The sequence below is a fragment of the Channa argus genome, chromosome 12 (assembly GCF_033026475.1).
Source record: "Channa argus isolate prfri chromosome 12, Channa argus male v1.0, whole genome shotgun sequence".
NCBI classification, from domain to species: Eukaryota; Metazoa; Chordata; class Actinopteri; order Anabantiformes; family Channidae; genus Channa; species Channa argus.
The window spans coordinates 17,268,234-17,320,015 of record NC_090208.1 but is presented as its reverse complement, the minus strand read 5'-3'; the positions used below and the strand labels follow the sequence as shown (position 1 = coordinate 17,320,015).

General features: G+C 35.7%; 5 protein-coding genes across 5 annotated transcripts; all 5 read right to left on the bottom strand.

Moving 5' to 3' along the window:
- Positions 1-1,865: 1,865 nt before the first annotated feature.
- On the bottom strand, positions 1,866-9,133 carry LOC137137153 (macrophage mannose receptor 1-like). Its single transcript, XM_067523090.1, has 4 exons — positions 9,100-9,133; positions 8,399-8,779; positions 7,901-8,245; positions 1,866-5,192 (listed from the first exon to the last, which is right to left on the bottom strand). Exons 1-4 carry the CDS (start codon positions 9,131-9,133, stop codon positions 4,855-4,857), a joined length of 1,098 nt encoding a protein of 365 aa, XP_067379191.1. The 3' UTR covers positions 1,866-4,854.
- An 8,559-nt stretch (positions 9,134-17,692) lies between these two features.
- On the bottom strand, positions 17,693-22,014 carry LOC137136902 (C-type mannose receptor 2-like). Its single transcript, XM_067522682.1, has 4 exons — positions 21,886-22,014; positions 21,297-21,677; positions 20,793-21,149; positions 17,693-18,946 (listed from the first exon to the last, which is right to left on the bottom strand). Exons 1-4 carry the CDS (start codon positions 21,917-21,919, stop codon positions 18,606-18,608), a joined length of 1,113 nt encoding a protein of 370 aa, XP_067378783.1. The 5' UTR covers positions 21,920-22,014; the 3' UTR covers positions 17,693-18,605.
- Positions 22,015-29,838: 7,824 nt separating this feature from the next.
- Positions 29,839-32,532, bottom strand: LOC137136906 (macrophage mannose receptor 1-like). The gene is made up of 4 exons (XM_067522688.1): positions 32,485-32,532; positions 31,749-32,129; positions 31,255-31,584; positions 29,839-30,597 (listed from the first exon to the last, which is right to left on the bottom strand). The coding sequence occupies exons 1-4, from the start codon at positions 32,516-32,518 to the stop codon at positions 30,257-30,259; spliced, it is 1,086 nt and encodes a 361-aa protein (XP_067378789.1). The 5' UTR covers positions 32,519-32,532; the 3' UTR covers positions 29,839-30,256.
- A 3,732-nt stretch (positions 32,533-36,264) lies between these two features.
- Positions 36,265-39,587, bottom strand: LOC137136900 (C-type mannose receptor 2-like). Its single transcript, XM_067522680.1, has 5 exons — positions 39,545-39,587; positions 38,835-38,885; positions 38,160-38,540; positions 37,651-38,007; positions 36,265-37,095 (listed from the first exon to the last, which is right to left on the bottom strand). Exons 2-5 carry the CDS (start codon positions 38,866-38,868, stop codon positions 36,755-36,757), a joined length of 1,113 nt encoding a protein of 370 aa, XP_067378781.1. The 5' UTR covers positions 38,869-38,885; positions 39,545-39,587; the 3' UTR covers positions 36,265-36,754.
- A 6,394-nt stretch (positions 39,588-45,981) lies between these two features.
- LOC137136904 (macrophage mannose receptor 1-like) lies at positions 45,982-48,964 on the bottom strand. Its single transcript, XM_067522686.1, has 5 exons — positions 48,920-48,964; positions 48,389-48,429; positions 47,573-47,953; positions 47,071-47,412; positions 45,982-46,510 (listed from the first exon to the last, which is right to left on the bottom strand). Exons 2-5 carry the CDS (start codon positions 48,420-48,422, stop codon positions 46,173-46,175), a joined length of 1,095 nt encoding a protein of 364 aa, XP_067378787.1. The 5' UTR covers positions 48,423-48,429; positions 48,920-48,964; the 3' UTR covers positions 45,982-46,172.
- Positions 48,965-51,782: the final 2,818 nt, after the last annotated feature.

Here is a 51,782-nt window from a genome sequence, read left to right as displayed (position 1 = left end):
TCACCTGATCACCTGTGCTCTCTCTCCCTCTGTTTCTCAGGCAGGATAAAGCAATTGAATGGTGCATTTAAGGACAGCAACAACCAAACTTCCTTTGGAGGAAGTCGGCAATGCTGCTTTTAACGTAAAGTTCAGGAAAGCCAGTGAAATTTGGACACATCAAAAACAAAGACCCGGATATCTTTGATCCTATCCACAAACTGAGAAAAAAAAAAACAAAAAAACAACACAGTTTATGTTTGGCCCTTCAATCGTCTTAGGGATTTTCCCTCCCTAGCACCACTTCAGATCTGGGTCTCGATTAGGATGGGATGAAGATCCATATTGCAGACTAATTATGGCTTCTTTGAATATATTTGTTGCCTGGAGATAAGTCAGAATTAGATAACTGTATGTAACCAGCAGCGTTAAGCACTACCAACACAAAACATGTACCACAGGAAAGCATCATTGTCTATACCAACCAAACAAATAGCAAATAACTGTTGAAAAAGAAATGTTTTATGATAGAACAATGCTATATTTAAGGTTTGGTTGGTTTTTGGTAGGGCAGCACAGTAGTGAAGTGGTGAGCGCTGCTGTGTCAAAGCTAAAAAGGTCCTTGGTTTAATAATCGATAATAAACAGAAAACAAACTAGAAACAAGTAATCTAGTTTGTGAATCTGAAACAGAGAACCAGAAACCAGAACCTTTCCCTCAGATTACTGCAGTTATAAGTCTGAAAGTAATATGATTTCACTTCTCCCCAGTAATGTAATTTCTCAGTAGACCAACACACTGTATATCAAACAATTTCTTTTAAATGCAATGCACTCCCAAAAACAAAATGAGTAAATTAATATAAATTCTCTTGTGAGTGTTTTAGAAACAGATGGGGAAATTAAAATTAAATTTCTCATTATCAAGTTTTCGAACCACCCATCTCTGCTTTACAAGGTTAGTGATGGAGACCAGGTCATGGTGATACTTTGTGTAGTAATCCATGGCCTCCACTCATGTCTTACTCATTGATCAGAATCACTATCTGACAGACAAACATAGGGGGTTCAGTTGCATGTTGAATCTAATTTGATGAAGAATTATTTTTAAATGAATGTACTGTTAACAGAAATGTACTGTTAATAGTTAACAGAAACAAATCTTCAACTGAAAACGAGGGTGCCCTCTAAAGAGTCCACACAGCAGTTATGTTGTCTGTCTTCCCACTGTATCCTCTGACATCCTCAGAACATTTTGCATATAAACAGCACACTCCACAATATGACAGCAACTTCATATTCACTATACTTTATACTTATGTAATACATGTTGAGGTAGCTGGCTAAGTAAATACAATGTGTGTGGTTTTATCACAGATTAAAAGAATATTAAGAAGCTGAACTAACACCTTAATGTGTTATTGGGTTGGTCTGTGATACTGTAGAGACATACCTCCGTGAAAAGGAGGACCCACTCTCATGAAGACATCAAGTCTCATTCCATGCTAAAGAAAAAGCAATGATTCTCATTTTCAGTTGAATACACTAATAAAAACAAACCATTTCTGATAATAGAGCTGCAGTATCTGCACTGTGAAGATGTAACTTTTTTTGTAGAAAAAAAAAAACAAAAACAAAACTTTTTGAACATATATTTGAATTTGAAAGTGTTTGAGCATGCAGCTTTTGTTCAAGAAACTCGTTTAATTGGACAGTGATTAGTTTCTGTAACAATCGGCATCAACCAAACTGTTTAATGTTGTAACAACTATAATCGTTTGATTTTATACACAGAAGCCTCCTGGTTAGGTTTAGGAAAACAATAGTTAGGTTTAGAAATTCAAGTCCTTGATTATGTGAGAAAAACCAAAAAGAAAACACCGAACCAGTTTTTATTGACCAGTTTATTCGTTTTCAGATATTAAATGATCACAAAATACATTGATTCTGCCATAAATACCCATTATAGTCCCGTCACCAAATCTCAACAAACAATTCAAGTTATATTTTGAATGTATGAAAAAAAAAAAAACTAACATATAACCTCCTAAGATAAATGTGAAACTGTCTCCAACATCTCTCTAATTTCCTTTGGTGTCCCATCATCCCTACATCAAAAGGCCATTTCACATTTCCACCATGGAGCCACACAGTACAACTTATTTTGTGATATTTTGATACAAGCTCTGATACATTGTCCACTTCAAATAAAACAAGCTTTGTTTTTTTGGTATTATGTGACCAACTCTATGATACTTAACATTTGTCATATTGCTGTTGTATTGTGTGAAGATGAGGGGAAAATTATTTTCTCATCTTATTAGTTGCCAAACACATTGTAATATTATCCCAAAATGTTATAACATGTTAACAGCAGACAGCAGTAAAGATAATAGCATGTAAATGTCCAAAGTCTGCTAATCTTTAAAATGTCTTCCTATTCTTGTCCTATAGTGTTCTTACTCTTGTCATGTTGTCATCCTGTATCATGTTTGATTCTTCTGTCTGTAGGTCTGTGATACTAGACTGGGACACACCGGGAAACAGTTCTTCACAGACCACGTCGTCAGTGCCACCCAGACAGGTTTGATCACTACAAAAGCTGCTGAAGATCCTCATCAACTCACAATAAGTAGAGCTGAAGCTGAGACTGCTTCTTCCTCTGATCACCAAAATCACAGACCTCAGCAGAAACCAGAACCAGAGAGATTTGCTGAACAGAAGGAACGGAGTTCGAATTTTACGTTAAAATAGTGATATTGAGATTGGCACTCTTTATTTGGACTCATTTTTAAATTCAGTTAAATTATAGCAGGGCATATATTAAATTACATTTCTTGATATAAATTTTAAAAATATATTTTTATTTTTAATAATAAAACCACATTGATCTGAGATTCTCTGTTGATACTTTGCTTTAACAGTGCTGAATTGTACAGTCATGCTGAGCCGTGCAGTTTTATTTGATCTGCCACCACAAATCTGAGCCCCCCACAAATGTTTAGTGCCAACCAACACTGGATATATTTTACAACTTTTATATTGGCAGTAATGGTGCAATGCTGCTTCCTAAAACCTGACTGATGGTCAACTGGTTATTCACTAAACTCATAAGATAAGATGGTAAGATAGAAAGAGTTTAGAGTTGTTTGGCCTGTTTCATTAGTTCTAGTCTATTCAAGTTTCCTCTCATGCAGCATACTGGACAATATCAGTGCTAAACAATAAATTATTTCTGTGTGTTATTCAGATTATTATACTTCTTTGTAGGTGCTTACTGATCTAGGGTTCGATTAAAAGCGTTCTTAAAATAAGACCATGTAATATCAACTTTAAACAAATGTGATACTTCCCAATCAACATTATAAAGTCAGATCTGTTCCACAGATCGCTTCATATCAAGTTTAGCAGCCAGCTGAGGTTTAGCTTTAGGAGCCTTTGTACTTTTTATAGCAGTTACAACACAGTGGTCAGAATCACATTAGTCAAAGTGGTTTCAACAGAGACAAAAGTGAAACCTTTAAATCTAATTCTTAAGCAGCAACCACAGACAATAGATGTTCCAGGAAGGTCCACGCCCGATCAGGTAGTGATATAAAAAGTACTAAATGAATAGAGGCCTAACGAGACCTGAAATTATTATTATTTTTTTTTTTTACAAATATGACACATTAACATCCAACTAAAACAGAACAAATGACTCACTGATTCCATAAAGACATAAAAACAATGATGCAGACGACTGCACACAAATCACAGACACGCTGCATTGTGTGTTGTAGCAGTTGTGATCATTATGTTCTGTTCCTTGCCCACAGACTATTTAAGTACGACCAGCATTTTTTTTTTTTTTTTGAGAATGAGTCACCAAAAGCAAAATGAACAATTATAAAGTCCTCTTAGTGAAATGTTAAAAAAAAAAATAATATAGTTATATAATATATAACAAATATCTGTCACATTCTGTATAAGTAGTTTGCAAGGACCCATTTAAGGAGATGGAATGAGGAGGTATAAAGAAATTATAATAGTAAATAAAAGTATTAAAGAATTTGGAGGCGAGTAAAACTAAAAATCAATACACAAGGAGGGTAAAGAACTTACAGAACAAAAGTAACAAAACATCATAAATCCAAAATAATAATACCCAAAAGGGGAGAACAACTTAGACTGGGGACTGTGCCAGGGGAACAACGAAGACAGACTATACACGTACAGGAAAAACAACAGACAGGACAGCTACTCAACCAATGGGATACACACATAAAAGACAGACAGGACACAAACTACACAGAACCAAATGCAGAGTACACCAAGGGTCCTAATGAATAATGAACGGAACTAATCATAAACTGATAGACAAGAATAAATAATGATCACACTAAGGGTAAGGCAAAAGTGGGAACAAGAATAACCAATGATGGGAGCAGGAAATAAACAGACGGGTGAAGGATAAACTGAGGCAATAATGTAACAGAGTAACCAAACCACAGACCCAAACTTGAGAGTCCAGAACAGGGATGATCCAGGGACATGAGCAACAGGGTGCAGCCTGCAGAATACCAAGTACAAGCTACTGAGGGTACAAAACACAAAAGACACTGGCAGAGAACAGTGGGGAGAGCAGGGTCTAAAAGGACAGGGGAACAGGTGAAACAAATCAGGACAAACAAGGAAGGTAAAGACACCAAACAAACAGGAATATGCACAGGGGGAGCAACAAAATAAAAGCCAAGGACAGGAAATAAAGCTGGACAGCTAAACACGGGAACAGGACTGTGACAATATCATAATAATATGTCATTTTTTAATAAAAACTAATCGACCACTAAAAAAAACCTTTCAAATGGAAATAAAATCTTAAGCATTTACATTTTAAAAACAGATGAAATTATACGTCTCATTATCAGGTTTTTTGACCCACTGATTTTGTCCACCTCTCTCCATGGCTGCAGACTTGTCACAGTCATCAGTTACACTTGAGGCCCAGTTGTTGTAGCAGAACTCTTTATCACTGACCCAGAACCAAGATTCCAGAGTCCAGCTGTAGTGCAGTCCCAACCAGACAAAGGGGCTGTTCGCATTCTTGGCTCTTTCTTGGACCCATCTCTCCTCATCAAGGTTAGTGATGGAGACCAGGTCCTGGTGATTCTCTCTGCAGTAATTCAAGGCCTCCACCCAGGTCTTATTTTGTTGGACCAGGATCACTTTATCTGATGTGGACAGACACAGGAGGGTCGGTAGAAGTTTGAGAACAATGGTCTGTAAAAAGGATTTTCAAATGATGGAGCTGAAAAAAAAACCTTGTTTTTTTAACTAAATAAAATGAAGAAAAAACAACACAACTAACTCACCATGTCCAACATATTTGATATAACAATGAATAAAAGTTTTCCTCAGTTTTTATATAGTTAATGTTGTGTGCAGCTCTTCTCTTTTGCTCGAGTTTTCCCAAGCAAAAGAGAAGTGACCAAAGGTTCCAGCACAGTGCTGGAGTGTTGGCTGCAGCCTCTGTGTGGAGTTTACATGTTCCCTCCGTGCTTGTGTGGATTTCCTCCTAGTACTCCGGTTTTCTTCCACAATCAAAACACATGCATACTGGGTTAATTGGTGACTCTAAATTGCCCCTGGGTGTGAGTGTGACTGGTTGTCTTTCTGTCTGTGTATGTCTCTTTGTGTTAGTCCTGGCTGTACCCCACCTCTTGCCTGACAACAGCTTTCATGAGTGTTTTGAGGAGGCCTCCACCAGCCTCTCGTTATCACGGCCTATAGTTAACATGGGGTCTGGTTGCAGATAACAGCACTGTGGTCAGTCACAACACATCATCCAACGCTTTCTCCTAAAAATGTTTTTACCACCAAAATATCTGACTTTACAGTAAACTGTATTATCTGTAAAAATAAGTGAGTGGCAGTACTATATTCAATTTGTTTAACTTCTACATTTTTTTTGTGTCTAATCCTAACTCATGTTTTTCTTCATGTAACCTCACCCTCAAGTTGTTTTCACCAACACTAACACAGTTGTTCTACAGCAGCATTTGCACTGTGAGTCATGTCAAGACAAATAGAAAAAAGGTCTGGTTTTACCACAGAGTTAGATCTTTAAAAATCCCCAAAGTGCCAACAGAGTAGTATTACTTTAGAAACAGACCCCATGACAAAAACATTAAAGTGAATTTCAAGTTTGGGAAAGGGCGGAAGTGGTCATTTTAAGTGCATGTGATCACAAACTTTCTACCTAAACAACTGAGTGGTGGGAACACAGGGGAAACTGCAGACAACCATCTAGTTTGAATCTTCATCACATAATTTCTCTGGGGGTTCTCACAATTTTCCAGAGGTGGCCAAACTCACAAGCACCCAAAGGATCGGAACCAATGCTTTCTGATGTTGGAATGAGTGGATGAACCAAAGGACATGTCAAAGACACGCCCACTTACTTGCAATTAATATCAGGGGCAACTAACTTTGACACTGTGTTCTCAGAAACAGCTTCAGCCACCACATTAACACTGATGGTCCTATTAGTGTCATGGAGGACAAGGGTCAGCAAGGTCACTCTGAGCAGTGTGCAGCTACACAGCAAAATGTGATACACTGTGAGCAGACGTATGTAGTAGAAGTACATAAACCCAATACTCAAGTAAAAGTAAATGTTGGCTTAATAAATTCCTAACTGCAAATACTGTACCACTTCAAACCCTTTAATCAAGTAAAAGTACTAAACAGATTATCTACATCTTACTTAGGGTACAAAGGTTAAAGTACTTCACTAGGAAAACAATGTATTTTAAACAACGCTGATTACAGCAAAACTTGAACAGTAGTTAATGAAAATTAGGGGTTAAACATCAGTGTTAGTAAAGCTGGGGCTGATTTTAATCACAGGTGGTTAAACCATAATGACACATCAGCATTTATTACTTCATAATATTTTTATATAAAAATCACCAGGTGGTTTTAATGTTTTGGCTGACTGTTGTATTATGCTAGAAAAGCTCAATAAAATAATGACACCAGTCTCCTTCACAATAACCACAAACACTTCGAGTGGTCGAACTAAAGGAAAAGTCATCAACAAGCCCAATGCTACTCGTAGTAACACAAACTCAGTACTCAAGTAAAAGTAAGTATTGGCCTTTTTAAAATTCTTCACTGCAAGTACTGTACTAAGCAGTAAAGGTACTAAGCAGAAAACAAGGTATTTTTAACAATGCTGACTATGGTGATTATGCCAAAACTTGTACAGTAATTTAAAAGAATAGGGGTCAATGATCACTGCTGGTAAAACTGCGGCTGATTAGAAGCACTTCCTGTGCAGACAGATGGTTAAGCCATTATGATAAATTAGTATTAATGATTAATGATAATTAGTAATTAGTTTCCAATATTTATAAAAAGCTTATAATATTTTTATATAAAAACAACAATGTGGTTGTAATGTTGTGGCTGGTTTATAATGCCAAGAAAAGTTACAATACAATAGAATACGATAACGACACCAGTCAGCTCCACAATAACCACAAACATCCCTGTGTTATAACAGATGTTTAATGGAGAACATTAATTATCTATGTCCAGATGTTTCATTCCAGCTTTGTTTATGTTTCTTTTAAGTTTTTCATATTTCTGAATGGTTTCAGTACATAAATAATATGATACAATACAAATATGATAAGGTGTTAAAAATTATAAATGTCCTAATTAATCCCTGGATGTTATCTTGGACTCTCTCTCCCTCCATCACAGTCTCTCTCTCTGTTCGCTTTGTGTTACAGTATTGAAGCACAAAATGAAACCAGCAGCTTCAATAATTTAGCTACAGCTGCCCCCAAACCTTAAACATACACATACTGTAGTTATGATGCATCTTGTTACGGATGAAGAAAATCATTAAAACAAAATATAAATAACTCACCACTGAAGCAGATGAAGGGTTTTTTGTTATTACAGTCATCTAAGCTCCATTTTCCTGCTCTGTTTAACACAGTCGTAGCACATTTCTTGTCATCACGTTGTCCATGAACCATATCTTCGGTTGATAAACTTTCCCAGTATCTAAAAGAGAAACTATTTCCATCTGACCACATCCAGGTGTCTCTGAACAGACCAATCCACATGTAGGATCCAGACTCTGCACAATGATCCAACTGATCAAGTCCACTGATCAGGTCTGTGTGATTTACTCTGCAGTAGTTCTGAGCCTGCGGCCAGGTCATCGTATCACTGATCACATGACATGTTGTGTTGGATTGGTTTGTTTCTGTGTAATAATAAAAGCAAATATTGTTTTTATTTAATTTCATAAAATGTGTAATTGTTCAAATAGACAAATCATGTTCTGCACATTATTCTGTCAAACAAATATTGGTAAAAGGATCAAAACATTATAGGACAACGAGCCACATATTATTACCATTGTAGCAGATGAATTTGTTTGGAGCAGTACAAGGGAAATCACTCCATTTGTTGTAGTTCATAAGTGCACAGTTCTCAAGATTTCCTCTGTTATCATCCGGCTGACCTGCATCCCATCTTGCTTTCTGTTCATTGAACTCCACCCCTGGCAGAGACCAATGCCACTTCCTGTTCTTCTTCTCTGGGTAGCTGTGCAGACCGATCCAGGCTTCATCCTGACTCTCTGTAGAGTTAATGAGTCTCTTCATGTCTGTCATGTTGGACACTGTGGCCAGGTCTGTATATTTCTCTTTACAGTACTTCTGAGCTTCATCCCATGTTTTATTCTCTTTAATAAAGTGATAATCATAGAAGCGACAAGTGAAGAAGGAACATTGACCTAAAAATAGAGGAAATACTAAACTGATGGAGCTGATTACAAACCAAAACCATGATTACCTGTCACACTCACTGTTTAATCAAAGTTTTACAACATGGAAACTAATGATAACACACAGCAAGAATCAAAAATCTTTTCATTTACTGTTATCAAACAGTTTTTCTAGGACAGATTGAACATTTATAGAAAACTTAATAAGCCTGTAGAACAGTTTGATGCTATAAATATTAAAAAATATACATGGAAAGTTTTTTCTTTCTTTTGACTGATTTTTCAGTAGCTGAAGTTATTCTGCAGATCTGATCTGATGATCCACTTACCCATCAGACTGAGCAGAACCAAACTCCACTGCATCTTCACTCTGCTTGAATTCAAACACAATGACCTTTAAAGAGTTTAAATGATTTGAAGAAATACAGACTGGCTGTGTGTTCAGTTTAATTTTAGCCAAATATGAACAATTCAATCCACGTAATACGTTATAGGTCTGGTTGAAATTAATTTTGTTTGTTTGTTTTTCTAAATGTAAAACACAACAACATAAGGAAGAACTGTACCATAGTTTGCTTTGAAAGCTGTCCTTCAATAAATAATTTGTTGAGATCATACAGAAAACTGGTATTTACTGCTGACATGTATTAAACAACAAATTAACAAATGATTTACATAAAAAAAAAAAAACATTATTAGAACAACGTGATTTCAAATCTTGTTCCATATTACCAGAAATTTATTGCGTGGAAACAAAAGAATTCATTTCACAACATTAAAGACACAATAATAAAAATATGTTAAATATCTTTTGACACAACAGAGATGTAACTTACACAGTTTCTCCTTGATGTGCTGATGTAGACTGTCTGTAATAAAATGTTGAATCCTCAACAAATAGCTGAGAAGTACCTGCCCCTTTTTTAAGTTTCTGAATGTCAGCATTTGAATATTTAAATATGGTAATATTTAGATTGGGTCATGGTAGCATATCTTTTTCTTCTTGTCTCATACATACACGTTGGCTCAAAACCTGGACCCTCCTCATATGATCTGTCAGGCATCATTCTCAATAATGACCCAAATAACTGCTTTCTCTTTAGCCCAACTATAAGTTTGTAACTAGAGTTTTTCTAAAGTTATAATTCACCGTCATTTATTTTTGTACACAGTCTAAAGTGAACTTGTCCAGGTCAACAATGATTCCCTGTTTCTCGTTCCATTTTCCAGTGCCCGATACATGTCAACTATCAACAGAGAACAGAGTCACTGTTTCTCAGGTGAGGTAAACTAAAAATACCACTTCCTCAAAATCATTTCCTGTTCATGTTAACTAATCTCTCCCATCTGCCTGCAGACATTTACCTTCTCATACTAGTAGAGAGTTACTGTGTATTTGTCATCTACACAGCAACAAATCAGAAGAGAAGCTCAAGGCATCTTACACATGAGGGAACAGCTGTGTTATACAAAGACACATTTTTTATTTTTATTTTTTGTCCTTTCAGCTTATCCCGTGAGTTCAGGGTCGCCAAAGTGGATCATTGTCCGCATGTTGATTTGGCACAGTTTTTATGCCGGATCCCCTTCATGACACAACCCTCTCCAATTTCTACCGGGCTTGGACCGGCACAGCACAGCTGGGGAGGGGAATGGGCTGTTAGGGGTTCAGTGTCTTGCCCAGAGACACTTCGACATATAGGGGCCAGGGATCAAACCACTGACCCTGTGGTCCGTCGACGACTGCCTTTTACCAACTGAGCCACAGCTTCCCCCTTATACAGAGACACCAGATTGGAATTTGCTTCTTAAGAATAAGTTGTAAAAAACAAATTACCATCGAGGGCTCATCACCCCCATTCAAAGACGCAGCCAGCAGCTAATTTCAGGAGGGTTAAAGCTCAGGATTAGACAGAGGGAACTGGTTCGAGTGTGGTTGGTAAATTCTTTTAAAATATTGAGATATTTTCTCAATGTTCATTCATCCATGATCTTAATCTCTTATCCTGTTTAGAGTTACATCAGTGCTGGAGCCTCCCAGCTGTCATAGGGTGAGAGGTGGTGATGGTCTAAATGAGGTCATGACAAAATTGATGTCAGTACTAGAAACAAACTTTAAATATTAATGGTATTGTTATTCCTTCAGAAACACCTAGATCGATTCATTCAACCATTATCTGTAACTGTTTATCATGTTCATGGTTGTGGGGGGCTGGAGCCGATCCCAGATGCCATTCAGTGACATACACCCTGGACAGGTCCCCAGTCTATCTCAGGGCAAACACAGAGAGACAAACACAGACAGACAACGATTCACACACTCACATTCACACCTACAGGCAATTTATAGGTCACCAATTAACCTAATGTCTTTGCACTTGGGGAGGAAACCAGAGTTTATGGAGAAAAGCCACGCGAGCATTCTTACTTCGGAGTTGCCAAAATCGCCGCTTTGTCCAGTCTCTTCTGTGTTACATGCTGACGCTTCGGGAACTCGTTCAGTGATTGATGCTCTGAGCTTTTAGTGTAGTTAAATGAAAACCCCGACATTTCAATATTTGATGCTTAAAGCAATGACGTAGAACATAAAGTGAAAAAGCACATTTGTGTCATTGTTGTAATGTTTGTAATGTTTCTTTTTATGTAATTTATCTTCTAACTTAACCTCACCATGAAGTCTTTTTGTTTTCCTGACCTTAATGCAGTTTTTGTATATATAAAGTAGTTCCTGTGGCGTCAAAAGGTGACACTCCTGGAGAGTTCAAAGCCAAAGTACACCTGTCTCGTCAATATGAGACATCAATGTATGTATGTATGTATGGATGTACAAAGTGGCACAATTTGACAGTGTCAATATCTGACACTGTGTAATGAGAACATGTTGTGTTCTCAGTACTTAGACTGATTTTACTTTTCTGTGAATGATGGACAAAGCTGATGCTCCCATCACACTACTTTTACAGAAAGGGGAAAAACAGCTTGTAGGACAGTTTGACTCTGTAAATGTTTTTTTACAGATGAATGATTAAAAAGTTTCAGCTTTTCTTGTGCAGTAGTGCCTCTGTCAGACTGATCTAATGATCCACTTACCCATCAGCATGAGCGGAAATAAACGGCAACAGAACACAGTGACGTCAATATGTTAATCAGGTTGATAAAATGCACAGCTAATGTACGTCCATGACAGAGGAAATATAAGACTATCTTATAACTTTTATCAAATGTTTTTAATATTATAATAATAATAATAATAATAATAATAATAATAATAATAATAATAATAATAATAATAATAATAATAATAATAATAATAATAATAATAATAATAATAGCAAATTCTATTTTAAAACATTTCCTTTACAAAGGACAAAACAACATTAGAAAACAACATTAGTTTAATGTTTTAAACCACAAACAAAGTGGTTTAAAAATCTACATGCAGCAAGTTTCAAAAATTCCATTTTACAACATGAATGTACACACAACACTAAAGAAAACTGAAACCTTATTTACGAGTAGCTGTTTTCTTTTGCTTCCTCGATGTCAGTATTTGCATATTAAAATATGGTGTGATGATTTGTAAATACTGCACAGACAATTTAAATCAAAATCCTTTTAAATTTGATACCAACACTAAATGTGAAAAAAGTAGCGGGGTACCGAGGCTGGAAAACTTGGGGATTCCTGACAGCCGGTCAGTATCATGACTGGGCTCAAAAAACAACATGGATAAGAAGCTGAGACTTTCAGAGGTTTGGGATGAGGTTCATCATTCTTTTACCACAAGCTTGATTTGGTCAAATTTAGCAGTTTGTATCAATTTGGATTTGAGGCCCAATATTAAACATGACAACACAGACACAGACAGAGGCTTTACTACGGCCTTGATGTACTTATGAGGAATTGGCTTAGTAGGATTTACAATATTATACTGACACAGAGATCGCTTGTCAGCATTTGAACATTAAAATGATGTGACAGAGAACTATCACATCTACCATATCAGTGAAAACCATCAGTAAACTCACTTTATATTTGGAAGCAAATTGGAAATAAAGTCACCAACAAACAAAAACAGAAAGGTTTGTTTGAAAATCTTACACCAGTTATGGGTAAATATATTAAAAACATGTTTCGAGCTTAAACTTTGATTTAGCCATTAATAATACTTAATTTTACATACTGAAAAAATGTAAATACAGAGGTAAAGTTTTTTACATAAAATAAAACACATTTCATAGATTGTTTGAATGTACAGATAAATGTACAGGAATCTAAATATCAAGCCACGGCTTGTTGTAAATAGTCACTTATGGTAAATTGTCGCTTATATAGCGCTTTACAATGTTGATTCCCATTCACCCATCCACACACACACTCACACACCAATGGCAGTGGCTGCCATGTGAGGTGCTCACCTGACCCACTGGGAGCAACTTGGGGTTCAGTGTCTTGCACAAGGACACTTCAACGTAGCCAGGAGCAGGGATTGAACCACTGACCCTGGTCAACTGCCTTGCCATTTGAGCTACAGCCGCCCCAGTAATGTTGTTGTAACGTGTTGTTAAGCTACTGTGCAGAAATCTGTAGGTCTAAAGAAGCAGGGACTAATAAATAGCATTTTTAGAGCTGTTGTGTTAAAGCAATATCACACTTGAGGTCATGCTGTTGTGCTGAAAACCAACATGGCTGTGACGCGGTCATCAGGGCTGTTATGCAGCCTCGTGCCGAAGATGTCACGACCGTGCTGATATTCAGTACAACAGCACTTCCTCTCTTCTCATGTTGCTTAAATAAGATACATACATGTAACAGTTGGATTCGACCAATGTACTACATCTAAATTAACTGGAGTTTACACTGCGACACTTTTAACAGGAAAGGAAAATAAATCGCTTGTCAGTATTTGAATATTAAAATGATGTGACAGAGAACTATCACATCTACTTGCTTATATTCAGTACAACAGCATTTCCTCTCTTCTCATGTTGTTTACATCTAAATTAACTGGAGTTTACACTGTGACACATTGAGTGTAAATAAACACTTTTAACAGGAAAGGAAAATAAATCTTGCATTAAAAAGTTTGGGAATTTCTTTGCAATACATTTTATCTACCATTTTTTGCTTGGATGATCTTCCTGATTGCAGGGTCTAAAGTGGATTAATAACCACTGACATTACTAAAGCTGCAATAAATGCAAGAATAAATAAATAGATTCAAATAATTTTGTAATTTCTTAATTTGTTATGTGATGAAATGTATGCTCATGCATGTGTGGTCTTATTATCACAGCTTAAAAGAAGAATTAAGAAGCTGGACACTAACACAGTAATGCAGTGTTGGCTTTGTCTGGTTTGGATCAATGTAGAAACAGAGCAGAACCAACACGGCAGAGTCTGAGAACCCACTTCCATGTAGATATATAAAAGACTCATTCTAAGCTAAATGAAACAACAGTTTCAAAGACACACAAATGTTATAAATGATTCACTGAACAACAATATTTACCAAAAACATAAACAAATCTGACCAGCATAAAGTAACTTTTTAAAATTAAGTTTGAGATTTCTGGATGTGTAAAATAAAGAGTAAGTTGGCATCATTGATGATGAACTAGTGAGTGTTTGCCTAAGAAATTAACATATTGCATCTTAAGAGAAAACAGCACAAGCGAACAAACAAAAAATAAATACTGTCTTATTAATCCTTTGTATTTGTCAGTTTTTTTTTTTTCGGTTGTGTGTGTGTTTGCATTGTGTTATATGTGTTTTTAGATTCAACACAGACACAGACGAAGGCTTTACTCTGGTCTTGATGTACTTATGAGGAATTGGCTTAGTATAATTTAACATTTCATACTGACATAGCGATTGCTTAACAGCATTTGAATTTTAATATGCAAAATTTTGAGTGATACTGCCAGAAAGATCCATCACTAACTGAACGTCCATATAACATTTTACAGTGGAAGCAAAGTAGAAATAGACATAACATTCACAAACACAAAGGTATGTTAACTTCATCACACTGACCTGCCCACAGTAACGTTTAGCAGGTGAAATGCTTCCAATGGTTGTCATAATTCAGAGGGTTAACCGGGCTAACATTCTGTACCAGACTTCATTTGAATCCATTCAGTATTTCACTACAAACCCAAATGTTGGCCTCATAGCAGCACAAGAGAAACAATCAAGAGATCACCAAAATGAATGAAATGTTTCTGCTGGAGGCCATATAGTTAGTACAAAAAAATCTATTTTTAGCTGTCTGTGTATCTGTGTGTGAGTGTTTGTGATTATCTCAGCCTTAGAAAAAACTTAAAACTCACCAGAAACTCCAGCACTGTCTGTTAATTAACCAAAGCTTTTTTCCTCCTCTTTTTCACAAAAAAGTGTAAAATACACACTTTTCAATAACTATACTGTTCTCATTTTAATCATTTGTTACTCATATGTTGTTTTGTGCCTAAAAGGTTTGCGCTTTGACCTTTGACTTAATTTCATGGACTTATTTCTCACTGACTTCTTTGTTCTACAATATTCAAATAATGAGAAGAATGGTCTTAAAGTAGCTCAAGTTGAAGTAAATGCTCTAAAATGTACGTGAATGTAAGTAAAAAAGTGCAAGCAGTAAAGTAAGAAAACAATGTATTAAACCACTGGAATGGATAAAAGTCCTGTAAAAAAGAGTTAAACCCTATGTTGTCTTAAGGGACAAAAATGACCTGTGGCCATTTTAACAACAGAAATAAAACCATAAATGATGTTTTTTCAAATTAAAATTTGATGACTTTTCCTAAAATGACCCCAACATTAATAAAAATCAATCATAATTTTTCATATTTTTATGAAAGCTTTATTACTGTCCTACTGTCCCACATGTACTAATTAGGTAAGATGTGTGGCCAAAAGGTTGGTGGATATTGCAGTTGCATTTATAGTCAGGCTGTTGTTATTATCGTTACTGCTTGCCCACCTGTTTCCCCTTCAATTAAAGGTATTCAGAAAAAAAACTCAAGTGGTGTTTACTGATTGAATATTGATAAAGTACTGCACAGGAGGGAAAATCTAGTCATTCACAGAGTTTACGATGAATGATGCAATTTTTTCTTCGTGCAAAATAGATTTGAGGATTGAAATGAAATTTGCTGCTTTATTTTAGAGATTTAGCGGAGGTGGGTTATTTTTTTTGCCATTAGAACTGGGGAATTATACAGAATTCTAACACCACACAAGGGTTAATCTCCAAAAAAATGGTGTGCAGTTGAAATTACTTAACCACACCTGGATGATGGAGAACATTGGCAAAGAGAAGTTAGTAGCAGCTGGTAAAGTTCAAGATGACTGATTAACAACAATGCTTTATACTTTATTAGTTAATTACATTTTGTATATAACATGCATCCTTTATCTGTAATCGCAATTCTATTTGGGTTGCGGGGGGCTGGAGCTTACCAGCTGTCATCAAGCGAGAGCCGGCGTACAGCCTGGACAGGGTGCCAGTCAATCTCAGGGCCACGGAGAGACATACGCAGACAGACAACCATTCACACTCACATTCACACTTACGGTGCATTTTAGGGTCACTATTAAAGTAACACGCATGTTTTTGGACTGTGGGAGGGAACCAGAGTATCCGGAGGAAACCCACACATGCACTGGGAGAAACTGCAAATTCTAGACACAAAGGTCACGCCCTCCTGGGGCGCAAAAATGTAAATATTCCAGTGAACTTTTGGAAATGTACTTAGTTACTTAATAACTCTAAAACAATTTAATTTAAATGGCAGATCATAGACCCATCTCAGTCATTACTAGTTACATCTGAGGCCCAATTGTTGTAGCTAAACTCCTTATTATTGACCCAACCAAACATTGGGGCCGTCTGCTTTTCTTGGCTCTCTCTTGGACCCATCTCTGCTTGTCAAGGTTAGTGATGGAGACCAGGTTATGGTGATACTTTGAGGGGTAATCCATGGCCTCCACTCATGTCTTACTTATTGATCAGGATCACTTTATCAGTTGGTCAGGGGGTTCAGTTGTATTTTGAGGCTAATTTGATGAATATTGTCAGAGCTCCATTTTACTGCCCTTTTTAAAACAGGCGTAGCACAAGATGAAATAGGTGTCACCAATGTTAGATGTGACTTGATACAGAGCAAAGCAAAAAAAGGACCATTACCAAACTGTTAGAGACTTGAAGAATAAATAAGGTGATTTACTATAAGCTACAAATTGTTTGCTTCAAAGCTGCTGTGCTGTATGTTTGTGGATTATATTTCTGAAAGTGTTTATGGAATTGCATTTTTCCAATATAAGTCTTTATTGTGACCTATTTTAACATAAAGATGCAACTTTAAATGGCACCTTCTACAGATTATGGTTTATTTATACGGAATTGCATGAATAAAATATAGTTTCTAATTTATTATAAATTAAATATTAATGTAAATCATATTATACTATACAAATGCAGAATTGAATAAAATGTGGGCTTTCTTTGATATTTGGGTGTCCTCTATAGAGTCCACACAACAGTAATGTTGATGTCTGTCTTCCCACTGTATCCTCTGACATCCTCAGAACATTTTGCATGTAAACAGCACACTCCACAATATGACAGCAACTTCATATTCACTATACTTTATACTTATGTAATACATGTTTAGGTAGCTAGCTAAGTAAATAAAATATGTGTGGTTTTATCATAGATTAGAAGAAGAATCGTTGATAGTGATTAGTTTCTGTAACAATCAGCATCAACTTAACTGTTTAATGATGTAACAACTCTATAATTGTTTGATTTGATGCACAGAAGCCTCCTGGTTTAGGAAAAGTATAGTTAGGTTTAGTAATTTAAGTCCTTGGTTAAGTGAGAAAAAACAGAGAACTACTTTGAGATTGACTAGTTTATTCATATTCAGATATTAAATGATCACAAGTAAAGGTAATCACAGAATACATGGATTCTGCCTTAAACAGTTGTATTGTATTCCCATCACCAAATCTTAACAAACACATAAAAAACTGTTATATTTTGAATGTATGAAAACAAAATCAAACCAGTATTCTATAGTAAGAACAAATAAAAAAAAAAAAACAGAAACAGTTTACAAGCTCCAAAAATAAATGTGAAACTGTCTCCAATCTCTCTGCCAACAATTTCTCATCCCTTCATCAAAAGACTGAGATTATTTCACATGTCCACCATGGAGGCCACACAGTGCACTTATTTTGTCTGTGCCAGTTTTTATTGTTGTTTTTTAGCTATATTTAACCTGATAGGTCCTTTATAAACCTCACAAAGACAACGACTACACCACACAGAATAAAAATAGTTTAAAAATGTCTAACAGATTACACATTTTTATCTTTTTAACTTGTTCATGTTACTGGGTTGAAAAAAACAAGTTTTCTTTCTCAGCACAGTCTTTACAGAGTAAGAAGATAAGGGTCTCAGGATTGATGAGGAAGGTCCAAACCAGATCAATTAGTGATATAACTAGAAGTACTAAATGAATAGAGGCCTAATGAGACCTGAAAACATTTTTACAAATATGACACAGTAACATCCAACTAAAACAGAATAAAAGACTCACTGATTCCATAAAGATATAAATCAGTGACGCAGACAACTGCACACAAATCAAAGACATGCTGCATTGTGTGTGTTGTAGCAGTTGTGACCGTTGTGTTCTGTTCTTTACCCACAGCATTTATATTGTTCAGTTAACAAGACTATTTAAGTCACACCAGCATTATTTTCAAAAGTAATGCACCACGAAAAACTAAATGAGGAAACGAGTATAAAGTCTCCACTAAGTGAAATGTTTTAAAAACAGATGCAATTAAACTTCTCATTATCAGGTTTTTTGAACCACTGATTTTGCCCAGCTTTCTCCATGGCTGCAGACATGTCACAGTCATCACTATTTCCATTAGGAGCCCAGTTTGTATAGTTAACTCTGTTGTCACTGACCCAGAACCAGAAATCGAGAGTGCAGCTGTAGTGCAGCCCCAACCAGACATAAGAGCTGTTTGCTTTCTTGACTTCCTCTTGGACCAAGCTCTGCTCATCAAGGTTAGTGATGGAGACCAGGTCATGGTGATTCTCTCTGCAGTAATCCAAGGCCTCCACCCAGGTCTTATTCTCCTTGACCAGGATCACTTTATCTGACATAGACAAACATGGGTTAAATTGTCAGTTACATTTTGAGAACAATAGGCTCCAAATATTTTTAATTTGAAGTAAAAATACTACATATAAATGTAAATAGCTGATTGAGCTTGGAGCTTCACCTTTCAGCTTGTTATTTGTTACTTGTTATAACCATCCAGTATAAAGCAATTCAACTATAGAGCAGTTAGTGACATTAACTGCATTTTCAGAGACATTTTAATTTTAAAGCTAAAAGATAAGCATAATACATTTGATAAAACAACAAATAAAAGTTCTGTCTGTTTTTATATAGTAAATGTATCTGTGCAGCTGTCTGCCCCTCTCTGCAGACCTATTATATGCCACCGTGTGCGAAAAATACATTAAAGCGAACTTAAAGGTCAGAATGAAACTTGTTATTTAATAATAAAAAGTTATGAGTTATGAGTAATGAGTGATGAGTGATGAGTGGATGAAATGTCTAAGACACACCCACTGGCTTGATGTGAATTCTTTAAAATACTAACTAACTTGGACGTTCTCACAAACAGCTTCTACACTTATCACTCACCATATTTACACTAATGGTCCAATACTCAAGAAAAAGTAAACATTGGCTTAAAAAACTCTTCACTTCAAATACTGTACCACTTCAAATCCTTTAGAAGTCTTCTTCTTTTCCTTTCGGCTGCTCCCTTTCAGGGGTCGCCACAGCGAATCATGTGCCTCCATCTAACTCTATCCTCTGCATCCTCTTCACTCACACCAACTAACTTCATGTCCTCCCTCACTACATCCATAAATCTCCTCTTTGGTCTTCCTCTAGACCTCCTGCCTGGCAGCTCCAACCTCAGCATCCTTCTACCGATATATTCACAGTTTCTTCTCTGAACATGTCCAAACCACCTCAATCTGGCCTCTCTGACTTTATCTCCAAAACATCTAACATGAGCTGTCCCTCTGATGTACTCATTCCTGATCCTGTCCATCCTCCTCACTCCCAAAGAGAACCTCAACATCTTAAGCTCTGCTACCTCCAGCTCTGCCTCCTGTCTTTTCTTCAGTGCCACTGTCTCTAAGCCGAACAACATTGCTGGTCTCACCACCGTCTTGAACACCTTTCCTTTCATTCTCGCTGATACTCTTTTATCACACAACATCAAATCCTTTAGAAGTACTAAACATATTATCTACAACTTACTTAAAGTACAAAAGTTAAAGAACTTCACTAAGAAAACAATGTATTTTAAACAATGCTGATTATGGTAGTTATGGCTAAACCTATAGGAGCAAAGATCACTGTGCTGCTAAAGCTGGAGCTGATATTAATCACAGGTGGTTAAACTATAATGAAACATTAGCATTTATTATTTAATAATATTTCTATATAAAAACCACCAGGTGGTATTAATGTTATGGCCACATAATGCCTAGAAACACACATCAGACTGGTGGTTTAAAGCTCAGTTTTGTCTGTGTTATAACAGCTGTTTAATGGAGAACATTAATATTCTATGTCCAGATGTTTCATTCCAGCTTTGTTTATGTTTTGTTTAATTGCTTCATATTTCTGAACTGTTTCAGAACACAAATAATATGATACTATACAAACAGGATGAGGTGTTAAAAAATGATAAATGTCCTCACTAATCACTGGATGTTGTCTTGGACTCTCTCTCCCTCCATCACAGTCTCTCTCTCTGTTCGCTTTGTTTTACAGTATTGAAGCACAAAATGAAACCAGCAGCTTCAATAATTTAGCTACAGCTGCCCCCAAATCTTAAACATACACATACTGTAGTTATAATGCATCTTGTGACTGATGAAGAAAATCATTAAAACAAAATATAAATAACTCACCACTGTAGCAGATGAAGGGTTTTTTGCTATTACAATCATTAAAGCTCCATTTTCCTGCTCTGTTTAACACAGTCGTAGCACATTTCTTGTCATCTTTTCCATCGACCAGATCATTGGTTGATAAACTTTCCCAGTATCTGAAAGAGAAACTACTTCCATCTGACCACATCCAGGTGGCTCTGAACAGCCCGATCCACATGTTGGTTTCAGACATATCAGATCCAGACTTTGCACAATGATCCAACTGATCAAGTCCACTGATCAGGTCTGTGTGATTTACTCTGCAGTAGTTCTGAGCCTGTGGCCAGGTCATCTTATCACTGATCACCTGGAATGTTTTTTTGGATGGGTTTGTGTCTGTGTAATATTAAAACCAAATATTGTTGTTATTTAATTCTATATAATATGTAATTGTTCAAATGGACAAATCATGTTCTGCACATTATTCTGTCAAAACAAAATATTATCAGAATGACAATAGCACATTAAGCCACATATTCTTACCATTGTAGCAGATGAATTTGTATAAATCAGTACAAGGGAAATCCTTCCATTTTTTGTCGTTCATAAGTGCACAGTTCTTAAGATTTCCCCTGTTATCATTCCCCTGACCTGCCTCCCATCTTGCTTCCTTTTTATTGAACTTCACCCCTGGCAGAGACCAATGCCACTTCCTGTTCTCCTTCCCTGGGTAGCTGTGCAGACCGATCCAGGCTTCATCCTGACTCTCTGTAGAGTTAATGAGTCTCTTCATGTCTGTCATGTTGGACACTGTGGCCAGGTCTGTATATTTCTCTTTACAGTACTTCTGAGCTTCATCCCATGTTTTATTCTCTTTAATAAAGTGATAATCATATAGGCGACAAGTGAAGAAGGAACACTGCCCTAAAAACAGAAGAAATACTAAACTGATTTTAACCCAAAACCATGATTACCTGTCACACTCTATAAATGATAACACAGCATGACTTAAAGGTATCTTCATTTATTGTTATCAATTAAACTTAATGAGCCTGTAAAACAGTTCGATGCTATAAATCAGCAGAAAGACTTTTTTTTGGGGGGGGGGACTTTTTAATGATGATCCACTTACCCATCAGGCTGAGCAGAATCAAACTCCACTGCATCTTTACTCTGCTTGAACCCAAACACAATGACCTTTAAAGAGTTTAAATGATTTGAAGAAATATAGACTGGCTGTGTGTTCAGGTTAATAACAAACAATAAAGGAAACAGATTCACAAGCTTCACATTCATGATGCTTCATTATAAAGAATGTATTTAATATTAGTTAAATACCCACAAATTAATGCACATGTTTACATTATCTTAGTAAAACGCATCAACTAAAGGAAGAACTGTAACATAGTTTGCTTTGAACGTTCTCATTCAATAAATAATGTTTGCTGACATGTATCAAACAAAAGACTTAAATTCACAACATTAAAGACACAATAATAAAAATATGCTTAAATATCTTTTGACACAACATAGATCTTACTTTATATACGTTGTGCTGTTGTTCTGATGTAGACTGTGTGTAATAAAATGCTGAATGCTCAATAAATAGCTTAGAAAGAGCTCCTCCTTTTTTAAGTTTCTGAATGTCAGCATTTGAATATTCAATATTCAAATATGGTGGTAGCATATCTTTTCCTGCTTTTCTCATACATACATGTTCAAAACCTGGACTCTCCTCATATGATCTGTCAGCCATTGTTCTCAATAATGACCCAAATAACTGCTTTCTCTTTACCCAACTATAAGTTTGTAACTGGAATTTTTCTAAAGTTATAATTCACCGTCATTTATTTTTGTACACACTCTAAAGTGAACTTGTCCAGGTCAATGATGATTCCCTGTTTCTCGTTCCATTTTCCAGTGCCCGATACATGTCAACTATCAACAGAGAACAGAGTCACTGTTTCTCAGGTGAAGTAAACTAAAAATACCACTTCCTCAAAATCATTTCTTGTTCATGTTAACTAATCTCTCCCATCTGCCTGCAGACATTTACCTTCTCATACTAGTAGAGAGTTACTGTGTATTTTTCATCTACAGAGCAACAAATCAGAAAAGAAGCTCAAGGCATCTTACACATGAGGGAACAGCTGTGTTAAACAACGACACTGATCTGGTTAAAATAAACTTTAATGAACAATGTTTGACCATCCTTTCTTTGTTTTGTTTAAAATTTCTGTATGTATCTAACAAAATTCTAAACGTAAACTTGTTTACAAAAAACACCAGGGTTATTTAAAAGATGGCATATTATGGTTTCATATTATGTATTCAATATTTGATTGTTATATTTGATGTGTTTTGTTGAATTGCAGTTTTGGAGATGGTTAAAAAAAGAAAAAACTTTCCCTTTTTCTACTTCTATTTGTATTTTATCCAGATTTGTGTCATTTAGTTACACAAATGACCAGTAGAGAATTCAAACAAAGTTAATTAACAATATAAAAAAAATTTATATTTTTCTCAGAAACACAACATTAAAGAGTTCAGATTTTGCCACTGTTAAACTGATTGATTCAACAAAATGTGCAGTTTTAATAACATGCAGATTCTCAATATTAGGTCAAACAAAAATGACCATGGAACTATAAATGGAAGTACAGTGTAAGTTAGGTTTTGGAATACCAGTCCTCAGTTCCTCATGTATTTTGGGACTTTGAAATTGAATGTGCACCTCTTTAGTTTCCACAGAAAAGGCTGCACAACAGAAGATTAAAACATACTCGAAAACTTCTTAAGAATAAGTTGTAAACAACAAATTACCATCGAGGGCTCATCACCCCCATTCAAAGACGCAGCCAGCAGCTAATTTCAGGAGGGTTAAAGCTCAGGATTAGACAGAGGGAACTATTTCGAATGCGGTTGGTAAATTATTTTAAAATATTGAGATATTTTCTCAAAGTTCATTCATCCATGATCTTAATCTCTTATCCTGTTTAGAGTTACGTCAGTGCTGGAGCCTCCCAGCTGTCATAGGGTGAGAGGTGGTGATGGTCTATGTGTTTAATGTCCAATGAGGCATCACGTTTTAGAGAAAATGAGGTCATGACAAAATTGATGTCAATATTAGAAACAGACTTTATATATTGGTATTGTTATTCCTTCAGAAACACCTAGATCGATCATTCAACCATTATCTGTAACTGTTTATCATGTTCATGGTTCTGGGGGGCTGGAGAAGATCCCAGATGCCATTTGGTGAGATACCACCTGGACAGGTCCCCAGTCTATCTAAAGTCTTTGTGTTTTCCTGACCTTAATGCAGTTTTTGTATATATAAAGTAGTTCCTGTGGTGTTAAAAGGTGACACTACTGGAGAGTTTAACAACGAAGTGCACCTGTCTCGTCAATATGAGACATCAACGTATGTATGTATGGATGTACAAAGTGGCACAATTTGACAGCGTCAATATCTGACACTGTGAAATGAGAATGTGTTGCGTTCTCACTACTTAAACTGATTTTACTTTTCTATGAATAATGGACAAAGCTGATGCTCCCATCACACTACTTTTACAGAAAGGGGAAAACAGCTTGTAGGAAAGTTTGACTCTGTAAATGTTCCTTTACAGATGAATGATTAAAAAGTTTCAGCTTTTCTTGTGCAGTAGTGCCTCTGTCAGTCTGATCTAATGATCCACTTACCCATCAGCATGAGCGCAAATAAACGGCAACAGAACACAGTGACGTCAATATGTTAATAAGGTTGATAAAATGCACAGCTAATGTACGTCCATGACAGGGGAAATATAAGATATTCTTATGGTAACATTTTATAAATGTGTATGTACTAATGTATTTTTTCGGCTTTTGCAGCCAAAGGTGACGATAACAATAACATGTTACATGATAATGTGATGTTGTTTGTCCTGAATAACAACATGAATGTAAACACACAACAATAAAGAAAACTGAAGAATGTAGGTTGTAGGTACATTCTGAAGTTTTGCAGCGATGTAGCTGTAAAATTGTTTTCTTTAGCTTCCTGAATGTCACTATTTGCATATTAAAATATGGAGGTTTCAGGATCCTGTCCATGACAGAAAAGTTTTTATATGAAGAGTAAGAACCTATCATCCATGTAAGAGGTCATTTAATAAGTGGAAAATAAGAAAGTAATTTTAAATGTACCACATACATGTCAGCTACAAACTGGTTTATTAAAACACTTCATCACATTCAGCCAGTAACTTTTCTCCTTGTGATCTTCAAGTCACTCGGTGTGCTGAGACAGAACCTCTCATTCTGCCTGTTATTCTACATTTATGCAACATACCTGCTGTTATTATGTTTATGTTTATTAAAGAATAGAGAGAAAGAGCAAATGTAGAAGAATTAATAAAGGTAAATATCCCCATTTCCAAAACAATTGGGACACTGTAAAATTTGAATCAAAAGGGTGTGTGATGATTTGTAAATACTGCACAGACAATTAAAATCAAAATCCAATTTAAAATGCAACAAGTGAAAAAAGGAGCGGGACAACAAGACTTGGGGATTCCTGACAGCCGGTGAGTATCATGACTGGGCTCAAAAAGCAACATTGATAAGAAGCTGAGACTTTCAGAGGTTTGGGATGAGGTTCATCATTCTTTTACCACAAGCTTGATTTGGTCAAACTTAGCAGTTTGTGTCAATTTGGATTTGAGGCCCAATATTAAACATGACAACACAGACACAGACAGAGGCTTTACTCCGGCTTTGATGTACTTATGAGCAATTGGCTTAGTACAATATTGCATGTTATACTGACACAATGACCGCTTGCCAGCATTTGAACATTAAAATGCAAAATTTAGTGGTAACTTTGATTTATACAATAATAATACTTGTTTTACATACTTAAAAACTGAAGATGGAAAGTTTATGATTTTTACATAAAATAAAATGAAACACATTTCATACATACTCTTGAATATATGTAAGGCAACACAAACCAGTACACTGTAAATAAAATGCTAAGAACTTTATACTTTAATTGTAGACAATGAATAAAACATTGGCTACAATTTGTCTCTCTTCAGTCTAGATGCAGCTTGCTGCTCTATCAGATATTCCAAGGAGTTTGTCATAAGTTTATTACATTTTCAACTCTATCCACACCCATTCTGTTGTCCACCTCAATAAGCAAGAACAATAAATTTAGCTGAACTTAACATACATCTGCAATGGTTTTAGACTTATCTAAGTTTAACTCAAACTAAGAAGTAAGATGTGTAGTTGCGATAACTCAACTTTGTACAACCACCTCTGAATGACTGAGAACATTCACCATCTCCAATGTGAAAATTATTAAAAAGAGAAGTTATAGTAGCAGCTGAATTTATGTAGTTGTATTTTGTCATCTTTGAAAAGTAAATAAATAAAACTGTAAGATAAATGTAGAGCAGTAAAAGTACAATATTTTCCTCTGAACTGTAGTGGGGTAAAAGTGAAAGTAGCATGAAATGGAAATATTCCAGTCGAGTACAAGTACTGCAAAATTTTACCTATTTACAGTAGTTCAGTAAATATATTTAGTTACTCAGTAACCTTGCAGACAAATATCTCATTATCAGGTATTTTAAACCACTGCTTTTGTCCTCCAGTCTCCAGTGGCTTCAGACATGTCACAGCCATCAGTTACATTAGAGGTCCAGTTGTTGTAGCTGAACCCTTTATCACTGACTGGGTTCATGTGTTATTCCTGAGACAAAGGGATATTAGTTTTGAATCAAGTACTGAATTTTTCTTCAGACATTAACTTCTTGGTAAATGTTAAAAATATCTAAAACACTCAATTTAGTTTTTATATTTTAATTATGTTATAGTGAAGCATAAATACTCGTCACAGGTCATGAGAATCTAGACAATGGGATGAACAACATAAAAAAAAAAAAAAACAATTATTAAACTTGTCTGACACATCAGTGAGAGTGAAGAGCCTTTGATTAATTCATATTATATAACTGTTATTTCCAACCAAGCAATTTTATTGGACAAGAGACATTGAATGAGTAGTGATATGGAGAATAACAGCACTGGGACGATTAACCCATGTGCCCTCTTCAGACAGATATATAGATGCAACAGTGTTTTTCAACCCATGTATTATATCTAAATTAAATAGAGTTTACACTGTGTCACTGTGAATGTAATGAGACAGGAAAATAAGTCCTGCTTAAAAAAGTTTGGGGATGTTTTTGCAGATTCTTCGTTTTTACAGAAATCAGTAATTAGCAGATGGTCTCATATTGTGTAAGTGTTTTTTTATTTGATGGAAATGTCAAATACATAAAAATACTTTTACTCCAAATAGTAATAAATGATATAAAAAACTGTTGGGCTGAGGTAAAAATCTATCTTCAATCTATATTCAATTCAATTCAACTTTAATTATTTACATAGCATTCACAACAAAGTCATTTTAAAGCACTTTACATAATAAAGTCCAGATGTTACACGTATCTAGAGGCAACCCAGCAAATCTTCCTTAAACAAAGCTGTAGGCAACAGTGGAGAGGAAAAACTCCCTTTAACGGAAGAAACCTCCAGTAGAACCAGGGTCAGGGTAGGCGCCCATCTTGGAACAGGCCTTGACCGGTTGGGGTTATTGGAATTTGGAGAGAGAACAACAAAACATTGGGCAGGTTGGTAGGACTAGTAGCTGCGCATTGGAAACACACAGCTCCAAAGCCTGGGACACCTGCAGGAAGGGACAGAGTGAGAGAGAGACAGTGAAGGAGAAGCACAACTAAGGGAGAGAGAAGACACAAAGTTAATTGCGTGCAGAGGTGACAAATAAATGTTTAAAGAGAAAAGAGAGGAGAGGAGCTCATTGCACTTGGGGGAGTCCCCCAACAGTCTAAACCTACAGCATCATAATTAAGAGCTAGTTCATGTTGACTGAGCAGCTTTAACTATAAGTCTAGACTTAAAAGTAGAGAGGGTGTCTGCCTCCTGAATCTGGATTGGGAGCCAGTTCCACAGGAGAGGGGCTTGATAGCTAAAGGCTCTGCTTCCCATTCTACTTCTGGAAACTCTGGGAAGGAAGCGGGTTTTAAATTCTATTCTAGATTTTATGGGAAGCCAGTGGAGAGAAGCTAATGAAGGAGAAATATGATCTCTGTCTGCTTCCTGTCAGCACTCTTGCTACAGCATTTTAAATTAATTGAATGCTTTCGAGGGAGTTATTAGGTGATTCTACAAGTAGGGAATTACAAGAGTCCAACCTAAAGCTAACAAATGCATGGACTAGTTTTTCAGCATCACTTTGAGTCAGGATGCTCCTAATTGTGGCAATGTTCCCTAGGGGGAAGAAATTTGTTTTATATGTGATGTAAAGGACAAATCCTGGTCAAACATATCTCCAAGGTTCCTCACAGCTGTACTGAAGCCCAAAGTTATGCCATCTAAAGTAACTATATTGTTAGGCAGCATATTTCTCATATTTTTAGGCCCAAATACAAAACATTTGTGCTAATTTAGAAAAAATTCTCTTAATGTTTTCCTGTGACCCAGTGAAATTCAAATGATTTTTTTTTTTACATTTGTAAACTTGATTTTTAAACTTGATTGAACTTAGAGGCACTGTAGAAATTTCTGATGAATCATAGCTGAGTTTTGAAAGTCCTGATGATGACAACACAGACACAGACGTAGGCTTCATTCTGGCCTTGATGTGCTTGTGACGACTCAGTTTAGCAAATCTTTGCATGCTGCACAGACTCAGAGATCACGTCAGCATTTGAATATTAAAATGCAGAGTTTTGAATGATGACATGTATCTCTACCAGATCCACCAATACCAGGACGTCCGTGTTAAGGATTAAAAAGAATTATTTACATAATATGGTGAAAATAGAAACATTGTTTACTGTCGAACAATGACAAACACAAAGGTTCATTCTAAGATGTAAAAAGACCATTTCTGATATTTTTTTTAAATTGACAGATTTTAGCTTATTTGAAAGATCACTGAAGTTATAAAAAACACAGTAAATGACACAAAGTTACATAACAGTGTCTCTCTTTCATGTGCTGCTGAAGACAATACAGACAGTCAACGGGTCGAGTTTGTCCTACAGCTGCTGTCATGTTGACATTTGATTATTGAAATACAGAGGTTTAATATGTTTATCATAGTCAAGAAAAGGTCCATCAATGTCCAGAATAGAACTGACATAATGAGAACTGGGAGCAGAACAAGTGAGGGGGTGATACAAAGACGTCAGCTTTGTTGCTGATCCAACATATCACAATACTTAAACTCCGGATGCTGCGTCTACAGTATCTGTGCCCACTAACAGGCATATTATCATAATTGGACATTGAATAATCACCTTTGATGCACTTTGGTGACAGACCTCTACAAAAAAATTCATGTTCCTTTTCATCCTTCACAAATGTTGAGCACTGGGTAAAGGTGTTGAAAGAATCATTAGCAAAACACTCACACATTTGGAAGTTTAAATCCCCACTAACAACTAAAGTTGTGATATTGTTTTTCACATGTGGCATCAGCACTGCTATTGTTATTAAAAACATGAACTGTTGACTTGTACAAAGACGTCAGCTTTGTTGCTGATCCAACATATCACAATACTTAAACACGGGATGCTGCGTCTACAGTATCTGTGCCCACTAACAGGCATAGTTTAAATCCCCACTTACATCTAAAGTTGTGATATTGTTTTTCACATGTGTCATCAGCACTGCTATTGTTTTTGAAAACATGTTTTTGAATAGTTGACTTGTTAGAGTTGCTTGTTATCCAGGTGAAAGAATTATTGTTTGAATTTTTTACTTTGTAGCTTGAGGTTAATGTTCAGGTTTTACCTGTTTCATTGGGCGACATGTGATCATGTGTTGTGACATCATTTGCATGTTCTAATTAAACTGTTACTGTTGTAAAATACATGTATTTTATTATTTAACAACTGTATAGTTAAGGTTTTAGGTTTGGGTAAAATAAGCACTTGATTTACTGGAAAAAGAGGAAACCAGAACATGATTCAACAGTTTATTCAATCTGAAAACTTTGATGATCAAAAATAAGCATAATCATAATCAGCAGACAGTGATTTTACATCAAATAAAACAAGAAAAACAACAAAAACTGAAAAAATGTATTTTACAAATACAATGTCAAAAGATAGCTGCAAAAAATCTACAATCTCTCTCTCATTTTCAGTGCTGCCCTATCACCACTTCTACATCAGATCAAAACCACAGAGGCCTCACTGAACAACTTAGTTTGGGAGAATAATGATCTGTTGGAGCCACAACCTTTATATTCTCTCCCCTATCAACATCATTTCTATTGTCCATCTAACAAAACTATTCCGCCGAGGTGAGAAATGAAACTGAGTAGTTGTAGGCATCATATACAATGTCATTTTTTCAAAACTAATGCACCACTACAACAACACATTGGAAATAAAATCTCCAGCATTTACAATGTTTTAGAAACAGATGAAATTAAACTTCTCATTATCAGGTTTTTTGAACCACTGATTTTGCCCAGCTTTCTCCATGGCTGCAGACATGTCACAGTCATCACTCTTTCCATTTGGTGCCCAGTTTGTATAGTTAACTCTGTTGTCAGTGACCCAGAACCAGAAATCCAGAGTGCAGCTGTAGCGCAGCCCCAACCAGACGTAGGGGCTGTTTGCATTCTTGGTTGCTTCTTGGACCCATTTCTGCTGTTGAGGGTTAATGATGGAGACCAGGTCTTGGTGATTCTCTCTGCAGTAACTCAAGGCCTCCACCCAGGTCATATTTTGATTGATCAGGATCACATTTTCTGACATAGATAAACATGGCACATATGGAATTTTCTGTCTATGACTTATGAGACAGTGTAACTTTCACACATCACATCTTTATGGTATTATCTTACAGCAGCATTTGCACTGTAAGTCATTTGAAGAGTAAAATATAAGCCGCTGATAAAACATTAATTCAAATAGAAATAAGCTCAGGATGTGGAGAACTATTAAAGTACAGCCCCAATGTCTACCACAGGTAGAATGCTAATTTCACGGATCTTATGTAGAGTTCCATGTAAAAGTATGTGTGGTCATGTTGGAGCATTCTTTTATCATTTGCACCTAATTTATAGAGCATTTTCAACAATACGGACTATGGTGATTATGGCAAAACTTGTTAAGTAATTTAAATAAATAGGGGTCAATAGAAAACATTAATTCTCTATGTCCAGATGTTTTATTCCAACTTTGTTTATGCTTCCTTTACGTATCTTTTTATTTCTGAACTGCTTCAGAATGCAAATGATATTATATTATAAAAATATGATAATGTAAATCTCTTCATTAATCACTTAGACTCTCTGGAGCACAGGTGTGCACCCATTTTATTTCCTACAGCTTCCCAAAATCTTAAGCGAACACACATTATAGTTCTGAGGGATGTTGTTGAGAAAGATTTTAAAATAACTCACCACTGTAGCAGATGAAGGTTTTTTCTTTATTACAGTCATTAAAGCTCCATTTTCCTTCTATTTTTAACACAGTCGTAGCACATTTCCTGTCACTTTGTCCATCAGCCCAACTATTGATTGATAAATTCCAGTATCTGAAAGAGAAACTGCTTCCATCTGACCACTTCCAGGTGTCTCTGAACAGACCGATCCACATGTAGGATCCAGACTCTGCACAATGATCCAACTGATCAAGTCCACTGATCAGGTCTGTGTGATTTACTCTGCAGTAGCTCTGAGCCTGTGACCAGGTCATCTTATAGTCGATCACATAAAAAGTGTCCTTGGTTTCTGTGTAATAAGCAAAAATAGTTTCCATTTAATTCTATTTAACATTTCATTCCATATAAAAGGTAATTGAAATTAACAAATCATGTTCTACACATTATTCTGTCAAAATATTGTCAGAATGATGTGCTGAACACATTATAGCACATTAAGCCACATATTCTTACCATTGTAGCAGATGAATTTGTATAAATCGGTACAAGGGTAATCACTCAATTTTTTGTTGGTCATAAGTGCACAGTTCTCAAGATTTCCTCTCTTATCATCCAGCTGACCTTTATACCATCTTGCTTTCTCTTCAATGTACTTCACCCCTGGCAGAGACCAATGCCACTTCCTGTTCTCCTTCCCTGGGTAGCTGTGCAGACCGATCCAGGCTTCATCCTGACTCTCTGTAGAGTTAATGAGTCTCTTCATGTCTGTCATGTTGGACACTGTGGCCAGTTCTGTGTAGTTTTCTCTACAGTACTTCTGAGCTTCATCCCAGGTCTTTTTCTCTCCAATAAAGTGGTAATTATGGAGTTGGCAAGTGAAGAAGGAACACTGCCCTAAAAACAGAGGAAATACTAAACTGATAGAGCTAATACACGACCAAAACACCCACTTATCTGAATCCAGTGATTGTTACATGTGCACATTCAGGAATTATAATAATATTAAGTAATACATAGTCAGCATATATATACATGTATATATGTTTCTTTTCCCAATTAAAATTAGAATGGGAGAAAACTGATATCAACATTAACATAAGTGGACACAATGAGTCTATTGAACAGTTTGACTCAGTAAGTGATTTCTATAAGAAAGATGACTGCATAAAATCTTTACAGCTTTCATATTTGTTTGGTTTTTATTTTGTTTTTAAAAATAGCTGCAGATGTGATCAGATTATCCACTTACCCATCAGACTGAGCACAAACAGAGTCCACTGCATCTTGATGGAATACACACTGACTGGATGCATAAAATACACTATATGAATGTGTGAACAATCTCTTTTTCTAATTTCAAATTTCCTAATTCTATCATTATGTTTATCAATTAAAGGTAAACATTCACATAAGAAGTAACAACTATAAGACACTAATATAATTTGAAAACTTTCTGGCCAATCAATTTTAGAATTACACACAAAACTTGCATTTATCAGACATGTTGCATTTAATTGTATGAAAAATGTCAGACTACGCAGTGATTTTCAACATAAAAGAACATTTTACAAGGTATTTAGAATCCTCCTCTAGATTAACTGATTTGTTTGTATTTCGTGCAAATGTAAACAATCATAGTATTTAAACACAGAAATGAAATAAATAAATATTTTGATAACAGAGACATAACTTACACTGTGATGTTTCTCCTTGATGTACTGATGTAGAATGTGTGTAATAAAATCTTGCAGGATTAACAAATACTGTATAACTTAACCAGCTCTCCTGTAGCTTCCTGAATGTCAGTATTTGAGTATTTAAATATGGAGGTTTCATGTTGGCATCATCCAAATGTCTTTTAGACAAAAAGGTGTCACGAATGTTAGATGTCATTTGATATGAGGTTGGAAAAGTATATGTATCCTTTACTCAATTAAATATATATATATATATATATATATATATTTACACAGTGCCTTCAGAACGTTTTCAGACCCTTGTTAATTTTTTTCCCCAATAACCTACAATTAGTACCCCATATTGACAAAGTGTAAATTTAGTGTAGAAATTTAGGAATGTCTGTAAATTTAATACATAGGAAAACCTCAGTCCTAATTCTAAACTTTGTCTGGAGGAAACATGGCACCACTCATTACCTGCCAAATACATGGTGGTGACAGCATCATGCTGTGGGATTGTTTTTAAACAGCAGGGACTGGGAGACTGGTCAGGGTGGAGGAAATGCTGAATGGAGTACAGAGATTGTTCAAGGAAAACCTCAGTCTGGGCCATAAGCACAAAGCCAAGACAACACACAAGTGGGTTAAGGACAACTCAGTGAATGTCCTAGAGTGGCCCAGCCAGAGCCCTGACCCTATTGAAAATGTTTGCCGAGAACTGAACATGGCTGTCCGCTGACCGTCCTGTCCAATCCAGGTGATTAAAGCTTGTGGTGTCATACACCAAAAGACTCGAGGCTTTAATTGCTGCCAAAGGTGCTTCAACAAAATACTGAGTGGTTGTCAGTTTCATGTGTTATTCCTGATTTAAAGGGATTTTAGTTTTGAATCAAGAACTGAATTTGTCTTCAGACATGACCTTTGTGGTAAATGTTAAAAATACATAAAACACTCAATTGAGTTTTTATATTTTAATTATGTTATAGTGAAGCATAAATACTGGTCACAGGTCATGCAAATCTAGACAATGGGATGAACAACATAAAAAAAACAATTATTAAATGTGTTTGACACATCAGTGAGAGTGAGGAGCCTTTGATTAATGCATATTATCCAACAGTTAGTTCCGACCAAGCAATTTTATTGGACAAGAGACATTGAATGAGTAGTGATATGGAGAATAACAGCACTGGGATGATTAACCCATGTGCCCTCTTCAGAGAGATATATAGATGCAACAGTGTTTTTCAACCCATGTATAATATCTTATTTTACACTGTGTCACTGTGGATATAATGAGACAGGAAAATAAATCCTGCTTAAAACAGTTTGGGGATTTCTTTGCAGATTCTTCGTTGTTACAGAAATCAGTAATTAGCAGATGGTCTCATATTGTGTAAGTGTTTTTTTATTTGTTGGAAATGTAAAAAACATAAAAATACTTTTTACTCCAAATAGTAATAAATAATATAAAGAGAAAAGAGAGGAGCTCATTGCACTTTAGCAATGGTGGTAAACCTACAGCATCATAACTAAGAGCAAGTTCAGGTTGACTGAGCAGCTTTAACTATAAGCTTTTTAAAAGAGGAAGGTTTTAAGTCTAGACTTAAAAGTAGAGAGGGTGTCTGCCTCCTGAATCTGGATTGGGAGCCAGTTCCACAGGAGAGGGGCTTGATAGCTAAAGGCTCTGCTTCCCATTCTACTTCTGGAAACTCTGGGAACGACAAGTTGACCTCTATTCTGAGATCTAAGTGGTCTCAGTGGAACATTAGAACTTTTTCATGTAAGGAAGCGGGTTTTAAATTATATTCTAGATTTTATAGGAAGCCAGTGGAGACTCTTGCTGCAGTATTTTAAATTAATTGAATGCTTTCGAGGGAGTTATTAGGTGACTCCAAACGTAGGGAATTACAGGAGTCCAACCTAAAACTAACAAATGCATGGACTAGTTTTTCAGCATCACTTTGAGTCAGGATGCTCCTAATTCTGGCAATGTTCTCTAGGTGGAAGATATTTTTGTTTTATATGGGATGTAAAGGACAAATACTGGTCAAACATATCTCCAAGGTTCCTCACAGCTGTACTGAGGCCCAAAGTTATGCCATCTAAAGTAACTATATTGTTAGACAGCATATTTCTCATATTTTTGGCCCAAATACATACATTTGTGCTGATTTAGAAGAAATTATCTTAATGTTTTCCTGTGACCCTGTGAAATTTAAATGAGATTTGTTTTGCATTTTTAAACTTGATTTTTAAACTTGATTGAACTTAGAGGCACTGTAGAAATTTCTGATGAATCATAGCTGAGTTTTGAAAGTCCTGATGATGACAACACAGACACAGACGTAGGCTCCTTTCTGGCCTTGATGTGCTTGTGACGACTCAGTGTAGCAAATCTTTGCATGCTGCAGAGACTCAGAGATCACGTCAGCATTTGAATATTAAAATGCAGAGTTTTGAATGATGACATGTATCTCTACCAGATCCCCCAATACCAGGACGTCCGTGTTAAGGATTAAAAAGAATTATTTACATAACACGGTGAAAATAGAAACATTGTTTACTGTCCAACAATGACAAACACAAAAGTTTATTCCAAGATGTGATACTGCTGATGTTTTTTTAATTGACAGATTTTAGCTTATTTGAAAGATCACTGAAGTTATAAAAAACACAGTAAATGACACAAAGTTACATAACAGTGTCTCTCTTTCATGTGCTGCTGAAGACAATACAGACAGTCAACGGGTCGACTTTGTCCTACAGCTGCTGTCATGTTGACATTTGATTATTGAAATACAGAGGTTAAATATGTTTATCATAGTCAAGAAAAGGTCCATCAATGTCCAGAATAGAACTGACATAATGAGAACTGGGAGCAGAACAAGTGAGGGGGTGATACAAAGACGTCAGCTTTGTTGCTGATCCAACATATCACAATACTTAAACACGGGATGCTGCGTCTACAGTATCTGTGCCCACTAACAGGCATAGTTTAAATCCCCACTTACATCTAAAGTTGTGATATTGTTTTTCACATGTGGCATCAGCACTGCTATTGTTTTTGAAAACATGTTTTTGAATAGTTGACTTGTTAGTGTTGCTTGTTATCCAGGTGAAAGAATTATTGTTTGAATTTTTTACTTTTGGCTTGAGGTTAATGTTCAGGTTTTACTTGTTTCATTGGTCGGCATGTGATCATGTGATGTGACATCATTTGCATGTTCTAATTAAACTTTTACTGTTGTAAAATAAATCTATTTTATTTATTTAACAACTCTATAGTTAAGGTTCTAGGTTTGGATAAAATAAGCACTTGATTAAGTGGAAACAGAGGAAACCAGAACATGATTCAACAGTTTATTCAATCTGCAAACTTTGATGATCACAAATAAGCATAATCATAATCATTAGACAGTGATTTTACATCAAATAACACGAGAAAAAAAAGAGAAGATAAGTTGTTGAATATGTGAAAGAAAAAGCTGAAAAACTTTATTTTATTAATCATTTTAATTGAATAAAATGTCAAAAGATCTAAAATCTCTCTCTCATTTTCAGTGCTGCCCTATCACCGCTTCTACATCAGATTAAAACCACAGAGGCCTCACTGAACAAAATAGTTTGGCAGAATAATGATCTGTAGGAGCCACAACCTTTATATTCTCTCCCCTAACAACATCATTTCTATTGTCCATCTAACAAAACTATTCAGCCGAGGTGAGAAATGAAACTGAATAGTTGTAGGCATCATATACAATGTCATTTTTTCAAAACTAATGCACCACTACAACAACATTAGCAAGTGGAAATAAAATCTCCAGCATTTACAATGTTTTAGAAACAGATGAAATTAAACTTCTCATTATCAGGTTTTTTGAACCACTGATTTTGCCCAGCTTTCTCCATGGCTGCAGACATGTCACAGTCATTACTATGTCCTTTAGGAGCCCAGTTTGTATACTTAACTCTGTTGTCAGTGACCCAGAACCAGAAATCCAGAGTGCAGCTGTAGCGCAGCCCCAACCAGACGTAGAGGCTGCTGGCATTCTTGGCTCTTTCTTGGACCCATCTCTGCTCATCAAGGTTAGTGATGGAGACCAGGTCCTGGTGATTCTTTCTGCAGTAATTCAAGGCCTCCACCCAGGTCTTACTCTCATTGACCAGGATCACTTTATCTGATGTGGACAGACACAGGAGGGTCAGTTAAAGTTTGAGAACACTGGGTTGTAAAAAGGATTTTCAAATGATGGTACTGAAAATAAAACTTGTTCTTTTAAAATAATTAAAATACAGAAAAACAACAACAACAACACAACCAAATCAATGTCCAACAGACTATGATAAAATTGATACCTGAAATTTACACAAAGTCTACCAAACAAAAACATTTAGTTTATCAGGGTCAATTTATAAACTTAGGTTTTTTATGTAAAAACATGATTTAATTTTTTTGTGCAAAATAAAGAAAAAAAGGGTAAAAGAGCTAAAGAAAAAACAAATACTGTAATTGAACAAAAGGATATTGCTAGAGAAAGAATCATTGTACAAAATGTTCAGAAAATAGCTCAGAAGTATTAAACAAATATTCAAAGTCTTGTTTTGGTCCAACAGACATTAATAAATGCAACAATTCTACATATATGAATACGGTTAATTCAGATGGTTCTTCTGCACTCCTGCCCAACTCTTGTAATAAAAAAACATTTGAGACAGATTTTAAAATAACTCACCACTGTAGCAGATGAAGGGTTTTGTATTATTACAATAATCAAAGTTCCATTTTCCTGCTCTGTTTAACACAGTCGTAGCACATTTCTTATCACCTTGTCCTTCAACCAGATCGTTGGCTGATAAACTTTCCCAGTATCTGAAAGAGAAACTACTTCCATCTGACCACCTCCAGGTGTCTCTGAACAGACCGATCCACATGTTTGTTCCAGACATATCAGATCCAGACTCTGCACAATGATCCAACTGATCAAGTCCACTGATCAGGTCTGTGTGATTTACTCTGCAGTAGTTCTGAGCCTGTGACCAGGACAACTTATCACTGATCACATGACATGTTTTGTTGGATTGGTTTGTTTCTGTGTAATAATATCCAAATATTGTTATTTAATTAATTCCATATAATATGTAATTGTTCAAATAGACAAATCATGTTCTGCATATTATTTTGTCAAATAAATATTTTTAGAATTATAAATACATTATAGGACAACGAGCCACATATTCTTACCATTGTAGCAGATGAATTTGAATGAAGCAGTACAAGGGAAATCACTCCAATTTTTGTTGGTCATAAGTGCACAGTTCTCTAAATGACCATTGTAATCGTTTGGTTCTCCTGACTCCCATCTTGTCTCACTTTCATTGAACTCCACCCCTGGCAGAGACCAATGCCACTTCCTGCTTCCATTCCCTGGGTAGCTGTGCAGACCGATCCAGGCTTCATCTTGACTCTCTGTAGAGTTAATGACTCTCTTCATGTCTGTCATGTTGGACACTGTGGCCAGGTCTGTGTAGTTTTTTCTACAGTGCTTCTGAGCTTCATCCCAAGTTTTATTCTCTTTAATAAAGCGATAATCATAGAGTTGACAAGTGAAGAAGGAACACTGCCCTAAAAACAGAGGAAATACTAAACTGATTTCAACCCAAAACCATGATTACCTGTCACACTCACTTTTTAAACAAAGCAGTTACAACATGTAAACTAATATAAATGATAACAGAGCATGAGTCAAAGATATTTTCATTTATCGTTATCAAACTGTTTTTCTAGGACAGATTGAACATTTAAAGAAAAACCTAATAAGCCTGTAGAATAGGATGACACTAAAAACATTCATCTGCATAAAGTTTTTTTTTCTCTAGATGAAGTTATTCTGAAGATCTGATCAGATGATCCACTTACCCATCAGACTGAGCAGAATCAAACTCCACTGCATCTTCACTCTGCTTGAACCTAAACACAACGACTTTCATGAGTTTAATTACTTTAAGAAAATACACACTGACAGTATCTTCAGATTAATAACTAACAATAATAAATCAGAATCACTAAAGCTTAACATTCATGATGCTTCAATAGAACGATTTTTAACCCAGGAACATATCTTAAGTTAATTACGTACAATTCAATGCTCATGTATATAACAAATATACTACACATGTGTAGTAAGGTGCAATACATTATCTTAGTTATGGATGGTAATTGTATTCGTGTTTTCTGTTTGTTTTTCCTAAAGTAAAACATAACAACAAAATGAAGAAGTATAATATAGTTTGCTTTGTTCTTTTCAATAAATAATGTGTTAAGATTATACAGAAAACGTGTATTTACTGCTGGCACATATTAAACAACAAATTAAATGCTAATTAAGAAAACTATTAAAAATTAACATCAAAACAAAGTGGTTTTAAATCTTGCTTCATATTACCTGAGTTTTTAGTGTCTGGCAAATGAAAGCCTTAGATTCACCACATTAAAGACATAATAATAATAATAATAATAATAATAATAATAATAATAATAATAATAATAATAATAATAATAATAATAATAATAATAATAATAATAATATATTTTCAAATATGTTTTGACACAACAGAGATGTAACTTACACTGTTTGTCCTTGATGTGCTGATGTGGACTGTCTGTAATGAAATGCTGAATGCTCATTAAACAGAAGCACCTGGTCTCTTTTAGCTTCCGAAATTTCCACATTGGAATATTTGCATATGGACGTTTCAGGTGTGTGCACAAAATGTTCAATCCGATTCTTTCAGAAGAGAAAATACTTTTCATTAATGTTACATGTAATTTAATATAGTGCAAAGCAAAAAACTATTTCGAAAATTATACATTGACTTACAAAGAATAAATTAATTAACAATAATCTATAATTCATTTAAAGTTACTGTATGAATTGATTTGACTACTTCAGTTTACCAGTAATGATGTGGCTCACTAAAATAAAGGTGTGTGTGTTTTCAGTCTTTATGAAAGTGCAAACCAATTATGGTTTGCTATTCTACCTGATGGTAGCATATTTTTAACTTATTGTCTTATAAGAACACACTCAGAGACCTTCCTGTTAATATTTTCTGTTTTCAGTAGGATAAGACCTAAAACCTGGACACAGTGGGAGCCTCCTTAACTAACCCATCATAATCAAGTATCATTGTGGAAGGCAGTGTTCTTCATAATGAACTGCTTCCTGGTTGTCCCATGAGTTGATACTTAGAGGTTTTTAAAGCTTTAATTCACCAACATTTATTTTTTACATTTATTTTTGTACACAGGTGATAATCCACTGTTTTCTTTTGCCCGACGCATGTCAACTATCAAAAGAGAACAGAACCAGCTTGTTGTTTGTTTCTCAGGTGGGGTGAACTAAACATACCACTTCCTTAAAATAACTTCCTTTGGGGAAAACCCTGTTCATGTTTACTAATCTCTCCCATGTACCTACTCATGCTGGTACAGAGTTAGTGTACTTGTCATCAACAGAACAAAACAAAATTAGAAGAGAAGATCAAGAATACTTACATATGAAAGAACGGCTTTGTTATACAAAGACATGGATCTGGTTTGCAAAGTCTGAGTAATCCTTTCTTTGTTTTGTTGGAAATTTCTGTACGTATTTAACAAAATACAAAACATAAAATGGATAAAAAAGCATCAGGGTGTTTTTATGTAAAAACATAATAAACATTATTATGACCTATTTAGTATTAATTATTTATTAAATAAGCAATGCACCCAAATAAATCATGGGCAAAATGAATTTTCTAATTGTGTCATGATCTGGCCCTCAGCCCTGGACTTTTATTTTGTAGCCTTTTCCCCACTTCCTGTTCCCAGTTTATTCATTTATTAACGGCCATAATTGTTTGCACCTGCCAGATTATTGTCTTACTCCTGGACAGTGCACCTTGCTCTTTGGTTTACCTGACCTGTGTTATTTAGAATCCTGACTCTTGCTTTTAGGACTCTGTTGCTTTTGGTGTAAGGTTTGTTCATCTTGACTTGACTTGTCTGTTGACTTGTCTGCTTTTTTTAATTTTGTTTCCGTGTTCAGTTGGGTTTATAGTGTATCTTTATTTGTATTCTATGTTTAGATTTTTTGTTAAAGCCCTGTTTTTTTTGTTTGTTTTTTTTGTACCCTCCTTTTTAAGAGTTGTTTTCTGTTAGTTTTTTGACTTCTATCCTTGATAAAGCCTATTTATTAGTTTACTTCCTCTTACAGTCTCTTCAATTGGGTCTTAATAGGGAATTTTGAAAGATTGCTAAAAATATAAATGCAAAACTACATAATCTCTCGTTGTGAAATTAAACACGCTGTGGCCTGACTCACTTGTGTTCTTTTTTGGTGTCACAACAACAAATTTTTTTCATAGTCTCCTTTCCCCATTGTGGCATTACTTCTATTTTTCTTTATCCAAATTTGTGTACAGATGTGGTCGCCAGGTTCCCCAAAAGGAGAAATGGGGAAGTTTCAAAAAGTTACTTAACATCTAATAATGTTGTGTTTTTGATAAAGTATATGTATATGAAAGAGTTCAAATTTCAAGCTGTTAAATTGATTCGCCAAAATGTGCAGTGATATTAACACGCAGATTCTCCAGATTAGGTGAACTTAAAAAAAACATAAAACTATAATTTGAAGTACAATATAGCTTATGTTTTGTAATACTCATGTATTTTGTGACTTGTTAAGTGAATGTACACCACAGACAACAGATTAAAACATCCATCACCTCCATTCAAAGTGGCAGCCAGCAGCTTTTTTCAGCAGGGTTGAATCTCGGGAGTAATCAGAGGGAACTGGTTAGAGTGGTTGTTACAATATGGAGATTTTCTCAAATGTATTCCTCCATCTGTTATTTACACTTATCATTATCAGTGATCTGTCAGTGCTGGAGCCTCTGAGCTGTCATAAGGTGAGAGACGTCATACACCCTGGACAGGTCACCAGTAAATTTCATGGCTCAATAACAAGTTCATTCAGATATTATGAGGGTCTATGTGTTTAATCACTTTTTATCAGAAAAGGAAAAGAGAAATCTTCAAAATGTAAGTAAATCCATTGACATTACAAAATAACCATCACAGAATTTTTAATAAAGCAAAATAATTAGAAACAAAACTTTATAGATGAATCGTGTTATTGTTATGCTCTCAAAAACATTGAAATCCATTATTTTAACCGTTCATCCCTCATTTTATGAGGGCGGGGTACGTCTATCTCAGGGCCCTCATAGAGAGACACACACAGACAATCATTTACACTACAATTAACACCTACGAGCAATTTACATTGAGGGACTCCACCTACATCTTGTTTTCGTTGATCAGGATCACTTTTTCTGTTAGACAAACACAGGAAGTTCTGTAACATTTTTAAAGGACCTGTACAAGTTTCAAAATGTTGTAATCCTTTCAGCATAACACGAGAGATGCTTGTTGTAATGCTTATTCTAAGCGACCGAGACAGTTCAAATAAATCCTTTTACAGTCTAAATTAGAAAGGAGGTGAAAGAAATCAATCGAGTTATGTTTTCTTTGTAGATATTAGAAAAAACATAGTGTCTTAATGTATTTCTCTCTGCAGTACTTCTGATGCTGACTCCAAGTCCTTTTCCCGTACTCATAGAATTGGCAAGTGAGGAAGGAACACTCATCTGAAAAGGAGGAAATGCTGATATCAGAGCAAAACCTCAAGCAGGGAAGGTTGCAACATGGGGCTTTTGTGACACAGGTTATTACTCCATTCAGGAAAGAGATCCAGTCATGACAATAATACTGCATATGCTCAGTTAGCTCCTCGTCCTTTCAGAAAGAAATCAGCCCTTTGTGACCTCAATTCCATCCAAATAAACCTTTTAAGGCAAAAATATTTTGTTTTTTGGTCATACTGTCTGAAGTGTTTGCATGACGCATTGTAAAGTCATACCCTTTTAGTCAGCTTAAGAAGCTTAAAAAAAAGCTTCTAACAGGCATTGCTACCATGTGCCAAAGCTATTGTGTTAAGATAGCGTAACACGTTCTATCATGGCTGTCAGTCACAACATTATTATAAAGGCTTGTCATAACATAACACAATTAAAGTTTTATGAATTATTGAGGAACTCAGTGCAAGCACAGGGGGCACAAGACAGTGCCAGCTTGTGAAGGAAGGTGGATATACTGTGTGTCTGCAGGGTTAAATTTAAAGGGTCAGATAGGAAGAGAAATGAAGTAGGAGTTATCCTGAAAGAGGAGTTTGTGAGGAATGTTCTGGAGGTGAAAAGAGTATCAGACAGGTTGATGAATCTGAAGCTGGAAATTGAAGGAGTGATGTTTAGTATTGTTAGTGGTTCTGACAGACAGGTAGGATGTGAGTTAGAAGAGAAGGAGAAATTCTGGAGTGAGTTAGATGAAGCTATTCAGAGCATCGCCAGAGGTCAGAGAGTGGTGATTGGTCAAGATTTCAATGGACATAATGGTCAGTATGGACAGTATGTCTTTCTCTGCATCATGTCAATTAACTCTCTAGACATCCCTGTCATAGTCCCAACATTCAAAGTCCCTACTGTGTGTCCTACATTCTTAGCTTTATTCTTCTCCTCTCTGCCTACGAACACATCTTCCTCATTATTCGCATTTTTAATTTGGCATGTGTTTTACGTCAGATGCCCTTCCTGACACAACCCTCTGCATTTATCCAGACTTGGGGCTGACACAAGAAGACACTGGCTTGTGTCCCCTTGCGGTTGCATTATATCAGTGGAAAGTTGATGTTTTTTTTTTTTTGTTATTCTGTAGATCTGATCAGATGATCCACTTACCCATCAGACTGAGCAGAACCAAACTCCACTTCATCTTTGCTCTGCTTGAAACCAAGCACAATGACTTTCAATGAGCTTTATTACTTTGACTACATGTTTAGCTTAAGAACAAACATACAAACTAACAAATGATTTACACGATTACAGAGGTGTAACTTACACAGTTTCTTCTTGATGTGCTGATGCAGAATGCTTTTGAATAAAAGGCTCAAAACCTGGACCCCCAGAACCATCATAATTAGCTATCATCTTGAAAGGCAATGTTCCTTTCAAGGAACTACTTTTTTTATTTTTATTATTTTCATCACCATAATTTAACATTTTACACTCTCTAAGGAGAGCTGGTTCAGGTCAACAGTGATCCACTGTTTGTCTTTCCATTTTCCAGTGCGCGATGCATGTCAACTGTAAACGGAGAACAGAGACACCTTGTTGCTTGTTCCTCAGTTCGAGTAAACTAAACATACTACTTCCTCAAAATAACTTCCTGTAGGAAAAGCCCGTTAATGTTTTCTTATCTCTCCCATCTGCCCGCAGACATATACCTGCAGGGTGTCATGCTGATACCCTGTGATGCTGCTCGTGTTGCCCTGGTGATCATCACTATCCCCCCCATCTGATCTCCCACTTTCTAGCTTAGTTTTTGGAATCAATGTTAATATAACTGGTAATGTTAACTCAATCATTATGTTCTGATGCAATGTATTTTGTGAATAAAGAAAACTGTACCTTTCTTAAGGGAAAGGGAGCTGCCAGGAGTGGACTGGGGAGAGTGGCGGGTGTACACATCATAGGACTGTCTAGCCAAAGACCTGACTGGTTTCTGAGCCCTGTGTCTCGTTAGGTTCAGCCAAGAAAAATTATTGACGTTAGAGAAAGAATGTGGATGTGTTTAACAGTGATGAAAAACGTTTTGTGTATTGTGACACCCTCGATCTTTCTGAGGTTAACCAGCTCCGTACCTGCCTGAACACAACCATAAAATGCTTTAATAATGCTGTAGTCACACAAACGTCACATTGTACTGCAGGATGGCATATTAATGCAGAAAATGCAAACGAATATTTCGCTGCAAGATCAAATATTTTAGCGGACAAAATACTTGATGTTCATTAAGATATTTGCAACTTGCCATTTACGTCACATGTCGACAAAATGTCATTATGTTCACAGGAAGTGTAATGTCCCTGAAATCGCATTTCTTGGAAAAACATAATCGCATTTGCAGCTTAATTGTATAGAAACATAATTTTTTAGGAGACAGGGCTGCGTATAAGATATCCAGATGAAAAAATGTACTGTTAAATAACAAATAAAATGTATTTTCACTGGATTAAATCCTATGTGCATTATGAATTTATTATTCATCACTGAAGCAGAGAAAATATCTTGTTCTGACAAGATAAAAAAGAAAATTACTCCCTATAAACCCACAGTTCTTAGGATAATTAAACAAACTTGGTTGTCCATTGTCCAATTTTCTTGTGTTTATCATACTCCACCCCTGGCAGAGATCAGGGGTTACCAGAGTACCAGACTGTAAACAGTCAGTGTTTTATTTTGTTTTAATAGTAATTTAATAGTTTTTTTTCTTTTATTTTGGTTAATAAATATTTCCTATGGGTTACATGCATTTACGGTTTATCCACGGCCATTTACTTCAGAAGTGTAGTTAAGAAGGGGATTGGAAACACATCCACACTTCCTCTACAACATTTCTCTCATATGGTGAATAAAGTATAATAGCAAAATAAAATTATTAAACTTAATAAAATGAAATGATGAATAAAACTTGTAAGAAGATATTTACTGTACATTTGCTCTAAAAATACCATCAGATAATGTTTAGATAATTAAATCCCTTTTCTACATAGTTACTTTAAAAGATCTGATGTTTCATGTGAATTTCAGCTGAACTTTGAAGTGCATTTTGTGAAAAATGAGGGCTTTCTATCTTGGTCCTAATTAGTAGTCTAATTATATTTTGGTTAAATTCTAATTTTTTACATTGGGATCGAAGAAAGACAGTAGTAGTGATTAAGAACGACCATAGTGTACATATGTAATAGGTCATCAATATTGTAGTAAGATCAGCTTTGGACTGTTCTCTATTTATTAAAACACTGGTAAAAAAAAATACTTGGTTAAATGTAAAATGAGAGGGCCAGTCCATGATTTAGCATTTTATTTAATAAAAAAATCTATTGATTAAAATAAACATGCTCGTCAGACACTGCTTTAATATAAAATAACATGAAATAGGAAAAACACAGAAATAAGAGCAAGCAAACCAACAAAAAATAAAAATAAGCACAGCTTCAAAAGCTGAATGCCAAGTTATTTGCAATATTTCTTCAAATGTGCCAAAAGAAACACATTTGGTAAATCGATAAAATCTCTGGAATGTAAAGTTTCAGTTTTAAAAACAAATAAAATTAAACCTCTTATTATCAGGTTGTTTGAACCACTGATTTTGCCCAGCTTTCTCCATGGCTGCAGACATGTCACAGTCATCACTATTTTTATTAGGAGCCCAGTTTGTATAGTTAACTCTGTTGTCATTGACCCAGAACCAGAAATCCAGAGTGCAGCTGTAGTGCAGCCCCAACCAGACGTAGAGGCTGCTGGCGTTCTTGGCTCTTTCTTGGACCCAACTCTGCTCATCAAGGTTAGTGATGGAGACCAGGTCATGGTGATTCTCTCTGCAGTAATTCAAGGCCTCCACCCAGGTCTTATTTTGTTTGATCAGGAAAAACTCTGTCATGGACAAACACATGAAGCTCATTTACATTGTATGAACTATGTGTCCAAAAAATGAAAGTATTATAACAAAAGTTGAGTTGAGCTGACTACTTTTTGTGGAAAAAAAGAAAACGAGAAGAATCACGCAAACTCTACGTTTAGGAAAATTAATTATTGTACAGCTCAAAGTTGATCAATAAAGCATCTTATTTTGAATTTGGTCCAGCTATCAATTTATGTATAGTTGAGTGCAAAGGTTTGCATGTCCTTATTATGAAATGTTAAAAAGTGTAAAACAAAATATTTTTTCTTTGTTATTACATGCAAACTTACAGTAACCCTTACTCTAACATTATATTAATGCACATTCAGGTAGAAATGTTGTTTTATCATCAGAGGTAACAAAAATGGTTAAGGAGTGTATAAAAAACAATGGGTATAGTGCAATAATGACAATTAAATTCCCCCTGAAAAATGTCAATATTTAAACAATATTTACTTGTGAAATATTCAACATGTATAAATTACTGTGAATTCAGTTAGATCTTCTGACAGATTCCTGTAAAATATCTCACCACTGTAGCAGATGAAGGGTTTTGTATTATTACAGTCATCAAAGCTCCATTTTCCTGCTCTGTTTAACACAGTCGTAGCACATTTCTTGTCACCTTGTCCATCAACCAGATCGTTGGTTGATAAACTTTCCCAGTATCTGAAAGAGAAACTACTTCCATCTGACCACCTCCAGGTGTCTCTGAACAGACCGATCCACATGTAGGATCCAGACTCTGCACAATGATCCAACTGATCAAGTCCTCTGATCAGGTCTGTGTGATTTACTCTGCAGTAGCTCTGAGCCTGTGACCAGGACAACTTATCACTGATCACATGACAGGTTTTGTTGGATTGGTTTGTTTCTGTGTAATAATAAAAGCAAATATTGTTTTTTTTTGTTTTTGTTTTTATTTAATTCCATATAATATGTTGCATGTTCTGCACATTATTATTATGTCAAACAAAATATTGTCAGAATAATCTACTTAACACATTATAGGACAACAAGCCACATGTTCTTACCATTGTAGCAGATGAATTTGTATGAATCAGTACAAGGGAAATCGTGCCATTTCCTGTCTATTAGAAGTGCACAGTTCTCAAAATGCCCTTGGTTATCATCTGGCTGTCCTTTTCCCCAGTCATCTTTGTTTTCCATGTATTCCACCCCTGGCAGAGACCAGTACCATGTCCTGTTCTTCTTCCCTGGGTAGCTGTGCAGACCGATCCAGGCTTCATCTTGACTCTCTATAGAGTTAATGAGTCTCTTCATGTCTGTCATGTTGGACACTGTGGCCAGGTCTGTGTAGTTTTCTTTACAGTACTTCTGAGCTTCATCCCAAGTTTTATTCTCTTTAATAAAGTGATAATCATAGTGGCCACAAGTGAAGAGGGAACACTGCCCTAAAAAGAGAGGAAATACTAAACTGAAGGACTTGATACTAAAGTTTAGGATTTTGGTTTAGTAACTAAACCAAAATCAAGAGCACCAATGTTGCATCTTACACTATTTTTGTACTGATAGTGTGGACCTTTCTGTTGTTTTCTAAATTAAAATTAAGCAGTAGTGATTATCAGCCTTATTTGTAAGAACAGAAAGGGAACAGCTGCAAGAAGCCATGACATACAACACGTGAATGTTCATACATGATCCAGAGCATGGGTCAAAGATATTTTCATCTATTATTATCATTTAAACTACTTTTTTAAGGACAAACTGAATAGAATAAGTTAAAAAGTCTGTAGAACTGTTTGACTCTATAAAGATCTTTTGTGCTCGTTGTTTTTTGTAATACCAGCTGCAGTGCTGCTGCAAATCTGATCAGATGATCCACTTACCTGTCAGAATGAGCAGAAACAGATTCCACTGCATCGTGTATCTGCCAACACAAGTGACTTTGGTGACAATAGCAAAGAATCCAAACAGATTCACTAAAGCTTCACATTCACGATGGTTCATTAAAAAGAATTTTAGCGTATATAAAGTTAAATACACAATTCAATACACATTTAAAATACATACAACATCTTTGCCGTAAAGTGCAATATCATGGTTCTGGTTGTTATTGTAATTATTTAAACAGTAGCAACAAATTGAACAGCTGTAACACACTTTATCTTAAAAGCTCTGTTTCTGAAAATATTTTTAAGATTATACAGAAAAAGTGTGCTTTTCACAGGCATGTTGCATTACACAGACTACAAAATGATTTACAATATACTAAAAAACATTACAACAAAGTGATTTCAAATCTTGCTATGTACTACTCTATGTATTTGTATTCCTGCCAAGTAAGAGTTAAATTCACAAAATTTAATAAAGAATAATATTTTCCTTAAATAACTTGTGACACCAGAGATGTAACTTACTGTTTCTCCTTGAGGTTCTTATGTAGACTGTGTGTATAAACTATCAAATTCTCAATAAATAGCAGAGAACCTGCTCTCTTTTAGCTTTATGAATGTCAACATTTGAATATTTAAATTCAGAGGTTTCAGATGAAACAAAATGTTTCTTTCATAAGAAGAGTTAATACATATTACTAATGTTAGATTTCATTATTTCTAAAATATGGTGATATGGTGACAGGAAGGATAAAGTAACTGATTTAAAATGAGTTTTAAAATGTTTACTGTAAAGTTTTTTACCCTGAGTTGGTTTAACTATCATTCACCATGGTTAATTTTTTGCTTTTCCCAGATCCCAGTGGCAGAGATCTAATGATGTTACTTTTGAAAACCTGCAGCGCCCAAACACCTGACCTGGGTCTGCATCTCTACTGACTGTCCCAGAAACATCATGTGTCTGAGATTTCTGGATGTCTTACAGAATGCAAAATATAAAAAGGTTTATTTAAATGTGATCAATTCATATTGGTATTCTCTGAATGTAAGTGTGAATGTTGTGTATGTCTCTGTGTATGTCGCCAGAGATAGACTGGGGACCTGTGCAGGATGTCTGCTGTCTCTTGCTCTAGGACAGCTGGGATAGGCTCCAGCAGCCATGCGACCCAACACAGCATGAGCGGTCACAGAGGGATAGAAAAAAAATGATGGTAACATAATAAAGATTAGTGTTGAATTCAACCCAAACAGGCAGACATTCAGAACTAAGGAAAGACACAGACAGCAGCTTTAGATTTGGTATTGGTGCCGATTGTACAAATGACAGCTTTAAATGTCATAATGAAGAACTGATTCTTTATAAATTTAAAGACAATTTAGTATATTTTGACCATTTGACTAAATAATAAAGTCAAATTATTATCTTGAGTTAAGCTTTGTTTCTCCAGTTACCCAGGGTTAGTCTTACTCATAAGTTAACAGTGAATTAACTATAGAACCAAATGTCAGGTAAATCGCATTTTCAAGGCAGCAGGTGAACTTTGGTTTCCAAGTTGAAGAATTTTGGAATGATTTACAGAGATGATTTACGCCACAGGTGTTTCTTCTTGATTTGCTGATTGCACATAATAAAATAATGAAAGCTCTAAAAGTACAATTGAGCTGCTGTCTGTTACCTCTTAAATGTCCAAATTTGAATATTGAAATGAAGGTTTCCTGGCCGACTGGTGACAGACATACGTAAAACTGAGGAAATAGGTAATTTATTGCTCAACAAGCAGAAGTAATGTGTCACTGCACAATGCTGCATTCACGTATCAGTTAAATATAAAATCATAATTTAATAACGAAACTATAGTGTTTAAATCACACACTAATATGGAAAAAACCTGCCTTTTAAATCCACTCATTGCATCCATAACCACATAAGACATGGATTCAGAAGTCACACAAAATGAAGTTATGCAAACTACTGCCTTCTCCTTCACCTGGAGCCTACTGCAGTATATTCTAAATCCCAGTTGACCGTCTCCCCCCACCTGATGATCACCTACACTCCTTGCACTGTTTTCAATAAACTCTTTAAAACCTATCTGGAGCTCTGGTCCTTTAACTGGGCCAGTCTATTTAGTTTGGTGTGCGTAAGCACACCTTCACACAAGTGTTCTTAATAACGTTATTGATGGCTGATTCCCATGTACATGTATTGGATATCCTTCGGATTTTCAACCCTTTCGCATAACCCCCATGGGTGATTGTTCTATGGGACATTTTACTGGATGGTTAATGATCATTAAACAACAATCCTCTTTTGTCTTCCACAAAAAGTGAAGCGAGTGTCCCTCAAACCTGCAGCAGGTAGCTGTCTTGTTCTGACTTTCTTTGACTGCTGTTGAAAAGTGGAGCTATTTGACGTGTGTAATGTCAGTTTGTGTACTGTATTTAGAAAGGAAGATGTGCGGTTTATGTCATGTAGATACTAAAGTCTCCTCCTTAGATCAAACTCAAACATTACAAAGATCTTTTTTGGCACCCTTTTAGCTAGCACACACACACGTATTCATTAAAGCTCTGGTGTATCCTTTTTCCACTGATCATCCTTGTATCACAATTAGTACAAAGGCAGACCCAAGAGAGGAGACAGTGAGAGGGACTGAACTAACAAGCTCGTTTATTGTTAGAAAATCAGTAATAAACTGAAATCGCTCCTAACAGAAGGGTACAAAGGAAAACATGACCGGAAACAGAAATAAACTGAACACGAATTTCAGGGAAATAACTTAAAACACAAACCCGAACGAAAACAAGACAAATTATAAGAAACCAAAATGCAACCCACTAAACCTAAATTACCAACCGGGAAACCCAGCTAACACTAAAAACTAAGGGGACAAAAGAACAGAAAGCACACCAAACAAAATAAAACACGGGTGAGAAACAAACTACTAAACCAGAATGAACACTAAGGAAACTAACCAACAGAAAAACATCAAACCTCAGACCAAAAGTTGCTATAGTCCAATTCACAGGAGCCAGGATCACTCAGGTCAGGTAAAGAGTTCTGTGTGTAGGCAAGCGGAGACATGAGGATCTGGCAGGGAACGGTGGAGAAAGCTGGACCTAAATAATGAGGGGAACAGGTGCAAACAATGAGGGATAATGAAAGTTGAAGCTAAAGAAAAGGACTAGGAACAGGAACTGGGGAAAATGGGCTACAAAATAAAACTCCAAAGGGAGGAAGTGTAACTGGGGGCCAGATCGTGACACCTTGAGATGTTTCTACAACATGATTGGAGTCCACCTGTGGGAAATTCAGGTGATTGGACATGATTTGGGAAAACACACATTTATCCATCTGCTGTGGGGATGTTTTTCAGTGGTAGGAACT

Coding starts and splice junctions, on each gene's coding strand:
- LOC137137153 (XM_067523090.1), bottom strand. CDS start 9,133: ATGCAGTGGAGTTTGGTTCTGCTCAGTCTGATGG. Junction 8,246..8,398: donor CAAATTCATCTGCTACAATG/GTAATAATATGT, acceptor ATTATTACACAG/AAACAAACCAATCCAACACA. Junction 5,193..7,900: donor ACCCTTCATCTGCTTCAGTG/GTGAGTTATTTA, acceptor TGTCCACATCAG/ATAAAGTGATCCTGGTCCAA.
- LOC137136902 (XM_067522682.1), bottom strand. CDS start 21,919: ATGCAGTGGAGTTTGATTCTGCTCAGCCTGATGG. Junction 21,678..21,885: donor GATTCTGCTCAGCCTGATGG/GTAAGTGGATCA, acceptor TTCTGTTTTTAG/GGCAGTGTTCCTTCTTCACT. Junction 21,150..21,296: donor CAAATTCATCTGCTACAATG/GTAAGAATATGT, acceptor AATATTACACAG/ACACAAACCCATCCAAAAAA.
- LOC137136906 (XM_067522688.1), bottom strand. CDS start 32,518: ATGCAGTGGACTCTGTTTGTGCTCAGTCTGATGG. Junction 31,585..31,748: donor CAAATTCATCTGCTACAATG/GTAAGAATATGT, acceptor CTTATTACACAG/AAACCAAGGACACTTTTTAT. Junction 30,598..31,254: donor AACCTTCATCTGCTACAGTG/GTGAGTTATTTT, acceptor TATCTATGTCAG/AAAATGTGATCCTGATCAAT.
- LOC137136900 (XM_067522680.1), bottom strand. CDS start 38,868: ATGCAGTGGAGTTTGATTCTGCTCAGTCTGATGG. Junction 38,541..38,834: donor GATTCTGCTCAGTCTGATGG/GTAAGTGGATCA, acceptor CTCTGTTTTTAG/GGCAGTGTTCCTTCTTCACT. Junction 38,008..38,159: donor CAAATTCATCTGCTACAATG/GTAAGAATATGT, acceptor ATTATTACACAG/AAACAAACCAATCCAACAAA.
- LOC137136904 (XM_067522686.1), bottom strand. CDS start 48,422: ATGCAGTGGAATCTGTTTCTGCTCATTCTGACAG. Junction 47,954..48,388: donor GTTTCTGCTCATTCTGACAG/GTAAGTGGATCA, acceptor CTCTCTTTTTAG/GGCAGTGTTCCCTCTTCACT. Junction 46,511..47,070: donor ACCCTTCATCTGCTACAGTG/GTGAGATATTTT, acceptor TGTCCATGACAG/AGTTTTTCCTGATCAAACAA.